This window comes from Rhinichthys klamathensis, unplaced genomic scaffold (genome assembly GCF_029890125.1).
Source record: "Rhinichthys klamathensis goyatoka isolate OS25496 unplaced genomic scaffold, OSU_Roscu_1.1 h1tg000350l_1, whole genome shotgun sequence".
NCBI lineage: Eukaryota > Metazoa > Chordata > Actinopteri > Cypriniformes > Leuciscidae > Rhinichthys > Rhinichthys klamathensis.
Window position 1 is genome coordinate 1,187,179 of NW_026606862.1, and position 72,089 is coordinate 1,259,267.

General features: G+C 43.5%; 1 protein-coding gene across 1 annotated transcript; it reads left to right on the top strand.

Moving 5' to 3' along the window:
• Positions 1 to 5,257: 5,257 nt before the first annotated feature.
• Positions 5,258 to 47,364, top strand: LOC130068972 (interferon alpha/beta receptor 1a-like; the record flags this gene model as incomplete). Its single annotated transcript, XM_056232630.1, has 8 exons — positions 5,258 to 5,354; positions 5,890 to 6,025; positions 6,405 to 6,595; positions 6,677 to 6,837; positions 10,267 to 10,414; positions 23,722 to 23,771; positions 33,986 to 34,099; positions 47,122 to 47,364. Coding segments are annotated over exons 1-8 (1,140 nt in total), but the record flags the coding sequence as incomplete, so codon positions are not given.
• Between the last annotated feature and the right edge of the window lie 24,725 nt (positions 47,365 to 72,089).

The window sequence follows — 72,089 nt, forward strand, 5'->3', positions numbered from 1 at the left end:
CAGATAGCTGCAGTATATGACCCGGTTGGTCTTGCTTCACCAGCCAAACAAAAGGGAATAATGTTGGTTCGGGAATCATTCCAGGAAGCTGGTAGGGACAACCCATCTAAAAATACATGGGATTTCCCTCTCTCACAAAAACTTAGAGAAGCCGCAATATCTTTCTTTGAAGAAATCGTGAGACTTGGTCAAGTAAAATTTGAGAGAAGCCTTACACCGCCTGGAGCTAAAGGGTTGCCAATAGGGATTACGTTTTCAGATGGAAGCGAATCCTCCTATGGGGCTGTACTTTATTTGAGGTGGGAAACCAGCGATAAAGTTGAAGTGAAGTTGGTAGAATCCAAAGCGAAACTCACACCTCTTGACTTGAAAGGAGATGTGATCAAATCAGAGCTTTGTGGTGCGGTGTTTGCTACCCGCCTTAAGAAATATTTTGAGAAACACTGCCATATTAAGGTCAAGGAATGGATTCACTTCGTGGACAGCCAAACAATTCTGACAGCCATCCAAAAGGACAGCTATGGCTTCCAGACCTTTTTCGCTAACCGAATCGGTGAGATTCAGAAAGCTGGAAATGTGGAAGATTGGAGGTGGATTGAAGGTAGAAGAAATATTGCGGACATACTGACCAGAGGTGCAACTCCTGAGGAACTTGGCGAAGGGTCAGAATGGCAGCAAGGCCCTGAGTTTCTGAAAAATCCCAAGACCGACTGGCCTATGAAGATGGCTAGTGAGATTATACCCTCTGCTGCTGAAGATGTGGGAAAACTTCAGCGGAAAGCCTTCTCAGCAGTGGTCACTAGGGCCCAGTCTAAAGAAAAAACTGGCCTCAATGGGCCTGACATTAAGGCGAACCTCAAGAATGAAAGAGTTAATAATAGATCGACATCACCAGCTATCCCGGGTGTAACATCAGAAGCAAACAAGCAGAGAAAGCCTTGGGCAATTGGGCTAGTGCGCCTTGTGGAACCTCAACGTTTCAGTTCTCTGTCCAAGCTGTGTAGTTCCACAGCCTGGACTCGACGGGCTGCAGTAACTTGGCTGAGAAAATGCCAGGCACCAGACTCATCAAAGTGGGAGGCAAACAATTCTATCCTGTCAACTGAGGAGAGAGCACAAGCATTCCAAGACCTGGTCTTCGCCGCCCAAGATGGTTGTCAGTTTCTGGACTCAACACTTAACCGCTTGGTGGTCCACAAAGACGAGAGCACAGGAATTCTTCTCTGTGGAGGACGAATCCAGTGCTGGAAGGAAGATGGGACAGCTGTTCCCTTAATTCCTTTCAGTTCATGGCTCGCAACACTACTGTCAAGAGAAGCTCATAACAAGAACCATGAAGGTGTTGCTGCTACACTTCTGCGTACCAGGAGGAAGGCGTGGATTATGCAGGGTCGTAGGATAGTGAAGAAAGTTGTAAATGACTGTATTGAATGTCGCAAGAGAAAAAGTAAGATGTGCCAACAAATGATGAGTCACCTGCCGCCAGAACGATCACAGCGTGCTAACCCATTTGAATATACCACACTTGACCTCTTTGGCCCCTTTGAGATCAAGGATGCTGTCAAGAAAAGAACAGGAAAGAAAGTTTGGGGCCTAGTATTCTGCTGTATGGCATCAAGAGCAGTTCATGTGGATCTAGTTGACGATCAATCATCTGAAAGCTTTCTCCAAACTTACTTTCGCTTTGTAGCAATGAGAGGCAATCCCAGAAAATTGTGGTCAGATAGGGGTACCAATTTTATTGGAGCTAAACCTGCCCTACAAGACTTGCACGGGTACTTGGAGACTTTACAGGAAGTAGCCATAGAGGACAAAGCCGCCAAGAATGGGACAGTGTGGGCATGGAACTTTCATCCGGCTGACGCACCACATCGTAATGGGGCTGTGGAAGCTGCAGTTAAACTTGTTAAAAGAGCCCTCACTAGCCTTGGAGGCATAACAAACTCACTCACTTGGGGTGAGCTCCAAACACTTTTCTTCCAGGCAGCTAACCTCACAAATGAAAGGCCGATTGACGCTAGAGCACAAGAACAAGAGGACTCTGTAGAGTATTTGACCCCCAATGATTTGCTTCTCGGGAGGACAAGACAAAGTGGAGATACAAGAGGAATTGACTTGTGTATTCATCCCTGGCGCCGTCTCAGGTCCATCCAGATAGGTGTGGATATGTTCTGGAAGAAGTGGAGCGAACTCGCCGGACCTAACTTATTCATCAGACCAAAGTGGCACCGGACCCAAAAGAACGTAGAAATTGGTGACATTGTTTGGATTGCTGATCAAAACGCATTACGAGGGCAATTCCGGCTTGGACGGATCCAGGCCGTGTACCCTGATAAGAAAGGACTTGTGAGAGATGCTGATGTTAAGGCATGTGCAGGCCTTCCTGCCTCCCAAGTAAGTGGGCAACTTAAGAGGATCCCTCAGCAGCCGACATCAGTCATCCTACGGAGAGATGTGAGGAGACTGGTAGTCCTCATTCCTGTGGGAGACCAATGACTCTTAGAACTTTGTTTCTTTACCATTATTTGAACTACCTTTCAAGGGAATGGGCCAACCCCCGACAGAATACTATATATCTGTCAGTGGAGGTTAACAGAGACAATAATGGTTTTATAAAAAAAAAAAAAAAAAAATTATGTCACCCCTATGCTTGGAATCACATGATTACGCGGTCAAGTGGGAGGTGTTGCGCTCACTACAGCACGGGTGTTTGGTAGAGAACGCAGGTTAATAGGTGGGAGGTTCACCTTCCTGATTGAAGGAGGGACTAGTTAAGCATTGAAACGCAAATCAGTGAGATCTTAAAACGGTGTGATATCATGAGCTTGAGATATACGCAGAATCAAGAGTTTGTTTGCATGTTGTCTCGTCGGGAGAGACGCGCCACCGGTAAGCTGCTGTTTAATAATGAAACGCTTATTGAGATGCGGGGGAAAGTTTGCCTGTCTGTTTGTGTAACTACTGACAACCGCGGCATATGCGCGCAGTTTGTGTGTAGATGAATGTTGGTAAATGTTGCTGTGGGAACACTGAGAACCTCGTTTGCACTCAATGTTTAATGTTGTCGTATTGATAGTATTCGCGGTAGAACTTAAGGAAATGTTTGGATTTGGAGCGTTTCACTTTCATATGAGATACTTCCTGGTTTGCGATGCCGGATGGGAAATGTAGTTTGTTGTCTTGCGTTTATAATGAGTTACTATGCTAAAGCGCCACTACATAAACTACACTCACTAGATTCACGTCGGGCCAAGCACTGAGAATTTCTCTTTGATTTAGAGCGATTGGTTTAATTGAATATTGGTGTATTGTGTGAAGCTGTTGCATTTCTGTGCTTAATGTTTATAGTCATTTAGATTAATTGCTAAATTATACTATAGTATTTATTGAGAATGTTGATATATTATTACGAAATATTTATTAGAATTAATGTTTATTAATATTTTATATTGTTCAGAATTTATAGTATGATATGTAAGTGTTATTAATATTGTCATTTACACTGTCTTTTTATGTCTATAGGTTTATAACCTCTTTGTTTGTGGACAAATCAACTATATGTGGAAATAATAAATCCAAGTAAACAAAACCACAATTGAGTTATGCAACGTGTTCTCTCCTGACGCCCCGTTCGGTGGGGAAATTCTTGAAACAGCTGGAGCGTAAGAGGGAGTTTGAGCAGCGGAAGGAGCTTCGCTCGCTGAGTCCCAGAGGCGGGATCACGTCAGGCCATGATGGAGAGAGTCCCTGAGCAGCAGAAGGCCATTGCTCATGTCCTGGCCTCTGACAAGAACTCCCGGATGCTGAAGCTGGATGCTCTCCACAGAAAAAGATGATGCTAGAAAGCTACTTTAAAACTGCTGAACAAGCCTTGCCACCTAACAACCAGGAACTAAGTGTAGCTTGTGAGCTGCAGACTTACTTACAGTCATGCAACCTGGATAGTGAGGATAACCCACTAAAATGGTGGAAGGAAAATGAAAAGGCCCAAGGCTTTCAAAAGTGGCAAAGAAATACTTGTGCATACCAGCCACAAGTTCTCCTTCAGAGAGAGCTTTAGTGCCGGGGAATGTCCTAGGTCCTCCCTAAAGCCAGATCATGTTGACAGACTTGTGTTTCTAGCCAAGAACCTGTAACATGTATGCACAAATACTTACGTGTAAGCCTATCGTAGGATAGGAAAAAAAACTGAATAATTAGTTTTTCACATACGAGTTTTATTCTAATTTATTTTATTTCCATTTGGCATGTAAAAGAGGCCCACATTTTCACAGTTAAACATTTTCATCAGAAGTTTCAATACAGTGACTTGCAGGATTTATGTTCTGTTTATAATGTGTTTTCTGTAAAAAGCAAGTGAAATAAAAAACTAACAGTGATCAAATCGTGATTTTTTTTTTTTTCATTTTGTGCAAAATAATCATGATTATCAATTTTCTTGTTATTGTGGAGCCCTATTCTAAAGGGTAAAGTAAATCCTTCTTTCAATAAGATGAAATGAAAGATGAAATTGCCAGCAGCGAATTAAATTTCAGGGTGGCCCCCTAGACCCGCCCCTAGACCTGCCCCTGGCTCCTCCTCTTCCCACACATTCCCACCAATCCTTCTCATTATAAACTCCGCCTACAAGTGGAACCCAGAGCAATCCAGATAAACTCGGGGAAAAGTCTTAGAAGCAAGAGTGTGTAGAAGGATTCTAGATGTTTATCTGAGGAGGAAGAGAGCCAGTGCCTCCTTAAACAACTGGATGAGAAATGAGGCAAACACTAAGAAATATGACAATTATAACTGCATAAATGATTGGCTTTTCTAAGTGCCTGTACAGTGACCCCAGCGCCTCTCATTCCTCTGAGTGCATTGTGGGTAATAGAGAAGGAGGGATCGGAGGCACTGCGCTATGATTGGATGTTCACGCGATAAGTCCCGCCTCTTGCTTTCGTGCGCGTTCTGAATGAATAAATAATAGTGTAAATGGGAAGTTCATAAAAGTAAAAAGTCATCTGCTGTGTGACGTTGAGATTACAGGTAGATCTGTGTGTCTGTGACCATCAGTGTTTCTGAGCGACTGATGAGCCCAACATAAAGAACAGACTAACATACAAACTTGTATTGATTGTTGATTTCTCAATGGTGTAAGAAATGTTAATTTATCTAACATTAAGTTTAACTGTAACTTGAATGTACAATAAAAACATCCAGAAGATGTAGCTGTAAACGAGCTGTACATACCGAGGTTTAAGTTTAACCGTGACGTAAGATGGCTGCTGTGGTTAAACCAGGTGAAAGTAAACACGACTGCTTCTGCAATAGCATACATCAAGGTTATCGCTCACAGAAACGATCACGCAAACACGGTTGGAGCACTTGAGATGGATCGACCCAAACACTGATGTTAATTCAGTTTAAGTTCAGTCAGAAGAGAGAATGGAGTCACACAGACCTCACATTTAGGCTGAGATGCCAACTGATCACTGGTCATTATATAAACATCTATCTGGCTTAATTAGTTAACTCTGCAAAATAATCTCTCCAGACTTCAAGTTAAGTCACCTTTATTTATATAGCGCTTTTTACAATACAGATTGTTTCAAAGCAGCTTTACAGTGATAACAGGAAAATATATGATCTGGATATGGCCTGGATCCGGCTGACTACATCATGTGTTGTGGTCATGTCTAGATGCAGGTCCTCCATCTGATCTGGATACGGCCCGGATCCGGCTGACTACAGTTAACGACTAGCGTAGATGCCTTTCTTATGATGTAACGAGTACATCAGGTGTTATAGGAAGCTTTATACTTATACACTGTAAAAGTACTATGTGACGTGTGAAAACCTGTATGCGACCTTTACTAAACGTACGTGTGTGTGTGTGTGTGTCTCCCCCAGCTCTTGCAGAATGGAGCTGTCCTCAGAATCTCTCTGTTCAGAGTCTCAACACACAGTATGTTCTGCGCTGGGACTGGGATGACGATCAGCAGAGCGCCATCAACGAACCGCTCACCTTCACTGCACAGTATCTCTCGTAAGAACACCATATTTCTGCTTTCATACATAACATCATATTTATTCAGGTTATTGAGCCAATCTAATTACATTTAACAAAAGCAGAAATACCACAGGTTGTAATAGATTCTTGTAAGAGATTTGATTTAATATTTTTATATATTGATGTTATTTTCTTCCAAATTTCTCATTATTGTTATCTGTGCAGATTTTTTTTAACTTATTTTTCTAAAGCAGAAATGAAAATCTGCATAAATTAAAGGCAGTACAACAAATACTACATTAATGTGTAATGTAGAATTATTTTGAAGAACATGAAGAAGCCTTCTGTCCAGGGTCAGTGACTGCTGTACTTCACGTGATGAATCGAGTCACTCATGTGGTCTTTCCTCCAACAGGGCGGTTAATTCCCGTAAGGCGCCTCATAAGCAGAACTGGAGTACCGTGTGTGCAGATGTTCTGGAGCGGCACTGTGATTTCACTGATGCTGGACTGAGATACCTGGGCATAAATCTCCTGCGTGTGCGGGCCAACACAGCAGAGCAGTTCTCCAACTGGACTAGCATTAACTTCTGCCCAGATAAAGAGGGTGATTAAACTGGTCTGTTGTAATCTGGCCTCGGCTCTTGATTCTGCAGTGTGACCAAAGCTCTGTCCTTCTCCTCTCTAGCTGATCTAGGTCCTCCGTCCAGTGTGAAGCTGACCTCTGTTAAAGGAGATCTGGAGATCAACATCGCTGACCCTCTAAGCAGCACCAACGAGTCCATGAAGACGCTGGCTGAAAACATGTCTTACCTCATCCACTACTGGAAGCGGCCCCAAGGCTATCAGGTATCTGTGTGCTAATGACCAGCAGTTGCACTCCATAGATCAGCGGTCCTCAACTCTGTCCTCTGAGGGCCCCTCTCCTGCAGAGTTCAACCCTGATCAAACACAACTGCCTGGGGACCTCTAGTGTCCTGCAGAGATCAGCCCTGATCAAACACACCTGCCTGGGGTTCTCTAGTGTCCTGCAGAGATCAGCCCTGATCAAACACACCTGCCTGGGGTTCTCTAGTGTCCTGCAGAGATCAGCCCTGATCAAACACACCTGCCTGGGGTTCTCTAGTGTCCTGCAGAGATCAGCCCTGATCAAACACACCTGCCTGGGGATCTCTAGTGTCCTGCAGAGTTCAGCCCTGATCAAACACACCTGCCTGGGGACTTCTAGTGTCCTGCAGAGATCAGCCCAGATCAAACACACCTGCCTGGGGATCTCTAGTGTCCTGCAGAGTTCAGCCCAGATCAAACACACCTGCCTGGGGATCTCTAGTGTCCTGCAGAGATCAGCCCAGATCAAACACACCTGCCTGGGGATCTCTAGTGTCCTGCAGAGATCAGCCCTGATCAAACACACCTGCCTGGGGACTTCTAGTGTCCTGCAGAGATCAGCCCTGATCAAACACACCTGCCTGGGGTTCACTAGTGGTCCTGCAGAGATCAGCCCTGATCAAACACACCTATCTGGGGATCTCTAGTGTCCTGCAGAGATCAGCCCTGATCAAACACACCTGCCTTGGTTTCTCTAGTGTCCTGCAGAGATCAGCCCTGATCAAACACACCTGCCTGGGGACCTCTAGTGTCCTGCAGAGATCAGCCCAGATCAAACACACCTGCCTGGGGATCTCTAGTGTCCTGCAGAGATCAGCCCTGATCAAACACACCTGCCTGGGGATCTCTAGTGTCCTGCAGAGTTCAGCCCTGACCAAACACACCTGCCTGGGGATCTCTAGTGTCCTTCAGGGATCAGCCCTGATCAAACACAACTGCCTGGGGTTCTCTAGTGTCCTGCAGAGTTCAGCCCTGATCAAACACACCTGCCTGGGGATCTCTAGTGTCCTGCAGAGTTCAGCCCTGATCAAACACACCTATCTGGGGTTCTCTAGTGTCCTGCAGAGTTCAGCCCTGATTAAACACACCTGCCTGGGGATCTCTAGTGTCCTGCAGGGATCAGCCCTGATCAAACACAACTGCCAGGGGTTCTCTAGTGTCCTGCAGAGTTCAGCCCTGATCAAACACACCTGCCTGGGGATCTCTAGTGTCCTGCAGAGTTCAGCCCTGATCAAACACACCTATCTGGGGTTCTCTAGTGTCCTGCAGAGTTCAGCCCTGATCAAACACACCTATCTGGGGACCTCTAGTGTCCTACAGAGATCAGCCCTGATCAAACACACCTGCCTGGGGACCTCTAGTGTCCTGCAGAGATCAGCCCTGATCAAACACACCTGCCTGGGGACCTCAAGTGTCCTGCAGAGATCAGTCCTGATCAAACACACCTGCCTGGGGTTCTCTAGTGTCCTGCAGAGATCAGCCCTGATAAAACACACCTGCCTGGGGTTTTCTAGTGTCCTGCAGAGATCAGCCCTGATCAAACACACCTGCCTGGGGACCTCTAGTGTCCTGCAGAGATCAGCCCAGATCAAACACACCTGCCTGGGGATCTCTAGTGTCCTGCAGAGTTCAGCCCTGATCAAACACACCTGCCTGGGGATCTCTAGTGTCCTGCAGAGATCAGCCCTGATCAAACACACCTATCTGGGGTTCTCTAGTGTCCTGCAGAGTTCAGCCCTGATCAAACACACCTAACTGGGGTTCTCTAGTGTCCTGCAGAGTTCAGCCCTGATCAAACACACCTATCTGGGGATCTCTAGTGTCCTGCAGAGATCAGCCCTGATCAAACACACCTGCCTGGGGATCTCTAGTGTCCTGCAAAGATCAGCCCTGATCAAACACACCTGCCTGGGGACCTCTAGTGTCCTGCAGAGACCAGCCCTGATCAAACACACCTATCTGGGGTTCTCTGGTGTCCTGCAGAGATCAGCCCTGATCAAACACACCTGCCTGGGGTTCTCTGGTGTCCTGCAGAGATCAGCCCTGATCAAACACACCTGCCTGGGGTTCTCTAGTGTCCTGCAGAGATCAGCCCTGAACAAACACACCTGCCTGGGGACCTCTAGTGTCCTGCAGAGATCAGTCCTGATCAAACACACCTGCCTGGGGTTCTCTAGTGTCCTGCAGAGATCAGCCCTGATCAAACACTCCTGCCTGGGGTTCTCTAGTGTCCTGCAGAGATCAGTCCTGATCAAACACACCTGCCTGGGGTTCTCTAGTGTCCTGCAGAGATCAGCCCTGATCAAACACACCTATCTGGGGTTTTCTAGTGTCCTGCAGAGATCAGCCCTGATCAAACACACCTGCCTGGGGTTTTCTAGTGTCCTGCAGAGATCAGCCCTGATCAAACACACCTGCCTGGGGTTTTCTAGTGTCCTGCAGAGATCAGTCCTGATCAAACTCACCTGTCCTTCCTTTTTCCAAACTATGCAAAAGCAGCAGCCCTTCCCGTGTGGTGAAGAGATGAGTCCCACCTATAACGCCCATCTAGTAATATATTTACAAAAAGACAGACAGCTATTGTAAAGTAATTTAATTGTTTATGCAAGCTAACTAACAAAAACACCAAGAACATAAAATGTTTAATTTCACAATCTATAGCTTTGATTACATAATATGAAACATAGAAGTTATAATACATTAATGGTCATTATAAAGTAGTTCAAACAACTTAAATAAAGTATAATAAAGTGATTTGGTCAGATTTGTAACCAGGCACCAAAACGATTACCCATAAAACGTGCTTTGAACCAATCGGATTGCTTGGTCCCTACGCTGGGACTTGTCTCCTCTCCACACCGGCGCACTCAGTGTCCGAATTCACTCACTTATTTCATTCACTCCTTCAGTGGACTATATTAGTGGAGTAATGTGGGGAATAGTGAATGAGGGTATAGGGGCGATTTTCAACACAGCATAGTAGTCCTGAAGACCTTGATTTGCTGGTTCAGGTTTGAGCAGGGCTGAACTCTGCAGGACAGAGTGTCTGAAAGTGGCATTGAGTGTGGCCTAGTAGAATCCCTGATGTCAGCATCATTTCTGAGACTGAAGGAATACAGAAGTCCTTTTAATAGCATGATGACCACGTCCTTTAGAAAGATGTTGGTTTCTAATCTCTATCCAGATTAGATTTTTATCCATATTCTTCTCTCTTAAAGTACTTTAGAATTATTTCCAAACACACTGAGGTCCAGAAGCCTGAATATCTGGATGTCACTGGATTTTTGGACCATTAATCCACCAATAACAATGATAATAAAGGTACTGCTGAGTGAAGTATAGCATTCCCGCTATAGCTAACCCATTCCCTCTCCTCTTGTGCCTGTGCAGAAGGCTGAAGTATTGAAGACGAAGAATAATGTGGTGATGCTGTCTGAGCTGGACCGATGGACGTGGTACTGTGTGAGAGTTCAGAGTCGCTATGACATCTACAACAAGACAAGTGTCTTCAGTGACACACACTGCATACGCACTGAAGGTCAGCAGATCCATCACACACACACACACACACTCTCACGCACATGCAGAGTTCAGTTTGCTTTCCAGTGAAATCAACAAGAGTCATATATGGTTGTTAATAACTCTTCATGTCTGATCACAGATTTCATGTGTCATTTATGAGTCATGTGTCATGGTAACCTCATGCTTCAATAAAAGTTTAATGAACAACCCACACTCAAATGTTGTATGTTTCTTAAACATACAGCCATAGAAGTGAAAACTAAATATTGTCATGTAGCTTATCAGGAGAGTTTACAAAACTCATCCACAACAAGGAAAGTCAGCAGGATTTTACCAGCTATTTTTTTTATCCTTGAGTTTACAACTATCAACCCTTTTGAAAATTAAGAATGATATACAAATATGTTCTAGAGAGCAAGAAAATTTAGATAACTGGTATGTTAGCCTTTGTAAATTGATTAAAGAAGAAATAGTTTGAGATCAGAGCTGGAGACAACTATAACTTTACAAGCCATTAATTAGGAAACCTTATTGGAACAAAGAGTGGCAAAGAGTGGCAATCTATGTGTAAAGCCGAAAATATGTTTCTGAACTGCTCAAATAATTATATAGAAAAGAAGAAACTATTAGAAACCTTTAAGAATAGTCAGAATAGGTTTGATAAAAGCTACAGATTCTACAAAAGACGTTATCAAATAGGACCGGTATTATACTTGAAGAGAAACCAAACGTCTGACCCTAAGAGATTTTGGGCAGAAATTAATAAATTGGGGCCAAGGCGTAGTTGGAAAATCCCAATGGAAGTGCTGGGGTATGATGGTAATTTAATGACTGAGCTGTCTGATTTCCATTACACGAGAGTATATGTTAAAAACTTCATGCTGATTTGTACTCTGCTTTCGCCAAGATAAGCACCAACTAAGACGTAGCTTTACAGTAACCTATGCTTCTCCATCCATTTACGCTTCTTTCCAAATGGTGATGTGAATATCCTTCTGTCTGGTGTTAATAGCTGCAATGTATTTTGCGCGTCAGCGCACACAACGGCTGCAACCACAGTGCGGTCCCCCCATAACAACCCTCTGGATTGAGCAGAGTAGGGGACATCTCTAGGGTCTTCAAGTGGGCACCTTCCATCCTCAGTGTTTCGTCGACTAGCCCACGACACCTCAAGAGGGCTCGACAGTGACTCTGGCGTCCCCCCCCCCCCCCCCCCGTCCCCCCCCCCCCCCGTCCCCTACTCAACTCAGCCCAGCTTACTGACCTTTACCTCCCTCCTGCTGCTGAGGTTGCTCCTTCCTCGTAGTTCACATGTGACCAAACCACAATCTCTCACAATCTCTCCGCAACCCGACCATACGCGCCAACCCGTTTGACTAAGGCTGTCGAGCCCCACTGCGGACGTTAAAGCGGTCAGTGGCAACGGTTCCGTATGGCATACTACCACAAAATCTATCCACCAATCCTCATTCACGCAAAATACACAGGAACGTAATTACTGTAAAAACTATGCAAACTATACAAATAAACCAATAGACTCTTCAAGTTTTTCAAGAATTCTTTGAAACAGTAGCGTGGTGGCCTGCACACAGCCAGCCAGAATCTTTCCGTCTCAACCTCAACCACAACCGTCTCTTGCTGCTCCTTTCTGCTGCTTCAGATAAGTTCTTTACTGTGCGACGCAACTCTTGGCCACTGAATCCGACGTCTTTGAGGAACCGGGTTGTGGAGTGTGCCACAAAACCTCGACAACCCACTTCCACTGGATAAACCTGGACTCTCCATCCTCGCTGTTCTGCTTCAGTGGCCAGCTGAGCATACTGCAGTTTCTTCCTCTCATATGCCTCATCTACAGCATCCTCCCATGGCACTGTTAACTCTATCAGTTGAACAATGCGTGCTGATCCAGACCACAAAACAATATCTGGTCGTAGGTTAGTGGTGGCAATCTCAGGTGGAAAAATAAGCCGTTGATCATGATCAGCCAGCATTTTCCAGTCCCTAGCAGCTTCCAGTTGTCCTCAGCGAGAATTGGTTTTAACACCTTTTCTTGGTGGTTGGTCGCCTGGGCGGAGGAATAATGTCTTCTGCGTGTAATGTTTTGCTAGAACAGGCGGCAACGTATTGGTCATGTTACGCTTGTCTTCCAATGCTAAAGCCGAACATCGGAGTACTTGGTCATGGCGCCAAGTAAACTGACCTTGGCTAAGAGCCACCTTACATCTTGTCAAAATGTGCCTTAATGTGGCAGGTGATCAACACAAAGGACAAGAGGGATCCTCTCCTACCCAGAGGTTTAGGTTCTGCGGTGATGGGAGAACATCATATGTTGACCTGATAAGGAAACTGATCCTACTCTCTTCCATTGACCAAAGGTCTTGCCAGCCCATCTTGCGTTGTTCCACACTCTCCCATCTCATCCACTCTCCCTGCTTGGCCTGGGAAATGGCCTTTATACACCTCATCCTCTCCTACTGCTTTCGCACCTCGTTGACTACCAGCTTCCTCCTTTGAGCTGGGCCTGCCTTGTGCCATTTAGGAGGAGCTAAACTGAGCCCAAAACCCCCTCTTCCATGCTGTACCTGTCCCACGATATCCCCAATTTGAAGGTCAGCCTTTGCCTCTACTACAGATTTCTTTGCTGACCACTTTCTACCAGTTTTTAACACAGGGGCTGCCTCCCTTACACATTTGTCGCGTGACTCTACTAAGGTCATTTCCAGTCTGACCTTTGCACACTTAAACTCCTCGGTTAAAGCAGAGACTGGCAGCTGCAATATTCCTTTACTATAAAGTCCCACTCTGCTGAGGCAGCGTGGAACTCCCAACCATTTCCTGATATATTAACTTATTAACGCTTCCAGCTTATCCACTGTTTTCAAAGAAACCTCGTACACAGTCAGTGGCCACAGCAACCTCGGCAGTTGACCAAACTGAAAGCACCAGAGTTTTAGTTTGCCTGGTAGAGCACAGCTGTTTATGCTCTTCAACCCTTCCACTGCTTGTCGTCTAACTTCTCCCACTCGAACTGTGTCCTTTAGATCCCCATCGTACCATCTCCCAAGACTCTTCACTGGCTTCTCAGAAACTGTTGGTATTGCCTCACCATTAATGAAGAATGTTTTATCTACCACCTTGCCTTTAACTATCGAGATGCTCCTTGATTTAGAGGGCTCAAATTGCATTTGTGCCCATTCAATGTTATCGGTTATAAGTATAAGTATTCTACTGTATGCGGATGCCATAGTTTTACTGTCACCCTCTGAAGATAATATGCAGCGGATGCTCTCCTATATTGATGACTGGTGTAATAAATGGAGACTGTTTATCAATAGAAAGAAATTTTAGAAAACCTTTAACTGCTCGCTGCATCTATGAGTTTTGAATTGGGTCACACAAGCTGAACTTTGCAGACTCATATAAATTTCTAGGTTTCTATATTGATGAACATATGAATTTCAGAAAAGGTGTTAAGGTTCTGGCTGATTCAGCACGTAGAGCTTTGGGAGGAATTATTGGTAAAAGCAAGAATCTGAAAGACATAAGTTTTCAAAATTATTCTAAACTGTTTCAAGCTTGTGTGTGCCCTATACTTGATTATATTGTGGGGATTAGAGGACTTAGAAACATATCTATTTGTGAATTAGTGCAAAAAACTTTGGCGATAGTGGGAGACATGGGATGGGAATCGTGTGAGGCTCGTTGGAAGATATGTATGGCCCAGTTATGGAATCGTTTATTAGATATGGACACAAGTAGGTTGACGAGGAAAATATAAACACAATCTTGGTCCTTGGTCTAAAGATATATGCAAACTGTTTTCTAAATATGGGTTTGGTGAGTTGTTTTCTAATAATGAAAAGCTGAATATTGGTTTTGACTTTCTTTAAAGAGTGATTTTTTTGTTTTGTTTTGTAAGATAAAATCATAGATTGATTTGGTAAATATGGATGATGCTCAAAGATTGAGATGGCTGTTCACATGTGAACATATAACTTAGCCAACTATCCTGAGAAAGCCTGGGAGAAGAGGAAAAAAGCTCTTTATCAAGATGATTTGTAGATGAGGATTTGTTTGTATATGCTGTGTGTGTGTGTGTGTGTGTGTGTTGTTGTTGTTGTGGCAAAAACAATTATTTTTTTATTTTTATTTATCCTTTATTTAACCAGGAAAAAAAACCCATTGAGATTAAAAATCTCTTTTGCAAGGGAGACCTGGCCAAGATAGGCAGCAAAGTTACATCACATCATTACATACGTACAAAGACACACAGATGAAAGCCAATTATGCACTTACAATGAAATATCAATTAAAGCATTGACATGTGAGGGACTCCAACTCAAAGCATCTCATTCTCAACTTAAAAACACTCAAAGGAATCAATTTACTAAGTTTTAAGTTGTTCTGCAGCAAATTCCATGTAAAGGGAGCAGAATAAACAAAGGCCTTTTTACCCAGCACAGTACTGACATGTGGGACAGAAAACAAGACAACAGCCTGAGAACGGAGGGAGTAATGACAAACAATTTTTTTCATAAGAAGTGAACATAAATAGGATGGTAGCACACCAAGAATAGCCTTATATATAAATGTATACCAATGACAAAGCCTCCGTGTTGTCAGAGCAGACCACATGAGAATACAGCTCACAGTGGTGGGTGCGAGCTTTACAATTAGTAATAAATCTCAGCGATGCATGATAGGCTGCGTCAATCATGTGAAGGCATTGAGCAGATGAATGATAAAACACAGATAAAAAAGTGGATGCCACTAACCGTTTTTTAACATTAAAAGAAAAGCACAGCTTATTTCGAAAGTAAAAACCCAATTTTAGCCTCAACTTTCTCACTAGACAGTGAACATGAGTCTTAAATGATAGGCAATCATCAATAACAATACCAAGATACTTATAAGTTGTATTTACTTAACAGTCTGTATTTCACGTCCATCAAGAGTGATCACTGAGGGAATATTCAGTGGCCTATTCCGAGGGCCTGTGAAAAGCATACATTTGGTTTTATCTGCTGCATTGAGCACAAGTTTCAACTGTAGCAAAGTGTTTTGGACCACATTGAAGGCATTCTGTAACTGTGCAATGGCTTGTTTAAGAGAGGGTGCGCAGCAGTAAATAACTGTGTCATCTGCATAAAAATGAAAATTTGCATCAGACACATGCCGATTAAGATTATTTATATAAATAGTAAATAAAAGAGGGCCTAATACACAGCCTTGTGGAACCCCTTTAAGGATTGGTAAAATACCAGATTGAACACCATCATGCTTAATGCACTGAGTTCTGTCACTAAGATAGTTTGAGAACCAAGAGACAGTTTTCTTTGAAAACCCTGAATTAAGAAGCCTAATCTTTAAAACATCATGATCAACCGTGTCAAAAGCTTTTGACAAATCAATAAAAAGTGATGCACAGTGCTGCTTCTTGTCACGAGCAACAGAGATGTCATTTATCATCTTCATTGCAGTTGTGATGGTACTATGTTTTTTTCTAAAACCCTACTGAACTGGGGATAAAATGACATGTACATGCAAGAAGTGTTTCATCTGATCACTCACCAGGGATTCAAGCGTTTTGCAAGAAATTGGCCTGTAATTATTTAAGTCTGACGGGTCACCCCCTTTCAATAATGGACAAACAAATGCAGATTTCCATATTTTGGGAATAGTGTTGCTCTCTAAAGTAAGGTTAAAAAGAAACGTTAGTGGCTGTGCTACACAATCAGCAGCTATTTTTAAGAAATAAGGCTCTATAAGATCAGGTCCTGGAGGTTTTTCAGGAACCAGTCTTTTTAGGGATTTTGAACGTCGGCCACTAAGAATGGAGTGAGATTGAAGACACTTGTAGAGACTGGTACATCTCTACAAGATGTCACACTATAAGGACAAACAGTGTCAAACAAAGAACCAGACTGAATAAAATGCTCATTAACATGGTTCAATATCTCCAGCTTGTCATGAACTACTACAGACTCTTTCATAATAGAAGGAACATTAATACTATTTTTGTTTGGAGAAAGTAATTTTATAGCCTTCCAGAATTTTCTGGGATCATTTAAGGTGTTAGTAGTGGCTGACAGATAAAAATCAGATTTTGCTTTCTTAATAAAAAAAGAACATTTATTTCTTAGCTGCCTAAGAACAAGCCAATCAGACGAAGAGCCCGTTTTTCTTGCTTTGGCCCACGCTAAATTGCGGTCATGAAGAATATCTCCAAGCTCAGAGGAAAACCAGGGATTATTCCGCCCCTTAACTCTGAATCTCTTTAGTGGGGCGTGTCTATTTATTACTTGCAAAAAACTATCCCGGAAAAAGATCCAGGCTGACTCCACATCGGGAATCAGCTCTATTCTACTCCAATCACAATTAAACAAATCATGGCAAAAGACCTGTTCATTACATTTTTTGAGATTCCTCTTACATATTACCCAAGGTTTACATTTAGGCATCTTAGTATTCCTTAAAGTAGCAACAACGCAGTGGTCACTTAGGTCATTGCAAAAAACACCAACAGCAGAAAATTTGTGCGGGACATTAGTCAAAATTAAATCAATTTATGTGGATTTCTCATGGCACTTAAGATTTAAACGAGTGGGAGAATTGATTAACTGTGTAAAATTGACAGAATCACAAAATGACTTAAATTCATCTGAACAAGGTTTCAGCCAGTCCCAGTTTAGATCACCTGCTAAAATAATTTCAGAGTAGTCCAATCTGGATAAGAGTTGAATAAGAGTCTGCAATGCAGTACTCAAGGCAGAAGGAGGCCTATAACACCCAACAACAGTAACATAAAGGCCCTTGGCCAACTCCACCGCCAAAAATTCCAGCTGCTTACCGATTAAATCTGAATGGACTAGCTTCACATTAAATTTAGGTTTGACATAAATAGCAAAAACAATTATTAACAAAACAGCATCACAGTAAGAGACATCAGATTCAAATTGTATTTTAAAAGAAAGTTTTATTCTTTTAAAAGAGGCTTGTTCACAAAAAATACCGCGACAGCTACCTCGCAATAGGAACACAGACCTGCTTCACACAGAAAACAAGCAGCTTTTATATCCCCTTTTGACAAAGTCTCTTCTTCTGTAATTTACATTTACATTTTACATTTAGTCATTTAGCAGACGCTTTTATCCAAAGCGACTTACAACTGAGGACTAAAGCAAGCGAGTCATCGTGAAGAGGGAAGAACGACGCAAGAAGTGCTCAAAATACAAAGTTCAGGCATTGCTCAGAGTAGCAAAAGCCAGACAAGGGAAGATTTAAAAGGGAAGGAAAGATTTAAAAGAGAATAATTTTTTATTTTTTTTATGTTAAGTACTCACGGAAGAGATGAGTTTTCAGTTGTCTTTTGAATGCTGTCAGGGATTCTGCATTACGGACGAGGGTGGGGAGTTCATTCCACCAGCATGGAACCGTGAATGAGAATGTTCTGGAGAGTGATTTAGTGCCTCGCTGTGATGGCACCACGAGCCGTCGCTCCTTGGCCGATCGTAGGCTTCTGGTAGGGACGTAGACTTGTAGTAGGGAGTGAAAGTAGGACGGAGCTGAGTCTGTGGTAGATCTGTAAGCAAGCGTCAAAGCTTTGAATTTGATGCGAGCAGCGAGTGGTAGCCAATGCAGGGAGATGAACAGCGGAGTGACGTGGGCCCTTTTGGGCTCGTTGAAGACCAGGCGGGCTGCAGCATTCTGGATCATTTGTAGAGGTTTAGTAACACATGATGGAAGTCCAGCCAGAAGAGCATTGCAGTAATCAAGCCTAGAAATAACCAGGGCCTGGACGAGAAGTTGTGTTGCATGCTCAGTTAGGAAAGGCCTGATCTTCCTGATGTTGTGCATAGCAAACCTGCATGATCGAGCTGTCTTTGTAATGTGGTCTGTGAAGGTCAGCTGGTCATCAAATATTACTCCAAGATTTCTGACCGACCTTGATGGGGTGATTGAGGATGACTCTAGCTGGATAGTGAAGTCGTGCTGTAGAGACGGATTGGCAGGGAGGACGAGAAGCTCAGTCTTTGCCAGGTTGAGCTGCAGGTGATGTTCCTTCATCCATGCCGAGATGTCCGCCAGACAGCTTGAGATCCGTGCAGCTACTGTGGGATCATCTGGTTGAAATGAGAGGTGGAGCTGTGTGTCATCAGCATAGCAATGGTAAGAGAAACCATGTGCCTGTATGATGGATCCCAATGATGTGGTGTAGATGGAGAAGAGGAGTGGTCCAAGAACTGAACCCTGAGGAACCCCTGTGTTCAGTTGATGTGCTTTGGATACCTTGCCTCTCCATGTAACCCTGAAGGACCTACCTGTGAGATAGGACTCAAACCAGTGGAGGGAGGTTCCAGTGATGAGAGGGTGGACAGAAGGATCTGATGATTCACAGTGTCGAAGGCAGCAGAAAGATCCAGGAGAATGAGAACTGAAGATTTGGAAGCAGCTTTTACGATCCGCAGGGCTTCTGTGACCGACAGTAGTGCAATCTCGGTTGAATGGCCTTTCTTGAAGCCAGATTGGTTGACATCCAGCTGGTTGGTCAGAGACAGGAAAGATGATACTTGGTTGAAAGCAACTCGTTCAAGTGTTTTCGCAATGAATGGTAGGAGAGAGACAGGTCTGTAATTCTCTAAAAGTGATGTGTCTAATGTTGGTTTTTTAAGCAGTGGAGTTACCCGAGCCTGCTTGAATGTTGTAGGGAAAATGCCAGTGTGGAGGGATGAGTTGATGATGTGTGTGAGTGCTGGTAGAAGTGTGGGAGAGATGGCTTGTAGAAGGTGTGAGGGGATGGGGTCTAGAGGGCAGGTGGTAGGATGACTGGAGAGGAGAAGTTTAGATACTTCTTCCTCGGTTAGCGGAGAGAAGGTAAAGAGAAGGTTTCTGGTAGTGGGAGAGGATGGTTTGGGTTCCTGTGTGTGTGGAGTTGAGAACTGACTGCTGATAGAGGTTGTTTTGTTGGTGAAGAAGTTAGCAAAGTCATCAGCAGTTAAAGAGGAGGTGGGTGATGGTGGAGGTGGACAGAGGAGAGAATTGAATGTCTTGAAAAGTGTTCGTGTGTTAGAGGCGCTGTTGATCTTGCTGTGGAAATATGAAGATTTTGCAGTGTGAACATCAGCAGAAAAGGAAGAGAGCAGAGATTGATACATACTCAGGTCAGACGTGTCTTTTGATTTGCGCCATTTCCTCTCCATTGCCCTGAGTTTGGTCCGGTGTTCACGAAGAACCTCAGATAACCAGGGGTTAGAGGGAGTAGCGCGTGCTGGCCTGGAGGAGAGAGGGCAGATATTGTCTAAAGAAGAAGTTAAAGTGTAGCATAAAGTATCTGTTGCGGTATTCACATCTAGAGATGAGAATTGTGAGGGTGAGGGAAGTGAAGATGACACAGCAGAGGAAAGATGGGAAGGAGAATGTGAGCGCAGGTTACGTCTGAAAGTAACTGGTAGGGGGGTTGGTGGAGCATGGGTAGTGAGCTGTAGATTGAATGTAATGAGGAAATGATCTGAAACATGGAGAGGTTTCACCAAAATGTTGTCTGTGATGCAGTTGCGTGTGTAAACCAGGTCCAGCTGGTTGCCTGATTTGTGAGTACCTGTGGTGATGAGCCGTTTGAGATCGAATGAGGCTAGAAGATAGATGAAGTCTGTTGCATACGCCTTTTCTAGATGAATGTTGAAATCACCAAAGACTACGAGTGGGGTGCCATCCTCAGGGAAAGAGGACAGCAGCACATCCAGCTCCTCAACAAAGCTTCCCAGTTGACCTGGGGGGCGATAAATAACTACAATATGGATCCTAATGGGAGTTGTAAGTGTAATTGCATGAAATTAAAACGAGTTGTTATTGCATAGAGAAGAGAGAGTTGAGTATATCCAGTTGTTAGAAATGAGAAGGCCAGTACCCCCACCCCTCCCTGACTGGCGAGGGGTGTGAGAGAAAGAGAAGTTGTTAGAGAGAGCAGCTGGGGTTGCTGAGTCTTCTGGACGGATCCAGGTCTCAGTCAAGCCCAATATATTAAGAGTAGAATAGGGCTGCAACTAACGATTATTTTGATAATCGATTAATCGGACGATTATTTTTTCGATTAATCGATTAATCGGATAAAAAATTCAATTAGATTTTTGTTTATTATGACTAAATAAAACCCGGTTACACTTTATTTTAAGGTGTCCTTGTTACAGTGTAATTATATATTTAAGTACAGAGTAATATTAAGTAACTACATGTACTTACTATAGGAATAGGGTAGGATTAGGTTGAGGGTTAGTTGCATGTAATTATGCATAATTTACTGTTATTACAACAGTAAGTACATGTAACATATGTAACAAGGACACCGTAAAATAAAGTGTTACCTAAAACCCTAAATTAGGATATTTATGTGTAAAAGTGTACTTTAAAAAGTGCAAAAGCCACACATTGAGTTTTACAAATATCAATATTTGCATTGTTTTTAATGATAATTGCTGATGGCAAGTTGACAACCATGATTATTGTAAAAAAAAAAAAAAAACATTTATCCAACATATTGTTTTAACACAATTTTTGTTAAAACAAATTTACAGACATGTTGTTCAGATGTGAAGATATAAACTAAAAACATCTCAAATATATAATTCATTTAATTTTTATTTAAAATTAATTGAATTATAAGGATAATTTGTAAAAAAAAAAATATATATATATATATATAGAAAGACTGAAAACAAGCGTGTAAACATAGAGCCGCAGTAGATCGCGTTTGAAAAACAATTAAAACTTAATAGTAGACAAATGCTATATAAAGAGAACGTAATGGAGGTACGCAGCAAGCTAACAGGCTTGATTAAAAAGACAGGAAAAATGATGCATTAGTGCACAAACATTCGCTGAAAACCACTGAGTACAGTGACTAAAAAAACATAATTTACTGCTGCTGTTATTAACTGCCTTTATATTTAGTGCTTCGCTTTGTAAAGACCGTTTTAATTTAATATTTCTGCGGTAGCACTATTTTAATCCATCACTTATGTTGCGAGCGAACTGATTGCGCAACCTGATGCTCGAGACGCAAAATACAGACATCCCAAGTCTCCCGGAAGTTCTGGAAGTCACCCGCATATTGATAGCGGCTCGCAAATTAGTTCAAACTCCCGGGATTTGAGCACGCAAGCAAGAGCGCGCATGCGAGACAGAAGAGACTGTGCTCCAAACCGTGTAGCGCGAGCGCGCGGCAGAGCAACGGAGGGAGAGAGACCTTGCGTGTGTGCCTCATGAAGCGCGTGTAAGACAGAGAGCATCCTGATTGGCCTGTTTCAACCAATCACCAGTAAACGCTCCCCGTGACGTAAGCAGACCAACTAATCGATAATGACATTCGTTGACAACGATTTTCATAATCGATTATTATCGATTTTATCGATTAGTTGTTGCAGCCCTAGAGTAGAATGAGATGCAAAGGCTGGAATGAAGTCAGCTTTATTTACTGCTGACTGACAATTCCATAGATCCATAGAAAGAGAGAGAGGTGTGTGTGTGGATGAGAGAATAGGACGCAGATTAGCAGTATTGCGCTGCCTTCTGTGCGTGATGAGTGCACGTTGTCGAGAGACAACAGGAATGTATTGAAAGCACATGTTGCGAAAGGGAAATACGATAGAAGTGGGAAAAGGAAAAGGAGAGAAGTCGATACTTAAGTGCCTTGCCGGAGTCCTTGCTCGGTGGAGTCGCACAGGTAGAGTCGATGGTCTTTACCCGAGTCGGTCTTCACACGAGGAGGCTGATACGCTTCCGCTGCCGCTTCCGCAACAGCGCGCGCACTACATAGATATAATGCGTACTTTAACGCCTGAGTGAGGACAGCTGTTTCTGCCCAGCAATTAACACAGCAAACGCAAATTACCCGAATAATGGGAGAAATCGAAACTAGCTGTTGGAAGGCGCTCACTTAAGTGCTATAAAATTTAAACAGCAATACTATTCAGAGCGGCTGTTATATAAAGTGGGAACGCGTCTAATTAAAATACAAATTTGTGAGAAGGCAAAAAAGAAAATAACCAGAAAATCGAAAACAACCTTACCTTGTGGTAGATACTACACTGAAACAACAAGAGAACTGGATATTCAGAAAAACGACTTGCGCGCTCTTGTCTTGTTCACGGCCTGACCGCTTGTCCTGGCCTTGTTCTGGATCACTGCGAGTTTATATCTGTTTTACAGTTGCTGTTTCTGCCCAGCAATTAACACAGCAAACGCAAATTACCCGAATAATGGGAGAAATCGAAACTTTCGAAATTTCGAATCGAAACTTTCCGCTTACCCCAGTAAAACCAGATCTAGCAGGTTTTTAGAAATGCAATGGTCCTTCCTAACCCCCCTTCCTGGGCTTTTGTTGTCCCCACACCTGTGAGGTCAAAAGGCTTTATAATACAGTGATCCCTCTGACCCCCTTGGGCTTTACTGTCTTCACATCTGTGAGGTCAAAAGGCTTTATAATACAGTGATCCCTCTGACCCCCTTGGGCTTTACTGTCTTCACATCTGTGAGGTCAAAAGGCTTTATAATACAGTGGTCCCTCTGACCCCCTTGGGCTTTACTGTCTTCACATCTGTGAGGTCAAAAGGCTGAATACCCCTTAGTCTTTCTGAAGAAAGTGAGCCTCCCACCCCCCTGGGCTTTACTGTCCTCATACCTGTGCGGTCAAAAGGCTGACAACCCTTAGTCTTTCCTGATTACCCATGCTAATGAATTCAGAGGCTCTGTCCGACCATTTGCTTATGTGTGTGTGTCTTTGTTCCTGTGGCCTTACAGGCATACATTCCATGGAGAAATACATGATTGAATTAAAAGAAAAATCCCCCATAATGTCTAAGAAAAAGAAAAAGTAAAATATAAAATTTCTACAACAGTGTGTATGTGTATGTATCCTTGTGTGTACGTATATATTTGTATTCATGTATTTCTCCGAAGTATTTGTATATGCAACCGGAAGATGTTTGTAAAAATAAGTTTGTGGTGTCTTGGCATGACACAGAAATAAATGTAACTATTCACTATTCTATGGTGCTTTAGTGACACACTTTACCCCTCGCTGCACCTTAACCTGAAGCAACTTTACCTAGTAAAGGCTGCCATTCTGGGAAACATCAATCATTTAATGAATGTAATTCTCTTAAGCTACATAATTTATATGGTTATTCAGCAACATCTATGACATTTATAACCTACCATTTATGGATCATGTTATATAAGGCAGAATCTATGCTTCAGGTGTCATGGCTAGTCCAGCCCAGATTGAGTGAGAGACGTGTAAAGATTGAATGCTGTGTGTGATTGCAGGACTGACTCCATACTGGCAGATCTGTCTGTACTTCCTGCTGGCGCTGCTGGTGTGGTTTAGCTTTTACAAGGTGTTCAAGTCCTTGAAGAGCATCTTCTACCCAAATGTTCATCTCCCGCATCACATTCAGGAGGTAAAAACATTTATACTCTTTGTTACATGCTTTGATATCACAAGGTTTCAATGACCTTTGACCAAATATGTGTCAGTTAGTTATGCATATATGAACTGTTTATCAAAATGCAGGGTAACACTTTATAATAACTGCAAGCTATTAAAGTGTAAAAGAGTAAAATTAGACGATCTAATGAAGGACTAATTAGACCATCTAATGAAGGACTATTAGACCATCTAATGAAGGACTGTTAGCCCATCTAATGAAAGACTATTAGACCATCTAATGAAGGACTATTAGCCCATCTAATGAAGGACTGTTAGCCCATCTAATGAAGGACTGTTAGCCCATCTAATGAAGGACTGTTAGCCCATCTAATGAAGGACTGTTAGCCCATCTAATGAAGGACTGTTAGCCCATCTAATGAAGGACTATTAGCCCATCTAATGAAGGACTGTTAGCCCATCTAATGAAAGACTATTAGCCCATCTAATGAAGGACTATTAGACCATCTAATGAAGGACTGTTAGCCCATCTAATGAAGGACTGTTAGCCTATCTAATGAAAGACTATTAGCCCCTCTAATGAAGGACTGTTAGCCCATCTAATGAAGGACTATTAGCCCATCTAATGAAGGACTGTTAGCCCATCTAATGAAGGACTGTTAGCCCATCTAATGAAGGACTGTTAGCCCATCTAAGGAAGGACTGCTAGCCCATCTAATGAAGGACTGTTAGCCCATCTAATGAAGGACTGTTAGCCCATCTAATGAAGGACTGTTAGCCTGAAGGACTATTAGATCATCTAATGAAGGACTATTAGACCATCAAATGAAGGACTGTTAGCCCATCTAATGAAGGACTATTAGCCCATCTAATGAAGGACTGTTAGCCCATCTAATGAAGGACTGTTAGCCTGAAGGACTGTTAGCCCATCTAATGAAGGACTGTTAGCCCATCTAATGAAGGACTATTAGACCATCTAATGAAGGACTGTTAGCCCATCTAATGAAGGACTGTTAGCCCATCTAATGAAGGACTGTTAGCCTGAAGGACTATTAGACCATCAAATGAAGGACTATTAGACCATCAAATGAAGGACTATTAGACCATCAAATGAAGGACTGTTAGCCCATCTAATGAAGGACTATTAGCCCATCTAATGAAGGACTGTTAGCCCATCTAATGAAGGACTGTTAGCCCATCTAATGAAGGACTATTAGACCATCTAATGAAGGACTGTTAGCCCATCTAATGAAGGACTGTTAGCCCATCTAATGATGGACTATTAGCCCATCTAATGAAGGACTGTTAGACCATCTAATGATGGACTATTAGCCCATCTAATGAAGGACTGTTAGACCATCTAATGAAGGACTATTAGACCATCTAATGAAGGACTATTAGACCATCTAATGAAGGACTGTTAGACCATCTAATGAAGGACTATTAGACCATCTAATGAAGGACTATTAGCCCATCTAATGAAGGACTGTTAGACCATCTAATGAAGGACTGTTAGCCCATCTAATGATGGACTATTAGCCCATCTAATGAAGGACTGTTAGACCATCTAATGATGGACTATTAGCCCATCTAATGAAGGACTGTTAGACCATCTAATGAAGGACTATTAGACCATCTAATGAAGGACTATTAGCCCATCTAATGAAGGACTATTAGACCATCTAATGAAGGACTGTTAGACCATCTAATGAAGGACTATTAGACCATCTAATGAAGGACTATTAGCCCATCTAATGAAGGACTGTTAGACCATCTAATGAAGGACTGTTAGACCATCTAATGAAGGACTGTTAGCCCATCTAATGAAGGACTATTAGACCATCTAATGAAGGACTATTAGCCCATCTAATGAAGGACTGTTAGACCATCTAATGAAGGACTCTTAGACCATCTAATGAAGGACTATTAGCCCATCTAATGAAGGACTGTTAGCCCATCTAATGAAGGACTGTTAGACCATCAAATGAAGGACTGTTAGACCATCTAATGAAGGACTATTAGCCCATCTAATGAAGGACTGTTAGACAATCAAATGAAGGACTGTTAGACCATCAAATGAAGGACTGTTAGACCATCTAATGAAGGACTATTAGCCCATCTAATGAAGGACTGTTAGACCATCTAATGAAGGACTGTTAGACCATCTAATGAAGGACTGTTAGACCATCTAATGAAGGACTGTTAGCCCATCTAATGAAGGACTGTTAGCCTGAAGGACTATTAGACCATCAAATGAAGGACTGTTAGCCCATCTAATGAAGGACTATTAGACCATCTAATGAAGGACTGTTAGACCATCTAATGAAGGACTGTTAGCCTGAAGGACTGTTAGCCCATCTAATGAAGGACTGTTAGCCCATCTAATGAAGGACTATTAGACCATCTAATGAAGGACTGTTAGACCATCTAATGAAGGACTATTAGCCCATCTAATGAAGGACTGTTAGCCCATCTAATGAAGGACTGTTAGCCTGAAGGACTATTAGACCATCAAATGAAGGACTATTAGACCATCAAATGAAGCACTATTAGACCATCAAATGAAGGACTGTTAGCCCATCTAATGAAGGACTATTAGCCCATCTAATGAAGGACTGTTAGCCCATCTAATGAAGGACTGTTAGCCCATCTAATGAAGGACTATTAGACCATCTAATGAAGGACTGTTAGCCCATCTAATGAAGGACTATTAGACCATCTAATGAAGGACTATTAGCCCATCTAATGAAGGACTGTTAGCCCATCTAATGAAGGACTGTTAGCCCATCTAATGAAGGACTGTTAGACCATCTAATGAAGGACTATTAGACCATCTAATGAAAGACTGTTAGCCCATCTAATAAAGGACTGTTAGCCCATCTAATGAAGGACTGTTAGCCCATCTAATAAAGGACTGTTAGCCCATCTAATGATGGACTATTAGCCCATCTAATGAAGGACTGTTAGACCATCTAATGAAGGACTGTTAGCCCATCTAATGATGGACTATTAGCCCATCTAATGAAGGACTGTTAGACCATCTAATGATGGACTATTAGCCCATCTAATGAAGGACTATTAGACCATCTAATGAAGGACTATTAGACCATCTAATGAAGGACTATTAGACCATCTAATGAAGGACTATTAGCCCATCTAATGAAGGACTATTAGACCATCTAATGAAGGACTGTTAGACCATCTAATGAAGGACTATTAGACCATCTAATGAAGGACTATTAGCCCATCTAATGAAGGACTGTTAGACCATCTAATGAAGGACTGTTAGACCATCTAATGAAGGACTGTTAGCCCATCTAATGAAGGACTATTAGACCATCTAATGAAGGACTATTAGCCCATCTAATGAAGGACTGTTAGCCCATCTAATGAAGGACTGTTAGCCCATCTAATGAAGGACTATTAGCCCATCTAATGAAGGACTCTTAGACCATCTAATGAAGGACTATTAGCCCATCTAATGAAGGACTGTTAGCCCATCTAATGAAGGACTATTAGACCATCTAATGAAGGACTATTAGCCCATCTAATGAAGGACTGTTAGACCATCAAATGAAGGACTGTTAGACCATCAAATGAAGGACTGTTAGACCATCTAATGAAGGACTATTAGCCCATCTAATGAAGGACTGTTAGACCATCTAATGAAGGACTGTTAGACCATCTAATGAAGGACTGTTAGACCATCTAATGAAGGACTGTTAGCCCATCTAATGAAGGACTGTTAGCCTGAAGGACTATTAGACCATCAAATGAAGGACTGTTAGCCCATCTAATGAAGGACTATTAGACCATCTAATGAAGGACTGTTAGACCATCTAATGAAGGACTGTTAGCCCATCTAATGAAGGACTGTTAGCCCATCTAATGAAGGACTGTTAGCCTGAAGGACTGTTAGCCCATCTAATGAAGGACTGTTAGCCCATCTAATGAAGGACTATTAGACCATCTAATGAAGGACTGTTAGACCATCTAATGAAGGACTGTTAGCCCATCTAATGAAGGACTGTTAGACCATCTAATGAAGGACTATTAGCCCATCTAATGAAGGACTGTTAGACCATCTAATGAAGGACTGTTAGACCATCTAATGAAGGACTGTTAGACCATCTAATGAAGGACTGTTAGCCCATCTAATGAAGGACTGTTAGCCTGAAGGACTATTAGACCATCAAATGAAGGACTATTAGACCATCAAATGAAGCACTATTAGACCATCAAATGAAGGACTGTTAGCCCATCTAATGAAGGACTATTAGCCCATCTAATGAAGGACTGTTAGCCCATCTAATGAAGGACTGTTAGCCCATCTAATGAAGGACTATTAGACCATCTAATGAAGGACTGTTAGCCCATCTAATGAAGGACTATTAGACCATCTAATGAAGGACTATTAGCCCATCGAATGAAGGACTGTTAGCCCATCTAATGAAGGACTATTGGCCCATCTAATGAAGGACTGTTAGACCATCTAATGAAGGACTATTAGACCATCTAATGAAGGACTGTTAGCCCATCTAATAAAGGACTGTTAGCCCATCTAATGAAGGACTGTTAGCCCATCTAATGAAGGACTGTTAGACCATCTAATGAAGGACTATTAGACCATCTAATGAAGGACTATTAGACCATCTAATGAAGGACTATTAGACCATCTAATGAAGGACTATTAGCCCATCTAATGAAGGACTATTAGACCATCTAATGAAGGACTGTTAGACCATCTAATGAAGGACTATTAGACCATCTAATGAAGGACTATTAGCCCATCTAATGAAGGACTGTTAGACCATCTAATGAAGGACTGTTAGACCATCTAATGAAGGACTGTTAGCCCATCTAATGAAGGACTATTAGACCATCTAATGAAGGACTATTAGCCCATCTAATGAAGGACTGTTAGCCCATCTAATGAAGGACTGTTAGCCCATCTAATGAAGGACTATTAGCCCATCTAATGAAGGACTCTTAGACCATCTAATGAAGGACTATTAGCCCATCTAATGAAGGACTGTTAGCCCATCTAATGAAGGACTATTAGACCATCTAATGAAGGACTATTAGCCCATCTAATGAAGGACTGTTAGACCATCAAATGAAGGACTGTTAGACCATCAAATGAAGGACTGTTAGACCATCTAATGAAGGACTATTAGCCCATCTAATGAAGGACTGTTAGACCATCTAATGAAGGACTGTTAGACCATCTAATGAAGGACTGTTAGACCATCTAATGAAGGACTGTTAGCCCATCTAATGAAGGACTGTTAGCCTGAAGGACTATTAGACCATCAAATGAAGGACTGTTAGCCCATCTAATGAAGGACTATTAGACCATCTAATGAAGGACTGTTAGACCATCTAATGAAGGACTGTTAGCCCATCTAATGAAGGACTGTTAGCCCATCTAATGAAGGACTGTTAGCCTGAAGGACTGTTAGCCCATCTAATGAAGGACTGTTAGCCCATCTAATGAAGGACTATTAGACCATCTAATGAAGGACTGTTAGACCATCTAATGAAGGACTGTTAGCCCATCTAATGAAGGACTGTTAGACCATCTAATGAAGGACTATTAGCCCATCTAATGAAGGACTGTTAGACCATCTAATGAAGGACTGTTAGACCATCTAATGAAGGACTGTTAGACCATCTAATGAAGGACTGTTAGCCCATCTAATGAAGGACTGTTAGCCTGAAGGACTATTAGACCATCAAATGAAGGACTATTAGACCATCAAATGAAGCACTATTAGACCATCAAATGAAGGACTGTTAGCCCATCTAATGAAGGACTATTAGCCCATCTAATGAAGGACTGTTAGCCCATCTAATGAAGGACTGTTAGCCCATCTAATGAAGGACTATTAGACCATCTAATGAAGGACTGTTAGCCCATCTAATGAAGGACTATTAGACCATCTAATGAAGGACTATTAGCCCATCTAATGAAGGACTGTTAGCCCATCTAATGAAGGACTATTGGCCCATCTAATGAAGGACTGTTAGACCATCTAATGAAGGACTATTAGACCATCTAATGAAGGACTGTTAGCCCATCTAATAAAGGACTGTTAGCCCATCTAATGAAGGACTGTTAGCCCATCTAATGAAGGACTGTTAGACCATCTAATGAAGGACTATTAGCCCATCTAATGAAGGACTGTTAGACCATCTAATGAAGGACTATTAGCCCATCTAATGAAGGACTGTTAGCCCATCTAATAAAGGACTGTTAGCCCATCTAATGAAGGACTGTTAGCCCATCTAATGAAGGACTGTTAGCCCATCTAATGATGGACTATTAGCCCAAATGTTGTCTGTGATGCAGTTGCGTGTGTAAACCAGGTCCAGCTGGTTGCCTGATTTGTGAGTACCTGTGGTGATGAGCCGTTTGAGATCGAATGAGGCTAGAAGATAGATGAAGTCTGTTGCATACGCCTTTTCTAGATGAATGTTGAAATCACCAAAGACTACGAGTGGGGTGCCATCCTCAGGGAAAGAGGACAGCAGCACATCCAGCTCCTCAACAAAGCTTCCCAGTTGACCTGGGGGGCGATAAATAACTACAATATGGATCCTAATGGGAGTTGTAAGTGTAATTGCATGAAATTAAAACGAGTTGTTATTGCATAGAGAAGAGAGAGTTGAGTATATCCAGTTGTTAGAAATGAGAAGGCCAGTACCCCCACCCCTCCCTGACTGGCGAGGGGTGTGAGAGAAAGAGAAGTTGTTAGAGAGAGCAGCTGGGGTTGCTGAGTCTTCTGGACGGATCCAGGTCTCAGTCAAGCCCAATATATTAAGAGTAGAATAGGGCTGCAACTAACGATTATTTTGATAATCGATTAATCGGACGATTATTTTTTCGATTAATCGATTAATCGGATAAAAAATTCAATTAGATTTTTGTTTATTATGACTAAATAAAACCCGGTTACACTTTATTTTAAGGTGTCCTTGTTACAGTGTAATTATATATTTAAGTACAGAGTAATATTAAGTAACTACATGTACTTACTATAGGAATAGGGTAGGATTAGGTTGAGGGTTAGTTGCATGTAATTATGCATAATTTACTGTTATTACAACAGTAAGTACATGTAACATATGTAACAAGGACACCGTAAAATAAAGTGTTACCTAAAACCCTAAATTAGGATATTTATGTGTAAAAGTGTACTTTAAAAAGTGCAAAAGCCACACATTGAGTTTTACAAATATCAATATTTGCATTGTTTTTAATGATAATTGCTGATGGCAAGTTGACAACCATGATTATTGTAAAAAAAAAAAAAAAACATTTATCCAACATATTGTTTTAACACAATTTTTGTTAAAACAAATTTACAGACATGTTGTTCAGATGTGAAGATATAAACTAAAAACATCTCAAATATATAATTCATTTAATTTTTATTTAAAATTAATTGAATTATAAGGATAATTTGTAAAAAAAAAAATATATATATATATATATAGAAAGACTGAAAACAAGCGTGTAAACATAGAGCCGCAGTAGATCGCGTTTGAAAAACAATTAAAACTTAATAGTAGACAAATGCTATATAAAGAGAACGTAATGGAGGTACGCAGCAAGCTAACAGGCTTGATTAAAAAGACAGGAAAAATGATGCATTAGTGCACAAACATTCGCTGAAAACCACTGAGTACAGTGACTAAAAAAACATAATTTACTGCTGCTGTTATTAACTGCCTTTATATTTAGTGCTTCGCTTTGTAAAGACCGTTTTAATTTAATATTTCTGCGGTAGCACTATTTTAATCCATCACTTATGTTGCGAGCGAACTGATTGCGCAACCTGATGCTCGAGACGCAAAATACAGACATCCCAAGTCTCCCGGAAGTTCTGGAAGTCACCCGCATATTGATAGCGGCTCGCAAATTAGTTCAAACTCCCGGGATTTGAGCACGCAAGCAAGAGCGCGCATGCGAGACAGAAGAGACTGTGCTCCAAACCGTGTAGCGCGAGCGCGCGGCAGAGCAACGGAGGGAGAGAGACCTTGCGTGTGTGCCTCATGAAGCGCGTGTAAGACAGAGAGCATCCTGATTGGCCTGTTTCAACCAATCACCAGTAAACGCTCCCCGTGACGTAAGCAGACCAACTAATCGATAATGACATTCGTTGACAACGATTTTCATAATCGATTATTATCGATTTTATCGATTAGTTGTTGCAGCCCTAGAGTAGAATGAGATGCAAAGGCTGGAATGAAGTCAGCTTTATTTACTGCTGACTGACAATTCCATAGATCCATAGAAAGAGAGAGAGGTGTGTGTGTGGATGAGAGAATAGGACGCAGATTAGCAGTATTGCGCTGCCTTCTGTGCGTGATGAGTGCACGTTGTCGAGAGACAACAGGAATGTATTGAAAGCACATGTTGCGAAAGGGAAATACGATAGAAGTGGGAAAAGGAAAAGGAGAGAAGTCGATACTTAAGTGCCTTGCCGGAGTCCTTGCTCGGTGGAGTCGCACAGGTAGAGTCGATGGTCTTTACCCGAGTCGGTCTTCACACGAGGAGGCTGATACGCTTCCGCTGCCGCTTCCGCAACAGCGCGCGCACTACATAGATATAATGCGTACTTTAACGCCTGAGTGAGGACAGCTGTTTCTGCCCAGCAATTAACACAGCAAACGCAAATTACCCGAATAATGGGAGAAATCGAAACTAGCTGTTGGAAGGCGCTCACTTAAGTGCTATAAAATTTAAACAGCAATACTATTCAGAGCGGCTGTTATATAAAGTGGGAACGCGTCTAATTAAAATACAAATTTGTGAGAAGGCAAAAAAGAAAATAACCAGAAAATCGAAAACAACCTTACCTTGTGGTAGATACTACACTGAAACAACAAGAGAACTGGATATTCAGAAAAACGACTTGCGCGCTCTTGTCTTGTTCACGGCCTGACCGCTTGTCCTGGCCTTGTTCTGGATCACTGCGAGTTTATATCTGTTTTACAGTTGCTGTTTCTGCCCAGCAATTAACACAGCAAACGCAAATTACCCGAATAATGGGAGAAATCGAAACTTTCGAAATTTCGAATCGAAACTTTCCGCTTACCCCAGTAAAACCAGATCTAGCAGGTTTTTAGAAATGCAATGGTCCTTCCTAACCCCCCTTCCTGGGCTTTTGTTGTCCCCACACCTGTGAGGTCAAAAGGCTTTATAATACAGTGATCCCTCTGACCCCCTTGGGCTTTACTGTCTTCACATCTGTGAGGTCAAAAGGCTTTATAATACAGTGATCCCTCTGACCCCCTTGGGCTTTACTGTCTTCACATCTGTGAGGTCAAAAGGCTTTATAATACAGTGGTCCCTCTGACCCCCTTGGGCTTTACTGTCTTCACATCTGTGAGGTCAAAAGGCTGAATACCCCTTAGTCTTTCTGAAGAAAGTGAGCCTCCCACCCCCCTGGGCTTTACTGTCCTCATACCTGTGCGGTCAAAAGGCTGACAACCCTTAGTCTTTCCTGATTACCCATGCTAATGAATTCAGAGGCTCTGTCCGACCATTTGCTTATGTGTGTGTGTCTTTGTTCCTGTGGCCTTACAGGCATACATTCCATGGAGAAATACATGATTGAATTAAAAGAAAAATCCCCCATAATGTCTAAGAAAAAGAAAAAGTAAAATATAAAATTTCTACAACAGTGTGTATGTGTATGTATCCTTGTGTGTACGTATATATTTGTATTCATGTATTTCTCCGAAGTATTTGTATATGCAACCGGAAGATGTTTGTAAAAATAAGTTTGTGGTGTCTTGGCATGACACAGAAATAAATGTAACTATTCACTATTCTATGGTGCTTTAGTGACACACTTTACCCCTCGCTGCACCTTAACCTGAAGCAACTTTACCTAGTAAAGGCTGCCATTCTGGGAAACATCAATCATTTAATGAATGTAATTCTCTTAAGCTACATAATTTATATGGTTATTCAGCAACATCTATGACATTTATAACCTACCATTTATGGATCATGTTATATAAGGCAGAATCTATGCTTCAGGTGTCATGGCTAGTCCAGCCCAGATTGAGTGAGAGACGTGTAAAGATTGAATGCTGTGTGTGATTGCAGGACTGACTCCATACTGGCAGATCTGTCTGTACTTCCTGCTGGCGCTGCTGGTGTGGTTTAGCTTTTACAAGGTGTTCAAGTCCTTGAAGAGCATCTTCTACCCAAATGTTCATCTCCCGCATCACATTCAGGAGGTAAAAACATTTATACTCTTTGTTACATGCTTTGATATCACAAGGTTTCAATGACCTTTGACCAAATATGTGTCAGTTAGTTATGCATATATGAACTGTTTATCAAAATGCAGGGTAACACTTTATAATAACTGCAAGCTATTAAAGTGTAAAAGAGTAAAATTAGACGATCTAATGAAGGACTAATTAGACCATCTAATGAAGGACTATTAGACCATCTAATGAAGGACTGTTAGCCCATCTAATGAAAGACTATTAGACCATCTAATGAAGGACTATTAGCCCATCTAATGAAGGACTGTTAGCCCATCTAATGAAGGACTGTTAGCCCATCTAATGAAGGACTGTTAGCCCATCTAATGAAGGACTGTTAGCCCATCTAATGAAGGACTGTTAGCCCATCTAATGAAGGACTATTAGCCCATCTAATGAAGGACTGTTAGCCCATCTAATGAAAGACTATTAGCCCATCTAATGAAGGACTATTAGACCATCTAATGAAGGACTGTTAGCCCATCTAATGAAGGACTGTTAGCCTATCTAATGAAAGACTATTAGCCCCTCTAATGAAGGACTGTTAGCCCATCTAATGAAGGACTATTAGCCCATCTAATGAAGGACTGTTAGCCCATCTAATGAAGGACTGTTAGCCCATCTAATGAAGGACTGTTAGCCCATCTAAGGAAGGACTGCTAGCCCATCTAATGAAGGACTGTTAGCCCATCTAATGAAGGACTGTTAGCCCATCTAATGAAGGACTGTTAGCCTGAAGGACTATTAGATCATCTAATGAAGGACTATTAGACCATCAAATGAAGGACTGTTAGCCCATCTAATGAAGGACTATTAGCCCATCTAATGAAGGACTGTTAGCCCATCTAATGAAGGACTGTTAGCCTGAAGGACTGTTAGCCCATCTAATGAAGGACTGTTAGCCCATCTAATGAAGGACTATTAGACCATCTAATGAAGGACTGTTAGCCCATCTAATGAAGGACTGTTAGCCCATCTAATGAAGGACTGTTAGCCTGAAGGACTATTAGACCATCAAATGAAGGACTATTAGACCATCAAATGAAGGACTATTAGACCATCAAATGAAGGACTGTTAGCCCATCTAATGAAGGACTATTAGCCCATCTAATGAAGGACTGTTAGCCCATCTAATGAAGGACTGTTAGCCCATCTAATGAAGGACTATTAGACCATCTAATGAAGGACTGTTAGCCCATCTAATGAAGGACTGTTAGCCCATCTAATGATGGACTATTAGCCCATCTAATGAAGGACTGTTAGACCATCTAATGATGGACTATTAGCCCATCTAATGAAGGACTGTTAGACCATCTAATGAAGGACTATTAGACCATCTAATGAAGGACTATTAGACCATCTAATGAAGGACTGTTAGACCATCTAATGAAGGACTATTAGACCATCTAATGAAGGACTATTAGCCCATCTAATGAAGGACTGTTAGACCATCTAATGAAGGACTGTTAGCCCATCTAATGATGGACTATTAGCCCATCTAATGAAGGACTGTTAGACCATCTAATGATGGACTATTAGCCCATCTAATGAAGGACTGTTAGACCATCTAATGAAGGACTATTAGACCATCTAATGAAGGACTATTAGCCCATCTAATGAAGGACTATTAGACCATCTAATGAAGGACTGTTAGACCATCTAATGAAGGACTATTAGACCATCTAATGAAGGACTATTAGCCCATCTAATGAAGGACTGTTAGACCATCTAATGAAGGACTGTTAGACCATCTAATGAAGGACTGTTAGCCCATCTAATGAAGGACTATTAGACCATCTAATGAAGGACTATTAGCCCATCTAATGAAGGACTGTTAGACCATCTAATGAAGGACTCTTAGACCATCTAATGAAGGACTATTAGCCCATCTAATGAAGGACTGTTAGCCCATCTAATGAAGGACTGTTAGACCATCAAATGAAGGACTGTTAGACCATCTAATGAAGGACTATTAGCCCATCTAATGAAGGACTGTTAGACAATCAAATGAAGGACTGTTAGACCATCAAATGAAGGACTGTTAGACCATCTAATGAAGGACTATTAGCCCATCTAATGAAGGACTGTTAGACCATCTAATGAAGGACTGTTAGACCATCTAATGAAGGACTGTTAGACCATCTAATGAAGGACTGTTAGCCCATCTAATGAAGGACTGTTAGCCTGAAGGACTATTAGACCATCAAATGAAGGACTGTTAGCCCATCTAATGAAGGACTATTAGACCATCTAATGAAGGACTGTTAGACCATCTAATGAAGGACTGTTAGCCTGAAGGACTGTTAGCCCATCTAATGAAGGACTGTTAGCCCATCTAATGAAGGACTATTAGACCATCTAATGAAGGACTGTTAGACCATCTAATGAAGGACTATTAGCCCATCTAATGAAGGACTGTTAGCCCATCTAATGAAGGACTGTTAGCCTGAAGGACTATTAGACCATCAAATGAAGGACTATTAGACCATCAAATGAAGCACTATTAGACCATCAAATGAAGGACTGTTAGCCCATCTAATGAAGGACTATTAGCCCATCTAATGAAGGACTGTTAGCCCATCTAATGAAGGACTGTTAGCCCATCTAATGAAGGACTATTAGACCATCTAATGAAGGACTGTTAGCCCATCTAATGAAGGACTATTAGACCATCTAATGAAGGACTATTAGCCCATCTAATGAAGGACTGTTAGCCCATCTAATGAAGGACTGTTAGCCCATCTAATGAAGGACTGTTAGACCATCTAATGAAGGACTATTAGACCATCTAATGAAAGACTGTTAGCCCATCTAATAAAGGACTGTTAGCCCATCTAATGAAGGACTGTTAGCCCATCTAATAAAGGACTGTTAGCCCATCTAATGATGGACTATTAGCCCATCTAATGAAGGACTGTTAGACCATCTAATGAAGGACTGTTAGCCCATCTAATGATGGACTATTAGCCCATCTAATGAAGGACTGTTAGACCATCTAATGATGGACTATTAGCCCATCTAATGAAGGACTATTAGACCATCTAATGAAGGACTATTAGACCATCTAATGAAGGACTATTAGACCATCTAATGAAGGACTATTAGCCCATCTAATGAAGGACTATTAGACCATCTAATGAAGGACTGTTAGACCATCTAATGAAGGACTATTAGACCATCTAATGAAGGACTATTAGCCCATCTAATGAAGGACTGTTAGACCATCTAATGAAGGACTGTTAGACCATCTAATGAAGGACTGTTAGCCCATCTAATGAAGGACTATTAGACCATCTAATGAAGGACTATTAGCCCATCTAATGAAGGACTGTTAGCCCATCTAATGAAGGACTGTTAGCCCATCTAATGAAGGACTATTAGCCCATCTAATGAAGGACTCTTAGACCATCTAATGAAGGACTATTAGCCCATCTAATGAAGGACTGTTAGCCCATCTAATGAAGGACTATTAGACCATCTAATGAAGGACTATTAGCCCATCTAATGAAGGACTGTTAGACCATCAAATGAAGGACTGTTAGACCATCAAATGAAGGACTGTTAGACCATCTAATGAAGGACTATTAGCCCATCTAATGAAGGACTGTTAGACCATCTAATGAAGGACTGTTAGACCATCTAATGAAGGACTGTTAGACCATCTAATGAAGGACTGTTAGCCCATCTAATGAAGGACTGTTAGCCTGAAGGACTATTAGACCATCAAATGAAGGACTGTTAGCCCATCTAATGAAGGACTATTAGACCATCTAATGAAGGACTGTTAGACCATCTAATGAAGGACTGTTAGCCCATCTAATGAAGGACTGTTAGCCCATCTAATGAAGGACTGTTAGCCTGAAGGACTGTTAGCCCATCTAATGAAGGACTGTTAGCCCATCTAATGAAGGACTATTAGACCATCTAATGAAGGACTGTTAGACCATCTAATGAAGGACTGTTAGCCCATCTAATGAAGGACTGTTAGACCATCTAATGAAGGACTATTAGCCCATCTAATGAAGGACTGTTAGACCATCTAATGAAGGACTGTTAGACCATCTAATGAAGGACTGTTAGACCATCTAATGAAGGACTGTTAGCCCATCTAATGAAGGACTGTTAGCCTGAAGGACTATTAGACCATCAAATGAAGGACTATTAGACCATCAAATGAAGCACTATTAGACCATCAAATGAAGGACTGTTAGCCCATCTAATGAAGGACTATTAGCCCATCTAATGAAGGACTGTTAGCCCATCTAATGAAGGACTGTTAGCCCATCTAATGAAGGACTATTAGACCATCTAATGAAGGACTGTTAGCCCATCTAATGAAGGACTATTAGACCATCTAATGAAGGACTATTAGCCCATCGAATGAAGGACTGTTAGCCCATCTAATGAAGGACTATTGGCCCATCTAATGAAGGACTGTTAGACCATCTAATGAAGGACTATTAGACCATCTAATGAAGGACTGTTAGCCCATCTAATAAAGGACTGTTAGCCCATCTAATGAAGGACTGTTAGCCCATCTAATGAAGGACTGTTAGACCATCTAATGAAGGACTATTAGACCATCTAATGAAGGACTATTAGACCATCTAATGAAGGACTATTAGACCATCTAATGAAGGACTATTAGCCCATCTAATGAAGGACTATTAGACCATCTAATGAAGGACTGTTAGACCATCTAATGAAGGACTATTAGACCATCTAATGAAGGACTATTAGCCCATCTAATGAAGGACTGTTAGACCATCTAATGAAGGACTGTTAGACCATCTAATGAAGGACTGTTAGCCCATCTAATGAAGGACTATTAGACCATCTAATGAAGGACTATTAGCCCATCTAATGAAGGACTGTTAGCCCATCTAATGAAGGACTGTTAGCCCATCTAATGAAGGACTATTAGCCCATCTAATGAAGGACTCTTAGACCATCTAATGAAGGACTATTAGCCCATCTAATGAAGGACTGTTAGCCCATCTAATGAAGGACTATTAGACCATCTAATGAAGGACTATTAGCCCATCTAATGAAGGACTGTTAGACCATCAAATGAAGGACTGTTAGACCATCAAATGAAGGACTGTTAGACCATCTAATGAAGGACTATTAGCCCATCTAATGAAGGACTGTTAGACCATCTAATGAAGGACTGTTAGACCATCTAATGAAGGACTGTTAGACCATCTAATGAAGGACTGTTAGCCCATCTAATGAAGGACTGTTAGCCTGAAGGACTATTAGACCATCAAATGAAGGACTGTTAGCCCATCTAATGAAGGACTATTAGACCATCTAATGAAGGACTGTTAGACCATCTAATGAAGGACTGTTAGCCCATCTAATGAAGGACTGTTAGCCCATCTAATGAAGGACTGTTAGCCTGAAGGACTGTTAGCCCATCTAATGAAGGACTGTTAGCCCATCTAATGAAGGACTATTAGACCATCTAATGAAGGACTGTTAGACCATCTAATGAAGGACTGTTAGCCCATCTAATGAAGGACTGTTAGACCATCTAATGAAGGACTATTAGCCCATCTAATGAAGGACTGTTAGACCATCTAATGAAGGACTGTTAGACCATCTAATGAAGGACTGTTAGACCATCTAATGAAGGACTGTTAGCCCATCTAATGAAGGACTGTTAGCCTGAAGGACTATTAGACCATCAAATGAAGGACTATTAGACCATCAAATGAAGCACTATTAGACCATCAAATGAAGGACTGTTAGCCCATCTAATGAAGGACTATTAGCCCATCTAATGAAGGACTGTTAGCCCATCTAATGAAGGACTGTTAGCCCATCTAATGAAGGACTATTAGACCATCTAATGAAGGACTGTTAGCCCATCTAATGAAGGACTATTAGACCATCTAATGAAGGACTATTAGCCCATCTAATGAAGGACTGTTAGCCCATCTAATGAAGGACTATTGGCCCATCTAATGAAGGACTGTTAGACCATCTAATGAAGGACTATTAGACCATCTAATGAAGGACTGTTAGCCCATCTAATAAAGGACTGTTAGCCCATCTAATGAAGGACTGTTAGCCCATCTAATGAAGGACTGTTAGACCATCTAATGAAGGACTATTAGCCCATCTAATGAAGGACTGTTAGACCATCTAATGAAGGACTATTAGCCCATCTAATGAAGGACTGTTAGCCCATCTAATAAAGGACTGTTAGCCCATCTAATGAAGGACTGTTAGCCCATCTAATGAAGGACTGTTAGCCCATCTAATGATGGACTATTAGCCCATCTAATGAAGGACTGTTAGACCATCTAATGAAGGACTGTTAGCCCATCTAATGATGGACTATTAGCCCATCTAATGAAGGACTGTTAGACCATCTAATGATGGACTATTAGCCCATCTAATGAAGGACTGTTAGACCATCTAATGAAGGACTATTAGACCATCTAATGAAGGACTATTAGCCCATCTAATGAAGGACTATTAGCCCATCTAATGAAGGACTATTAGACCATCTAATGAAGGACTGTTAGACCATCTAATGAAGGACTATTAGACCATCTAATGAAGGACTATTAGCCCATCTAATGAAGGACTGTTAGACCATCTAATGAAGGACTGTTAGACCATCTAATGAAGGACTGTTAGCCCATCTAATGAAGGACTATTAGACCATCTAATGAAGGACTATTAGCCCATCTAATGAAGGACTGTTAGCCCATCTAATGAAGGACTGTTAGCCCATCTAATGAAGGACTATTAGCCCATCTAATGAAGGACTGTTAGACCATCTAATGAAGGACTATTAGACCATCTAATGAAGGACTGTTAGCCCATCTAATGAAGGACTGTTAGCCCATCTAATGAAGGACTATTAGCCCATCTAATGAAGGACTATTAGACCATCTAATGAAGGACTGTTAGCCCATCTAATGAAGGACTATTATACCATCTAATGAAGGACTATTAGCCCATCTAATGAAGGACTGTTAGCCCATCTAATGAAGGACTATTAGCCCATCTAATGAAGGACTGTTAGACCATCTAATGAAGGACTATTAGACCATCTAATGAAGGACTGTTAGCCCATCTAATAAAGGACTGTTAGCCCATCTAATGAAGGACTGTTAGCCCATCTAATAAAGGACTGTTAGCCCATCTAATGATGGACTATTAGCCCATCTAATGAAGGACTGTTAGACCATCTAATGAAGGACTATTAGACCATCTAATGAAGGACTATTAGCCCATCTAATGAAGGACTATTAGACCATCTAATGAAGGACTGTTAGACCATCTAATGAAGGACTATTAGACCATCTAATGAAGGACTATTAGCCCATCTAATGAAGGACTGTTAGACCATCTAATGAAGGACTGTTAGACCATCTAATGAAGGACTGTTAGCCCATCTAATGAAGGACTATTAGACCATCTAATGAAGGACTGTTAGACCATCAAATGAAGGACTGTTAGACCATCAAATGAAGGACTGTTAGACCATCTAATGAAGGACTATTAGCCCATCTAATGAAGGACTGTTAGACCATCTAATGAAGGACTGTTAGACCATCTAATGAAGGACTGTTAGACCATCTAATGAAGGACTGTTAGCCCATCTAATGAAGGACTGTTAGCCTGAAGGACTATTAGACCATCAAATGAAGGAATGTTAGACCATGTAATGAAGGACTGTTAGCCCATCTAATGAAGGACTGTTAGCCTGAAGGACTATTAGACCATCTACCATCAAATGAAGGAATGTTAGACCATGTAATGAAGGACTGTTAGCCCATCTAATGAAGGACTGTTAGCCCATCTAATGAAGGACTGTTAGCCTGAAGGACTGTTAGCCCATCTAATGAAGGACTGTTAGCCCATCTAATGAAGGACTATTAGACCATCTAATGAAGGACTGTTAGCCCATCTAATGAAGGACTGTTAGCCCATCTAATGAAGGACTGTTAGCCTGAAGGACTATTAGACCATCAAATGAAGGACTATTAGACCATCAAATGAAGGACTATTAGACCATCAAATGAAGGACTGTTAGCCCATCTAATGAAGGACTATTAGCCCATCTAATGAAGGACTGTTAGCCCATCTAATGAAGGACTGTTAGCCCATCTAATGAAGGACTATTAGACCATCTAATGAAGGACTGTTAGCCCATCTAATGAAGGACTGTTAGCCCATCTAATGATGGACTATTAGCCCATCTAATGAAGGACTGTTAGACCATCTAATGATGGACTATTAGCCCATCTAATGAAGGACTGTTAGACCATCTAATGAAGGACTATTAGACCATCTAATGAAGGACTATTAGACCATCTAATGAAGGACTGTTAGACCATCTAATGAAGGACTATTAGACCATCTAATGAAGGACTATTAGCCCATCTAATGAAGGACTGTTAGACCATCTAATGAAGGACTGTTAGCCCATCTAATGATGGACTATTAGCCCATCTAATAGTCCTTCATTAGATGGTCTAACAGTCCTTCATTAGATGGGCTAATAGTCCTTCATTAGATGGGCTAACAGTCCTTCATTAGATGGGCTAATAGTCCTTCATTAGATGGTATAATAGTCCTTCATTAGATGGGCTAACAGTCCTTCATTAGATGGTCTAATAGTCCTTCATTAGATGGGCTAATAGTCCTTCATTAGATGGGCTAACAGTCCTTCATTAGATGGGCTAACAGTCCTTCATTAGATGGTCTAATAGTCCTTCATTAGATGGTCTAACAGTCCTTCATTAGATGGGCTAATAGTCCTTCATTAGATGGGCTAACAGTCCTTCATTAGATGGGCTAACAGTCCTTCATTAGATGGGCTAATAGTCCTTCATTAGATGGTCTAATAGTCCTTCATTAGATGGGCTAACAGTCCTTCATTAGATGGTCTAACAGTCCATCTAATGTTAGACCATCTAATGATGGACTATTAGCCCATCTAATGAAGGACTATTAGACCATCTAATGAAGGACTATTAGACCATCTAATGAAGGACTATTAGACCATCTAATGAAGGACTATTAGCCCATCTAATGAAGGACTATTAGACCATCTAATGAAGGACTGTTAGACCATCTAATGAAGGACTATTAGACCATCTAATGAAGGACTATTAGCCCATCTAATGAAGGACTGTTAGACCATCTAATGAAGGACTGTTAGACCATCTAATGAAGGACTGTTAGCCCATCTAATGAAGGACTATTAGACCATCTAATGAAGGACTATTAGCCCATCTAATGAAGGACTGTTAGCCCATCTAATGAAGGACTGTTAGCCCATCTAATGAAGGACTATTAGCCCATCTAATGAAGGACTCTTAGACCATCTAATGAAGGACTATTAGCCCATCTAATGAAGGACTGTTAGCCCATCTAATGAAGGACTATTAGACCATCTAATGAAGGACTATTAGCCCATCTAATGAAGGACTGTTAGACCATCAAATGAAGGACTGTTAGACCATCAAATGAAGGACTGTTAGACCATCTAATGAAGGACTATTAGCCCATCTAATGAAGGACTGTTAGACCATCTAATGAAGGACTGTTAGACCATCTAATGAAGGACTGTTAGACCATCTAATGAAGGACTGTTAGCCCATCTAATGAAGGACTGTTAGCCTGAAGGACTATTAGACCATCAAATGAAGGACTGTTAGCCCATCTAATGAAGGACTATTAGACCATCTAATGAAGGACTGTTAGACCATCTAATGAAGGACTGTTAGCCCATCTAATGAAGGACTGTTAGCCCATCTAATGAAGGACTGTTAGCCTGAAGGACTGTTAGCCCATCTAATGAAGGACTGTTAGCCCATCTAATGAAGGACTATTAGACCATCTAATGAAGGACTGTTAGACCATCTAATGAAGGACTGTTAGCCCATCTAATGAAGGACTGTTAGACCATCTAATGAAGGACTATTAGCCCATCTAATGAAGGACTGTTAGACCATCTAATGAAGGACTGTTAGACCATCTAATGAAGGACTGTTAGACCATCTAATGAAGGACTGTTAGCCCATCTAATGAAGGACTGTTAGCCTGAAGGACTATTAGACCATCAAATGAAGGACTATTAGACCATCAAATGAAGCACTATTAGACCATCAAATGAAGGACTGTTAGCCCATCTAATGAAGGACTATTAGCCCATCTAATGAAGGACTGTTAGCCCATCTAATGAAGGACTGTTAGCCCATCTAATGAAGGACTATTAGACCATCTAATGAAGGACTGTTAGCCCATCTAATGAAGGACTATTAGACCATCTAATGAAGGACTATTAGCCCATCTAATGAAGGACTGTTAGCCCATCTAATGAAGGACTATTGGCCCATCTAATGAAGGACTGTTAGACCATCTAATGAAGGACTATTAGACCATCTAATGAAGGACTGTTAGCCCATCTAATAAAGGACTGTTAGCCCATCTAATGAAGGACTGTTAGCCCATCTAATGAAGGACTGTTAGACCATCTAATGAAGGACTATTAGCCCATCTAATGAAGGACTGTTAGACCATCTAATGAAGGACTATTAGCCCATCTAATGAAGGACTGTTAGCCCATCTAATAAAGGACTGTTAGCCCATCTAATGAAGGACTGTTAGCCCATCTAATGAAGGACTGTTAGCCCATCTAATGAAGGACTGTTAGCCCATCTAATGAAGGACTGTTAGACCATCTAATGAAGGACTGTTAACCCATCTAATGATGGACTATTAGCCCATCTAATGAAGGACTGTTAGACCATCTAATGATGGACTATTAGCCCATCTAATGAAGGACTGTTAGACCATCTAATGAAGGACTATTAGACCATCTAATGAAGGACTATTAGCCCATCTAATGAAGGACTATTAGCCCATCTAATGAAGGACTATTAGACCATCTAATGAAGGACTGTTAGACCATCTAATGAAGGACTATTAGACCATCTAATGAAGGACTATTAGCCCATCTAATGAAGGACTGTTAGACCATCTAATGAAGGACTGTTAGAGCATCTAATGAAGGACTGTTAGCCCATCTAATGAAGGACTGTTAGCCCATCTAATGAAGGACTGTTAGCCTGAAGGACTATTAGACCATCAAATGAAGGACTATTAGACCATCAAATGAAGGACTATTAGACCATCAAATGAAGGACTGTTAGCCCATCTAATGAAGGACTGTTAGCCCATCTAATGAAGGACTATTAGACCATCTAATGAAGGACTGTTAGCCCATCTAATGAAGGACTATTAGACCATCTAATGATGGACTATTAGCCCATCTAATGAAGGACTGTTAGCCCATCTAATGAAGGACTATTAGCCCATCTAATGAAGGACTGTTAGACCATCTAATGAAGGACTATTAGACAATCTAATGAAGGACTGTTAGCCCATCTAATAAAGGACTGTTAGCCCATCTAATGAAGGACTGTTAGACCATCTAATGAAGGACTGTTAGCCCATCTAATAAAGGACTGTTAGCCCATCTAATGATGGACTATTAGCCCATCTAATGAAGGACTATTAGACCATCTAATGAAGGACTATTAGCCCATCTAATAAAGGACTGTTAGCCCATCTAATGAAGGACTGTTAGACCATCTAATGAAGGACTGTTAGCCCATCTAATAAAGGACTGTTAGCCCATCTAATGATGGACTATTAGCCCATCTAATGAAGGACTATTAGCCCATCTAATGAAGGACTATTAGACCATCTAATGAAGGACTGTTAGCCCATCTAATAAAGGACTGTTAGCCCATCTAATGAAGGACTGTTAGCCCATCTAATAAAGGACTGTTAGCCCATCTAATGATGGACTATTAGCCCATCTAATGAAGGACTATTAGACCATCTAATGAAGGACTATTAGCCCATCTAATGAAGGACTGTTAGACTATCTAATGAAGGACTCTTAGACCATCTAATGAAGGACTATTAGCCCATCTAATGAAGGACTGTTGGCCCATCTAATGAAGGACTATTAGACCATCTAATGAAGGACTATTAGCCCATCTAATGAAGGACTGTTAGACCATCAAATGAAGGACTGTTAGACCATCAAATGAAGGACTGTTAGACCATCTAATGAAGGACTATTAGCCCATCTAATGAAGGACTGTTAGACCATCTAATGAAGGACTGTTAGACCATCTAATGAAGGACTATTAGCCCATCTAATGAAGGACTATTAGACCATCTAATGAAGGACTATTAGCCCATCTAATGAAGGACTGTTAGACCATCTAATGAAGGACTATTAGCCCATCTAATGAAGGACTGTTAGCCCATCTAATGAAGGACTATTAGACCATCTAATGAAGGACTATTAGCCCATCTAATGAAGGACTGTTAGACCATCAAATGAAGGACTGTTAGACCATCAAATGAAGGACTGTTAGCCCATCTAATGAAGGACTGTTAGCCCATCTAATGAAGGACTATTAGACCATCTAATGAAGGACTGTTAGCCCATCTAATGAAGGACTATTAGCCCATCTAATGAAGGACTGTTAGCCCATCTAATGAAGGACTGTTAGACCATCTAATGAAGGACTATTAGCCCATCTAATGAAGGACTGTTAGACCATCTAATGAAGGACTGTTAGCCCATCTAATGAAGGACTATTAGACCATCTAATGAAGGACTATTAGCCCATCTAATGAAGGACTGTTAGACCATCTAATGAAGGACTCTTAGACCATCTAATGAAGGACTATTAGCCCATCTAATGAAGGACTGTTAGCCCATCTAATGAAGGACTATTAGACCATCTAATGAAGGACTGTTAGCCCATCTAATGAAGGACTATTAGACCATCTAATGAAGGACTGTTAGACCATCTAATGAAGGACTGTTAGCCCATCTAATGAAGGGTTATTAGACCATGTAATGAAGGACTATTATAATGAGAGAGTATTAGTCTTGCTCTAGAATAAAACATGTTCTCTCTGTGTGTCTCCAGCTTTGGTTGTCGGACTCGGAGACGCCGCATCTTCTGCCTCCTCGATGCTCCGGCTCTGTATGGGATCAGCTGGACATGATCAGCGCTGAGACCGACTCAGTCCCGGACGTGCAGATCTCTATCCCTGAGGATCAGGACACCAGCGTTCCCAGCCGGCACGGCAGCGGAGACTCCGGCTTCAACTCCACAGAGGACTCCAGTGTCCGGCTGCTCAGCTCCACGCGACACGACACACACACTGACACACTCAGCGACACACAAACTGACACACACACACTGACACACACACCGACCCACACACCGACACACACACACTGACACACACACTGACACACTCACCGACACACACACCGACACACACACTGACACACACACTGACACACACACCGACACACACACTGACACACACACCGACACACACAATGACACACACACTGACACACACACCGACACACACACCGACCCACACACCGACACACACACCGACACACACACCGACACACACACCGACACACACACTGACACACTCACCGACACACTCACCGACACACACACCGACACACACACCGACACACACAATGACACACACACCGACACACACACACCGACCCACACACTGACACACTCACCGACACACACACTGACACACAGACTGACCCACACACCGACACACACACCGACACACACACACCGACCCACACACTGACACACTCACCGACACACACACTGACACACAGACTGACCCACACACCGACCCACACACTGACACACTCACCGACACACACACTGACACACAGACTGACCCACACACCGACACACACACTGGCGACACACACTGACCCACACATCGACACACACACTGACCCACACAGCGGCGACACACACTGGCACACACACTGAGACACACACACTGACACAGTCACTGACACACACACTGACCCACACACCGACACACACACTGACGCACACACCGACACACACACTGGCGACACACACTGACCCACACACCGACACACACACTGACCCACACAGCGGCGACACACACTGGCACACACACTGAGACACACACACTGACACAGTCACTGACACACACACTGACCCACACACCGACACACACACTGACCCACACAGCGACACACACACTAACACACTCACCGACACACTCACCGACACACACACTGACCCACACACCGACACACACACTGACCCACACAGCGACACACACACTAACACACTCACCGACACACTCACCGACACACACACTGACCCACACACCGACACACACACTGACCCACACAGCGACACACACACTGACCCACACAGCGACACACACACTGACACACACACACTGGACAAACACACTAGCCGCGTTTCCACTGTCGGGCCAGTGCTAGGCCAGGGCTTTAAACGGGCCGTGCCGGGCTAATAGCCTCGGGCCAGTAGCACCTGGCCTGCGTTTCCACTGTCGGGCCAGAAGCTCCACAGCGCGTCACTAAAACACGCCCGCAACACGCCTCTCTGGTCAACAACGTCACACTAACCCATCATTTCACCAACAAATGGAAGTTTTATCAGAAAACTAATCAGAAAGAAATCACTGGAAACAGCGTGCATCGCAAAACAAACAGCGTGCATCGCAAAACAAACATGATAAAAGCGGCCGTTTGCTGGCATTTTTGTTGTTTACTTGAATATTTAAAACCCAAGCATCGATGTTTTACCTCAGGTTTACAATAAAAAGTGATACATTGATCATGATGAATTAATTTATGTCAAAATTGCACATTAGTCACACAGAAATAAATGACCGTTAGGTCTATTTCACAAAAGAAAGAGGACACACTTACATTATTCAGTCGAGGCTGTTTCTGTTTATTTGGTAGTTACAAGACATATATCACATTTAGAAAGAATGATAATTTCTACAAATAATGTTATATGCCACCAAAAATACGACCTGAGGAGCGTTAGCACAGTCTCGACTCCCAGTAGCTACATATATTTTCAGTCAGAGAAACAGGAAGCTCCCGAAAAAAAAAGTAGATAGTCCGGTATAAAGAGACTACTATGTAGTATATGTAAGCTACTGACAGATAAAATAAAAACATGATTGTGATAGCCTTTATGATTGGTCTGACTTCTTCAAGGGTTCACCATGTTTTTTTTTACTATGCGTATCTTCAAGCGTTTACTATGTTTACTATGGTAATGGTTAGCGCGCAAAGTCTTTTGCATCGCGTATAAATATTTCTACCTTATATGGTGATCAGAATCCACATCGGATCACAAACAGAAGGCATTAAAACATGAAAGTGAGTTAAATTATTTTAAAAGTCTTTAATGCTGACAGAATCATTCGGCGCTCCTGTCTCTCGACTCAGGTAATCCCCGCCTCTGTTCGTAACCACTCCTCTAGCCCGAGCTGGCCCGCTTTGGCCCAAGGTATTCGACGGGCCAGAAATCCTGGCCGTTGGCCCCGAGTAAGCCCCGATCAAGCCCCGGAAGTGACAGTGGAAACGCGACTGGCCCTGGCACGCACTAGCACGGCCCGGCCCTGGCCCGGCAGTGGAAACGCGGCTATTGACACACACACTGACACACACACTGACCCACACACCGACACACACCGACACACACACACTGACCACAGGTACAAGACAGACACGCAGCACAGGGAAGAGATGCATGATGGGACGCTGGAGATCTGCGCTTAACACCACAAACACATCACAGTCAAACAGACACGACTTAGTTTAGACTTGTTTTTCTTCATTCAAATCATCTTATTGTACATGTTGTAACAGCAGCACTGTGTAAATGCAAAACCTTTGTGTGTTTGTCATTTCAGCCATATTTTCATTTCTGTATTTAAGCATGCAGATTCTTTATGATTCTTATAGAATCTTTATTAATCCATTTGTTAGCTTTACACTCATCTCCACCCAATGTCAGATTAAAATACTCTATCATGCGCAGTTTCCTTGTTCTTCTTCAGATTCTGTCACTAGGAAGTGTTTGTTAAAACCCTGTTCCTGTTGTTTACATGCATATTTGCTCCAGGAAGGATTTATTCATTCAACTGTTTATGTCTATTTTACTCTTATTGCATTTGTTTGTAATTATAATAACAGCTTGAGGCTCTACAGCACGTGGAGAACGTCACAACAATAGTTATTAATAAAGCTGAGGTTATCGCAAGCCTTAGTAAACTGAGGTTAAACAAGACCTGATGGTTTAAAGCCTGTCTTCTTCAAGACTCCTCCATTAAAAGGAGTTTTTAAAGGCTGTTCCAGTGTCTTCTGGACACATGTACACCGCAAAACTATGGAGATACTCAATCATTAGGCCTGTGGCATAAAACGCAAGGTTATGCTAACCCTAACCTATGCTAAATGTTCCCTTTCGAGGGAACTCGCGATGCGTCATCGACGCTTTGGGAACGCCCCCAGCGTGAATGCGTCTGAGCATCAATGTCAACTAGTCCAATGGAAAGAATGAGCGTCACGGGCGGGTGACGTCATGACCAGGAAGGCATAAGAGCACATCCGGTGAAACGCGGCATTAGCTTCTGTGTCTCAGCAAGCGATCTGTGTTACTCTGTCTCTGTCTATTTATTGTTGTCTGTTCGATATTATTGGGAAGAGTTATGGCGGAACAACTTTACAAACTCTGTGCTTCTCCCTGCCCGCGTTATTTAACGGGTGGGGTCACACACGAGCTTTGTGTAGTTTGTTTGGGAGTGGAGCATGCGGTGTCAGCCTTCGAGGGGGCTGATTGCCAGCATTGCGAGATGCTTCTGCTCCGCATGCTCCGCTCTCGCCTGGCGCTTTTCGAGGAAAGTGGCCAGGCTCGCGATCCTCAGGGTGCAGGACCCGCGTCTGCCGAGGCAGCGCGGAGAATGCATTCCTGTGGATCGCGAATAGGATCTCTTTACGGGGTTGGAGACGGGTCCGCGGATCTTATCTCCTCCCTTTCCATGAGGGATCCAGTGCTCTCTCTCCGGTCTCGGAAGCCGCGCTGCGGTCTCTTCCGCCCGGGGAGAGAAATCAATGCTTCAGTGCTCTACCTCCGAGGAGGTAGATGTGCTGGACATTGAAAGTGACACAATCATGGGGGAAGTGGATTTGCCATCTCTTCCCCAGTGTATGAGAAATATATATAGCATATATATATATATGATAGTTTATATGTTATATATAAAATAAAGTGTATATATATAAAGAATGTATATATATAAAATAAATATATATATATATATATATAATAATAGGCTGGTGGAGGTGTTCACTAAGGCTGTAGATAAATTAAATATTTAATGGCCAGCAGAAATAAGGGGGCACTCGTCCTTAAAATAAATTGAATGAGTTTCCTTCCCTCTATTTTTCCACCTCCATCACGGGGCCTTCCATTTTTCCCGATCTGCACAGCGAGCTGTCTAGATCATGGAAAAAGCCTTACTCATTTTTTAGCCCCACATTCATGTATATTCAGATATTTGGGGGTTAAGAGAGTATGGCTATGGGGCAATACCCCGGGTAGAACAGACACTTGCGAGCTATGTCTCCTGGTTCAGTATCGTCCCTGAAGGCGTCGGCTTCTCTCACTAAACCATTAAAGAAAACTATTTTTTAATCTAGTGGGAAAAGCATATATGGCAGTGGGTCTAGCATGAGCCTGCTTGCACACTATAGCAGTGCTGCAAGCATATCAGGCTGACCTGCTGTGGTATTTGGACAGAAGTGAGGGAGTTTGGCCCGATGGGGTTTGAGAACTCCGTCGGGCCTCAGATTTATCTCTCAGGGATGGCAGCCCTTGTGGTCACTGAGAGACACATCTGGCTCAATTTGATGGGAATCATGGAGAAAGATACAAGCTAATCTCTCCTTCGCTATGTCCAACCCCCTGGGGCTGCTGGGCGTGAGCAGCTCCAGCCGGCTAGTTTCTCATACACAACACAGCAGCCAAAGCCTTCAAAGCAGAAGCCGGATCCGAGGACCGTTCTTCATGCTGAGAAGGCTGCGGCTCAAAAGAAAAGGTCTGGCGCCACCGGCGTCAGACCGTTGAGGGGAGCCCCAACCGGGGTGGAATGGTGTACACCTCATTATACGGTGCCCTTTCCATCTCTGTGCCCTGCCCTCAGGGGACCGTTCTGCCAACCCCGCCACCCTTGGTGCTTCGGGGCGCAGCGTTCTCCAGCGAGCTTCTGGCGCAGCGTCAACTCGACATTGCGTCGGACTCGCGCCCTCTGAGGGGGGTTCGAAAACAGTCAGTTCGGGTGGTTCCTGCCAGTGTGTTTCAGGTCCCCGAACTGGCTGTCTTTATTACACCAGAGGCCAGCCTCGAGGGGCTGGTTCCCTTGGTAGATTTTCTGGCAGCGCGGAAGCTACTGCCAAATATATCTCTATGGGTAATGGTAATCTCTCTGGTAATGGAGCAAGAGGTAAAGGCCCTGTTAGCAAAAAAAGCTATAGAGCAGGTGTACTCACCCGACATTGCGTCGGGTCTTTACAGTCGTTATCTCATTTTCCAAAAAAGGATGGAGAGCTGCGTCACATACTAGATCTTCGTCTGTTGGAGTGTTTGGTGCTGGAACTCAAGTCCAAGATGCTGACACTCAAACAGATCGTGACTCAAATCTGATCCGAGGACTGGTTTGTCACGATAGATCTAAAAGACGTATACTTCCATATCTCCATCCTCAGCACAGGAGGTTCCTGAGGTTTTCTTTGGGGCAAAGAACACCAGTATCAGGCACTTCCTTTCGGTCTAGCTCTATCACCCCGCACATTCACGAAGTGTGTAGACGCAGCTCTGGCCCCGCCAGGCTGCAGTGTATACGCATTCTGAATTGCATAGATGACTGGCTGATTCTAGCGGAATCAGAACAGATAGCGGTTCGGCACCGAGGTGTCGTTCTCGCTCATATGCAGATGTTGGGGTTGAGGCTCAATGCCAAGAAAAGTGTGCTTTCTCCAGTACAGAGAACCACTTTCCTTGGTGTGGTATGGGATTCAGTGACGATGCGGGCCACTCTGTCGCCCGTTCGTGTAGCTGCTATCCTAATAGCCACAAAAGAGCTGAGGCTAGGCCAGTCACGCACTGTAAAACAGTTCAAGAGACTGTTGGGTCTTGTGGCAGCAGCGTCCAACGGGATACCTTTTGGCCTGCTGTACATGAGACCTTTACAGTGGTGGCTCAGGACCAGAGGGTTCTCCCCGAGGGGAAACCCACTTCGTATGATCAAGATCACGCGGTGGTGCCTTCGTGCCTTGGTTATATGGAGGAAACACTGGTTCTTAGCCCAGGGTCCGGTGTTGGGAGCTCTTTGCCATCGAGTTGTGATCTCGACAGATGCTTCCCTCACCGGCTGGGGAGCGGTATTGGAAGGCCGCTCAGCTCAGGGCTTGGGAGGAGTCATCATCTCGCTTGGCACATGAATTGCCTAGAGATGATGGTCGTCTTCAATGCGTTGAGACATCTCCTCCCAGACCTGAGGGGGGCCATCATGTGTTGTTCTGAAACAGTGACTGTTGGGCCTCAGGGCAGCAGCGTTCAATGTGATACCCTTTGACCTGCTGTACGTGAGACCTTTACAGTGGTGGCTCAGGACCAGAGGGTTCTCCCTGAGGGGAAACCCACTCCGTACGATCAAGATCACGCGGCAGTATCCCCGCGCCTTGGTTATATGGAGGAAACTCTGGTTCTTGACCCACAGACAACACGTTGGTGGCCTATTATTTTGGTCCCTCAGGAAATTACGCTGTCTGAGGGCAGTGTATATTCCAGGGGGGCCAGAATATTGGAGCAGACACCCTGTCGAGGCAGGGGCTGAGGCCAGGGGACTCCACCCCGAGGCGGTGGAGCAAATATGGGAGTTTAATGGCCAGGCAGAAGTGGATTTGTTCTCGTCTCAGCATACGACGCACTGTCCACTCTGGTTATCCCTCACTCAACCAGTCCACTCGGGGCTGGTTGCTATGGTGCAGACGTGGCTGAGGCTACGTCTGTACGCATTTCCCCCTGTTGCTCTGCTCCCAGGAGTTCTGGAGTGATTCCGCCAGGATGGAAGAAGCCTATTTAGTAGCACCACCCTGGCCGAGCTGAATTTGGTTTGCGGACCTAATTTTTCTCCTCGACGGACCTCCCTTGGAGGTCCCGATCAGGAGAGACCTTCTGTCTCAGGCAGGGGATGCAATATTGCATCCCCGGCAGGGGATTTGGAAACTGTGGGTTTGGCCTCTGAGGGGGCCCAACTCATGGAGAGTGGTCTCTCAACCGAGGTTGTTGAGACCATTCTAAGCTCCAGAGCTCCCGCTACGAGGAAACTATATTCACTATTTCGAGAGTTTTTCACTTCTTGGTGTTACCAGCGTCAGTGGGATCCGGTTAACTGTTCAGTAAACACAGTATTCGAGTTTCTGCAAGAACGCTTTGTATCAGGTCTATGTCCTTCCACGCTTAAGGTATACGTGGCGGCCATTGCGGCTTTCCACGCCCTGGTGGGTAGTACATTTTTGGGTCGAGACCCCCTGATCACTCGTTTCCTTCGTGGCACTTTGAGGCTGAGGCCTGCAACTTGCACTAGGGTGCTGGCTTGGGACCTTGCAATAGTTCTAGAAGGCCTATCTGGGGCTCCCTTCGAGCCCTTGGATTTGGTCTCAGAGAAGTTCCTTTCTTTTAAGACTATTTTCTGCTAGCTATTTCGTCCCTATTAGAGTCAGACCTTCAGGCCCTTTCGGTCCCCACCTTCCTTGAGTGCACCGGGGATGGCCAAGGCACTCTTACCCGAAACATGGATATGTTCCAAAGGTGCCTGCCATTATTCCGAGGCCTATTGTGCTGCAGGTTTCTGTCCTCCTCCTTTTACATCTGCGGACCAGGAAAGGCTGAACCTCTTGTGTCCAGTGCGAGCACTGGATACTTATGTTCATCGGACATCTTCAATGAGGAAGTCCGACCAGTTATTTATTTGCTTTGGATCACCTAAGAAGGGTCTTCCTGCTTCTAAACAGACGGTTAGTAAGTGGATAGTCGAGGCTATTTCACTTGCATACGAGTACTCTGACCATCCATGTCCCTTGGTGGTCAGAGCTCACTCTACGAGGGGTATGGCGGCCTCTAAAGCCTTGTTATTTGGGGTTTCTCTCCAAGACGTTTGTGATGCGGCAGGCTGGTCCTCACCGCTCACATTCGTCAGGTTTTACAGTTTGGACCTGGATGCTCCCCCAGGTTCTCAGGTGCTTAGTGCTTAGTTCCAACAGACTGACACTCAGGTACTTGGAATTCTGGCGTTTTGGGTATTCTCGTTCCCAAAGCGTCGATGACGCATCGCGAGTTCCCTCAAAAGGGAACGTCTCAGGTTACTACTGTAACCATAGTTCCCTGAGAAAGGGAACGAGACGATGCGTCACCCTGCCATACTTCCTGCATCCCTGTGATCGGCTTGCTTCGACTTTTTGAAGCTAATGCCGCGTTTCACCGGATGTGCTCTTATGCCTTCCTGGTCATGACGTCACCCGCCCGTGACGCTCATTCTTTCCATTGGACTAGTTGACATTGATGCTCAGACGCATTCACGCTGGGGGCGTTCCCAAAGCGTCGATGACGCATCGCGAGTTCCCTTTCTCAGGGAACTATGGTTACAGTAGTAACCTGAGACGATTTCTGGCCTATTGCAATAACTTCTATATTGTGCAAAACTATGAAGCAAGTTTTGGCTGATCATGTAACTTCAGCTGTGTCCTCGAGGTCAGATCCACTTCAGTTTGATTATAAGAGTAACAGATGATGCTGTACTTGCCCTGCTTAACACAGTTACTTCAATGCAGACACGTATTCTCAAAAAAAGGCTTGTTGATCTTGATATTAATACAGGTTTAGTCCTCTGGATTAGAAACTCTTGCCGTCCGCAGACGGTCTGTGTTCGAGGGATTATGTCAGAAGTGCTCACTTTAAGCACAGGCTCTTTCCCCTGTGCTTTTCTCTGTTTACTAATGAGTTTATGATTAAGGAGGAACATTTCAGACCATTTAAATACGCTGATGATATGGTCTTAGTTGGCCTACTAGACAAAACTAACCCTAACTAGGTTCAGCCAATTACAAATTAATGTTGCAAAGACAAAATAATTATGTGCACAAAACTAGACATGATAATCCAGCCAATTTCACTTGAGGCTCAACAAGTTGAAATTGTGGAGAATTTTAAACACCTTGGCTCAATTTTTGACTCGCATGTGAGCTTCGTTGAGAATCCAGAGTACATTTTTTTAAAATGCTTGCAGCGTTTATTTCTTCTTAGACAACTTAGTGGCCTTGAAATTAGCCAGCATATTTGAGCACTTGTGTACAAATCTATTGTAGAGAGTGTATAAACGTTTCATCTCTGATCACTTAAACTGCAGATCTAAGAACAGACTCACCAGAATTGTGTCAATGGCAAGCAAAAATGGCCGGCAGACCTCAGACCTTTTTATGCTGAAATGTCAAAGGCGGCGTTGAGGATTATTCTTGCAGAGTTCTCACCCTCTCTTTAGTCAGTCTGAGCCCTTGAATTTAGTTCAGCGCTACAGAATCCCTCTAGCGAATTAACTGTGTTTAAGAGGTCTTTTATTCCAAATGCTATTAAAAACATCAACTCCGCAAGTGAGCGATAAACCAAATGACAGTGGCATGAACTGTATTTTTATATCTATGTAATGTGAATCTGTTCTGAGTTGTTGTTCTGTTTATGTTCTTGTTTTTCTTACTATGCCTGTATAGTTATTTTATGTGCTGGTGAGCCAAAGACCATTTTCCACCTTGGTAGACAATAAAGACATGCATACATAAATAGAACAAGCGGTCAGTTTAGATGTGTAATATCTGAAGGCAAGAAGAACCTGTTTGTATTTCTCATTACATCTGTTGCTCTTATGTGCAGAACGCCCCTGCAGTAGTTTCAGTTTGAGCTGCTCACGAGCTTGAGGCTTTTGGTTTGCTGCTGTATTCACTCAAGCTTTGATCAGCCAGATATTCAACTCTTTCCCGGCATTGAAAACATGGACTGCTGGGAAATTCTGTCACTGTTATACGGTAGGGGGCGCTATTACACATCTTCTGAAAGAGTACATAATCTCTGGATCAAAACACAGGCGAAGAAGAAGAAACAAGCAATAAAATCATTGGCCCTGTCCCAAATGGAACCCTAAGCACTCGCGGTCTTCCTCTGAGTCCGCACTTTCGTAACGTAATGCCGCTTTGACTGTCGGGAAGAAGTCTGCTGTGGAGTCCGCATCAGCACGGGCTCGGCAAATGTGCGCATCAAGGGCGCAAATCGACCACACGGGGCGCTCGCGAGCACCCTTCTGAGATCTAAAAATGACAAATGGGACACACTTCGGTCTCACGGACTTACGGACACGCGCACGCGGCAGCCATTGTAAGTCCACAAGACCGAAAGTGCACATGAAGTGTGCCATTTGGGATTGGCCCATTGCTTATGCACATTGTGGTCTTTGAAAAAAAGCGAGTTGTTGCTTTTTTCAATGAAACTCACCTACAAATGTTGATTAAAAATGCATGAAGCTAGAATAAGTGTTTGTGTTTAAAAGCAGAGAATCTGGGGCCTGTTTCAATAAGGAGGTTCAACCAATTCTGAGTTGATTTACCCAGATGTCACCGATGTTAAGGCCAAGGGTTATTTACCACACTCCGGAGGAGCAGACACCAGAGGCAGACAACCAAGGTAAGTTTAAAAGGTAAGTTTTTATTAAAATTAAAAAGGGATAAAAGCAGGGGCAGGGACGTTCGTGGCTGTGGCGTTGGTGCGATACGGGGAGGGGAGTGCTGGTAGGTACTCTTCCGTTCTTCAAGTAAGTATATCCCTCTCCTGATGGCTCATGGGACGGGCAATAGCTCTTCTCGTCGTCAGACTCGTTGAATAAGCTCGTGGGACAGACAGTGACTTCTCTCGTCATCAGACTCGTTGGATAAGCTCGTGGAACAGGCAGTGGCTTCTCTCGTCGTCAGACTCGTTGCATAAGCTCGTGGGACAGACAGTGGCTTCCCTCATCGTCAGACTCGTTGCATAAGCTCGTGGGACAGGCAGTGGCTTCTCTCGTCGTCAGACTCGTTGCATAAGCTCGTGGGACAGACAGTGACTTCTCTCGTCATCAGACTCGTTGCATAAGCTCGTGGGACAGACAGTGACTTGGAAGATAGCAACGGGGTACTTTACCAGCCTTCGCTCTCGTTCTGGGTGAATTAGAACGGCGCCGTTGGGAGAAATAGGGAGGCTGGACCTTCTTTGGCGTGGGGTACAGTGCTCGTGAACGGTGGTAATAGAGGTGCGTGGAGCTGTTCTCCTCTGCACCATACACACAATCCCAGAGACCTGGACACAGCTAAGGGGACAGATCAATTCAAAAGAATCTTCAAAGTTATGGGTCAATCTCACCCGTCAGAAACTCAGAGAGAACACAGTTGTTTGACCTCACCGCACTCGTGCATAAATCACTCTTGTAAATCTCCACACGTGTTTAGTTCACTTTTTCAGACACTGCAAACTCACTCTATCTTCACAGCGATTAATCAACTCGTTTCTCTTTTCTTCATAGGATGGATACACCAAAGAATAGTGGACTCAGAAGATGAACATGGACTCAGCGATCTTCCCAGCCGCTACTGTTACTGTCATCAGGATAACACACACTGCCCACAAACACAGGTTAGTCGTACACTGGTGATGGCAATCTTTACATCTGTCTTTCTCCAAAAGGTGAATCATAGAAAGGGTGCACTTAACTTTTCCTCGGTGAATTGCGGGAATCCTGCAGTGGGTTTCCACTCTCTTTTCTGCCAGTCACTATCCTTCTTCCTCTGTGAAGTTTTCTCACTTACTTTGTTGCGTTGCTGTTCGTGGTTTCTTTCAAAAGACTCACTTAATGAGCATGTCTCGAGGGACTCAACATAGAACACCGATTAGGTCTTAAACCTCTGCTTTCTGCACTTGTCACCGCTCACTGACGCCGCTACATTCCACTCGAGCACTCCTGTAGAGCTTTCCTACTGCCAGAGCATCCTTTCACCTTCTTACTGTGCTTCAAGCCCCTCTCTTTATACTCCTTTCTTCCCGGGCACATGCTTCAATGAAGCGCTACTGACGGGCTTCAGCTGGCGCTTGTTATGGTCGGCGGCCATGACAGATAAAAACAGAGCCGGCCCGGTGTTACGCCGGCGTTTCTCCCCCCTGGAAACGAGTCAACCATTTTTTTGGTTCCCGGTTGGTTCACCCGGTAACACAAAGATGGGAAAATCTTGAGTTTTCGCTTTCAGGACAGCTGAACTGAGTTAGTTAAACTCTGAGTAGGTTGACTCTGAGTTAAGCGCGTACACCATGACTGTGAAAAGCCATGATCAATGGAGCTCCGAAACTATGATTCACCATGGCAACAACACGACAAAAAGACGTCCGCATACTTCCGAGTCTATACACAAGTATTATTCTTATTCACTGTTATAATATCAGAGGTGAAAACTGGCAGAAAGGTAAGTTATTGAACTAATACTCATTTTCATGGTAAAAAAAAAAGAACGTGGCAGCAACTAAAATTAAACAATAAAAACATAATTCAATCAGTTAATTCATTAATCATAAAAGGTTCATGGCTGTAGGCTACATGACTTTACAAACATTTGACATAATAAATAAATATAATTTAGTGTCCATTTCAACGTGTCTCAGCTGTTTCCATGTAGTATAATGCTCTTTTCATATAATTAAATGTTCTCTAATCCAACCGGTTACATTTTTTAATTAGGCTAATGAAATTAACATTTGAGTTCCCTTTCAGTCGCTCATGTTCACCGTAGTCGACTGATCGGGATCGCGCCAGGGAGCCAGTCATCTTCGAGTACTATTGAAAAGAGCCAATTGAATTGGCGTGCGTAATTTGCATCACATACTCCGCCCCGCGGCGCGGGTATAAATACGGAAGTGGGTGCACGCACTGGTTGCCTTTCACTTCGGAGCCGATCGTTCGGATGTCTCTCGTTTACAACGAGCGAGTGTGTCGGTGTTCTTCTGGAAGACTCTCCCAGTACTGGTGGTTTTACAGTGCAGCGGTGATCGTGAGCTTTGAGCTCTCAACTGCTGTTTTTACTGCAAGCAAATTTCTGTTTGTGTGTGTTGATGGCTGGTTGAGGGCGGAAAAGTGAGTGTATCACTGTTTCAGTTCCCTGAATTCAGTGTTGCCGAGGTCATTCCCGGTGTGCTCCGGCACTGGTGATGGGACCCATTTCTAAGAGTGCATTTGCGTCTTTTCAAGATGCCATTTCATCCGTGCGTTTCTGTGTGCGGTAGGGCTCTGTCCCCCTCTGATGGTCACAAGAGTTGTATCACGTGTTTGGGCTTAACCAAACCGTACCAGAGTTGGTTTGGGACTGGGCCGAGAACACCTCTTCAGATGGGTCTCGGTACGGGTGTTTGGTCCTCACAGGGTAGCTAGAGGATTCGGGGCCCCCTGAAAAAATATTGATGTGGGCCCCCACCACCCTCCACCAATATCATATACTGTACAATAGATGAACATGGAGGCCCACATAACAGAAGATGGTGATGTTGTTGTAAAACCTTTATTTTAAAAGTTAAATGTTTATATAAAAATTACACCTAATAAAAACTAACAAAAAGCAAGGAATTGTTAAATAATAATAAAACCAATTTTTAAAAAGTAATCATTTTTTTTTCCATCAGTCTGTTATAATTCATAAATCAAAAAGTAAACATTTAGAAATTGACAAGAATGCAGTCTAATTAAAAAAATAAAACCATTCATTGTCTTATTTTTTAATAAAGATAATATGGAACTGGTAATATTATTAAATAAAGCGAATACATTTATTCATCCAAGTGCAGTGTGTTGTATTCGTGTTTTCTCGATGTTTTAAATATCATCAGCCGGCAGGTCAGATGCATAATGCAATGCGTCGTGACTCGTGTAATTTTTTTAAAACTCTATTTACAATAGTGTAAAAAGACAGGAATTTAGACCACGTAATCATTCGGTCGATTGTGGCGCGCACCGATAATAAAAAATGACTGTACACGGCAGACTGTAGACGGAAGTTTTCTAATTCCCAGCGAAATAACAATATATAACCGGTCTTTAAGAACGTCTTGATCGACTGGGATACAACCACTCTCCTTGCCTCCCTCTCCGTCTTTTCCTGGCATTTCTGGTTCCCTGATTTATGTTTTCTTTTCCCCGACATTTTTCAGTCAGTCAGTCTCCTGCTCTTCCACCAACTTCATCGTTAACTTCAACTCGCCTCAACTCTGATTGGTTCTGTTCACGAGCTGGGGTGGGACTTACAATTTTATTGGGTCCATCTGATGGTTGTCACTGACTCTGACTGAATAATTAATAAATACTTTAGGTCGGATTAAACCATTTTTATGGAGGTAAGAGAAGCAGATATTTGGAAAAATATTTTCCCAAATTGCACGTTTTTGTGGTTTTCATTTAAATCTCAGGCATACAACTAATATAAATATTAGAATTATTCATACAACAGGGGCCTAAATAGTATAACTGCTGGATTTTGTGGGGCCCCCTGGGCAGCGGGGGCCCCTATAATTGTCACCACCTTTCACCCCACTAGCGACGGCCCTGACAGGCTGTTCATGTTTCAGATATTATCTGTTGTGTGGTGTAACGTCCGTCAGAGTTTGAAGTCTGCCCAGATGAAGATTAGGAAAAACAGTGCAAACGAACTGGTTGTCCCATGAGTCTTTTATATTTTCCTTTCAGTTAAACACACTCTTCACATACATGTCAAAGACTAAGTTAACAGGGAAAAGAAAACACTCTGAAAGCACGTCACAAATCAAAGTAGAAGTAAACAGATAGTAAAACAGCAGTCAGCGATAGAGCGGTCATCTTCCTCCTTTCGCGAGCATTCTCCCTCTGCGTGCGCGCTCACATCAGAACAGCGCGCATACAATAACGTACGCCATAGAAGAAGTCATCTTAAAGGCATATAAACATTCATATCATAAACACTATTTAACACACGGTGGCCCTTCTCTTACGAGAGTATCTCTCGTACTGCGTAATAGCTTACGCTATGGGGAAAACCTCTTTTCCACGAGATATTGAAGCCAAAAATTATCCTTAATTTTTTATTAATGTAAAACGCTTTGCAGCAGCAAGCAGACATAGGCGAAACAGCTCGCGCGCCTATTGGTTGCTCTTGCGGCAAATGCAGCAGCCTATCGAGAGAGACTCTGCGTGACGTAACGACCAATGGGGGCAATTCGCGCCCATATCGTCACGTCCCGCCAGAAAAGGCGTGGTCTCGTCCTATAAATAAGCTCGGTAGGCTGGTACAAGCTGATTTTCATCTCTTCAGCGAAGCGTACGCATCGCTGGATCCGAAGTGAGAAGCCGCGCCATCGACGCAAGCCTTTCAGCGGGACGAGCTCTGGAGTCGCTGGCCTCGCCGCCTTCAACTGCCGTACCTTACTCTGCTGAGAGTGTTAGCTCGCTTACTTGACGCGACTTGCACTTCTCATCACAAAAAGAGCTGCGTCTTTTTAAAGATGCCATCCTGTGGCTCGTGCCGCGCCCCACTCAGTGACGAGGACCGTCATGTCATCTGCGTGTCCTGCCTGAGTGAGGATCACGCGGCTATCTCTTCTGGCATCTGATAGCGAGGATTGGGCGAGCTCCGTAGACCTCCCCTCCGCTAGCGTTTCCCGCCAATCCACTGGCAAGAGAGCCGGCATTGAGACTGAGCTGATGCGTCTGCTCTCTCAGGCCGTGGAAAGCATCGGCCTCGACTGGGAGGCGCCCGCGTAACCGCTGCGCAACAGGCTGGATGGACGCTTTCTCTGGAAAGACGAAGCGCCGTCAAAGTCAAGGCCCGCGCCCTTCCTCCCCGAACTACACGAGGAAGTGACTAAGTCGTGGAACGCCCCCTTCTCCGCCAGGCTGCGTACCTCTGCCTCTGCTGCATTCTCCACGGTGGATGGTGCGAAGGACAGAGGGTACCTCTCCGTTCCTCCTGTGAAACCAGCTGTAGCGTCTCATCTCTGCCCGCCCTCCGCTGGACGGCGCGCTCAGATGACGCTCCCATCTAAAGCCTGCCGAGTGACGTCAGCCATGCACGGGCGCGCTTACACCGCCGCCGGGCAAGCAGTTTCAGCGCTGCACACTATGGCTATCCTGCAGATCTTCCAGGCCGACCTTCTCCTTAAACTGGACGAGGAAGGGCCCGAAGCGATCTGCGTGGCGGACCTGAGAAGCGCTACGGACCTCGGTCTACGCGCTGCTAAAGCCGCTGCACAGGCCATAGGACGGAATATGGCCTCTCTCACCGTGGCTGAGAGACACTTATGGCTGACGCTGTCCGAGATGACGGAAGCCGAGCGCTCTGTGTTCCATTCTAGGAAAGCGACGGTGTTCAGATCCTTCTCGCTCGCAGTTCCAAGCATTGTGACTGTCCCAGTGTATTTCGCAGGGAGCCAGCCGGTGTCTCAGCCCGCTTGCATGCGCACAAAAGCCGTTTTTACGGCTACCCAGATAAATCCAATAAAGAGTGCATTTTCTGGTGTTCCGGCCACGGCAAATGGTGTTATGAGTGTTGTAAGAATGCCCACGCCCCAGAGTGCCCATTCCCACACCCAGACACAGCCCGCCACGAAGCTGAGCGCGGCCGGGCTGCCCGCTGTGATCAGCGTGCCCCCCGCCTCAAACGCTGTAAACACGGTGTTGTGTTCCCATTATACCAGGGCTCCCGAGCTGCCCTTTTGCCGCGGCCAGAGCCCGGATTTCATTCTGCCTCTAGCTATTCACGCCGATGCGTGGTCAAAGCTTCCCGGGGTATCAGAATGGGTGCTGAACACTATAAAGAGAGGCTATTCGCTACAATTCGCTCGACGCCCTCGCCGTTATACGGCGCGTGTCGAAACTACGGTGAAAAACGTAGTGTCTCATCTACTTCGTGCCGAGATAGCGAAACTACTGAGCAAAGGGGCTATAGAACCTTTATCTCAGGCTCAGAGCGAAGGGGGCCTATACAGCAGATATTTTCTGGTACCGAAAAAAGATGGGGGTCTCAGACCCATTTTAGATCTGCGACAGCTGAACAGAGCGCTTGTGAAGCGCCAGTTCAGAATGCTTACGACCAGGAAAAGGAAAATCCTCGCGCAAGTGCGCCACGGGGACTGGTTTATGTCAATAGATCTGAAAGACACCTATTTCCAAATACAAATAGCGTCCCATCACAGGCGATTCTTGAGATTCGCCTTCGAGGGCCAGGCATATCAATACACAGTCCTGCCGTTCGGCCTGTCTCTAGCACCTCGTACATTTACGAAGTGCATGGACCTGGCGCTCGCACCCCTGAGACTTCAGGGCATGCGAGTCCTGAACTACTTGGACGATTGGCTGATTCTAGCTCGATCACGATCGGAGCTCATAGAACACAGGGCCGCATTACTCGAGCACCTCGAGGAGCTGGGCCTCACAGTCAATTGTGCGAAAAGCTCACTGTCTCCCAGTCAGAAAATGTCCTTTCTGGGAACAGTGCTGGACTCGCTATCCATGACGGCACGCTTGTCACCGGAGCGCGGACTAAATATTCAGCACGTCGCGAAATCCTTCCGCCACGGCTCGATAGTTTCGCTCAAAAGGTTTCAGAAAATGCTGGGTCTAATGGCCTCAGCAGCCTCTGTACTCCAGCTGGGCTTGCTTCGCATGCGCCCACTGCAGATGTGGCTGAAAGCGCGGGTTCCACCCAGGGCATGGACAGCGGGTCTGTTTCGCCTCAGGGTCGACCTACAGTGCGTTTCAGCTCTGGAACCTTGGAAAATAACCGACTGGTATCAGTCAGGTGTGAGTCTGGGGACCGCTTCGAGTGTGAAGGTGGTGTCTACGGACGCCTCCACCTCGGGGTGGGGAGCGCTGCTCGAGGGCAGACCGCTAGCTGGCCTGTGGTCAGAACGGGAAAAGCTCCTTCACATAAACTGCTTGGAAATGATAGCAGTCGACAAAGCGCTACGGCGCTTCTGTCCCCAGGCAACAGGCCACCACGTCTTGGTCCGGTCGGACAACATGTCGGTGGTGGCATACATAAATCGCCAGGGCGGCGTCAGGTCACGAAACCTTCACAGGCTGACGGAACGCCTCCTGGTCTGGGCTCAGCACAACCTGCTCTCACTGAGAGCAGCGCACGTGCCTGGTCACCTGAATGTGGGACCAGACAGACTGTCCAGGAACAATGTTCCAGCAGGGGAGTGGTCGCTGCACCCGCAGACGGTCCAGCTGCTGTGGAAAACGTTCGGCAGAGCACAGGTGGACCTATTCGCGTCCCACGAAAACGCTCATTGCCCGAAGTTTTTCTCGAAAAGCAAGGACGCGCTGGCTCATGTTTGGCCCCGCTGTCCCCTATATGCTTTTCCTCCCGTCTCGCTCCTGCCTCAAGTGTTGGAACGAATCAGGGAAAACGGATGCCCAGTGCTGCTCGTGGCGCCGCTCTGGACAAAGCAGACCTGGTTCCCTGCCCTGATGCAGCTGACCAGCACTGCCCCATGGCCTGTACCATTGAGGAGAGACCTCCTCTCTCAGGCGGAGGGCTCGATTTGGCATCCTCGCCCGGAGCTGTGGTCCCTGCACGCATGGGCCCTCAACGGGTACCCGCTAGCCTCCCAGAGGGAGTGTTAAACACGATCGCGCAGGCTAGAGCTCTGTCTACCAGGCGCCTCTACTCCTCAAAATGGTCTGTGTTCTCTGCGTGGTGTCAAGCCCAGAGCTTTTCACCTGTGGACTGTGGGGTTTCGGAAGTGCTTTCCTTCCTTCAAGAGCTACTGGATAAGGGCAGGACCCCATCCACGCTCAAAGTATACGTGGCGGCCATAGCATCGTTTGCAAAACCGGTGTCTGGCCAGTCGCTGGGGAAGAACGACTTAGTCGTGCGTTTCCTTAGGGGAGCTCGGAGGCTAAACCCTCCCAGGCCCCCTTCAGTCCCGACGTGGGACCTTTCCACGGTCCTGGAGGCCATGAAAGGCCCCGTTCGAGCCAATCCAGCTGTCGGACATGAAACATCTGTCTTTCAAAACAGTGTTTCTCACGGCTCTCGCTTCAGTGAAGCGCATAGGGGACTTGCAGGCGCTTTCAGTAAGCGCGTCATGTATGGAGTTTGGGCCTAATGACTCGAAGGTCATTCTCAAACCTAAGCACGGGTACGTGCCGAAATCCCTCAATACACCGTTTAGGGCCCAGGTAATTTCCCTGTCTGCCCTTCCGGTTCTCAGTGAGGAGGAGGACGCGAGTCTCCTTTGCCCCGTCAGGGCATTAAGAGCTTATGTTTCGCGCTCGTCTGTTTTCAGACAGACTGAGCAGCTTTTCGTTTTGTTTGGTGGGCGTTCCAAGGGACTTGCTGCCTCAAAGCAGAGCCTATCCAGATGGATAGTGGATGCCATTACGCTCGCTTACACTGCAAAGGGCCTGCAGTGCCCCTTGGGTGTCAGAGCGCACTCCACGAGAGGCGTGGCCTCTTCGTGGACATGGTCTAGCGTGGTTACCCTGCAAGATATCTGTACGGCCGCGGGCTGGGCCTCGCCGTCTACATTTATAAAATACTATAACCTGGAGGTACCCGCCTTACAAGCTAAGCTTTTGGCGGTCTAGAATTCAGTGCTATCTGCCCCGCTGTGCGGCCCAGATGCTGAGTTTACTGCAGCCCCATCAGTGTTGACACAAGTATGGCCACCCAGATCAGGCTGAAAGCTTTCACCCTGGCTGCGCATTTATTGTCATATGATAGCCCCTCTGGGTGCTATTTTATAAGGAATGATGCTTCCTGCCTCTCTTCCTCCACTCTATGTGAGTTTATGGTGATTATGCACTATATGAGCCCCCGGGTTTCGGCCCCCTGGGACTTTGGTGTTGTGATCCCTGTACGCACGGCGTGTTGCATTGTGTTCCCTATAGCGTAAGCTATTACGCAGTACGAGAGATACTCTCGTAAGAGAACGTACTCGGTTACTAACGTAACCTCGGTTCTCTCTAGATAGGGAACGAGTACTGCGTATCTTGCCGTGCTTGGAATACGCTCTGGTTCGCTTCGGCGATGAAAACCAGCTTGTACCAGCCTAACGAGCATATTTATAGGACGAGACCACGCCCTTTCTGGCGGGACGTGACGATATGGGCGCGAATTGCCCCCATTGGTCATTACGTCACGCAGAGTCTCTCTCAAAAGGGCTGCTGCATTTGCCGCAAGAGCAGCCAATAGGCGCGCGAGCTGTCTCGCCTGTGTCTGCTTGCTGCTGCAAAGCGTTTTACATTAATAAAAAATTAAGGATAATTTTTGGCTTCAATATCTCGTGGAAAAGAGGTTTTCCCCATAGCGTAAGCTATTACGCAGTACTCGTTCCCTCTCTAGAGTGGGTCAAAGGTTCTTCATTTGGTGTGATCTTATAAAAGCTACTGTAGATGTCGTCACTGTCTCAGACAGTGGGCCGTCAGGGCGAGCAAGGCCTTCTCTGCTGGCCTAAACACTATCGGAGTCACTGACTTGAACTTTAATATATTTTTTCTGAGTGGATCATGTGACCGCTGTGAGCCGTGAGAGAGAGACCACTGACACACATGGAGAACACAGTTTATACAACTAAAGTCTACAACTTCATACTGTATTTGTACAGTGCATATGTACTATGAAGGTACCCAGCATGCATTGCAGGATGAATAGATTATGCTGTGGAGTGTCTGGATTCTTGGTCGTTTTATCTGTGTTGCTGAACCTACTTTTGGTTCACTTTTAGCAGTTTGTGTTGTTTGTTTATTTTATAATTTTCAGAATTCATCTTATTATCATTATTTGAGTGTCACCATTGTTGTGTTTTGTATGTTGAGTAGTACTGATGTCAGTGCATCATTAGCTGATGGAAGAAAACTAATTTTGTGTTGTAAGATGATGTCACACCTTTCAAAAATAAATCTCAGCAGCTGCTTTACTATTGTGAAATATCTACAAACAATTATGAATTAGAAGTAAGATCTTCATGCTGAATTGACACTAATAATAGTATAGATTGACTAACTTAAAATCAGCCAATTAGTTTATTTCAAATTCTAGCTAGTTCCCATTATGGTGACTTCAAAACCATTACAGTGATAAAGAATACATTTCTTACAGTGGCATGGTTAAAGACAACTTTATAATGTGAATTCACAGTATAGAAGGAGCAGTAAATTACAGTGATTTAAGCATCTTTTTGCTGTTGATTAACAGTAATTCATAAGAAAATGACCCAGAATGCATTAATTTCATTGTAAATTTCTTACTACAGCAATTAATTGTAAAGTAATAGTCTTTAATCCTGTAAATTCCTGGCAATCTTCAACAGTGCACACACACACACACACACACACACACACGCACCCGCACACACACACACACACACACACACACGCACACACACACACGCACACACACACACACACACACGCACCCGCACGCACACACACACACACACACGCACCCGCACACACACACGCACACACGCACACACACACACACACACACACACACGCACCCGCACACACACACACACACACACACACACATACACAACGGAATGATTCCGACTGCTTCTGTCACCGTGAACGGGAACTTCCCAGGCTGTGAACTGTGGATAACTCCCAGTGATTAGAGATGTACTCCGGCATCCAAAGGGACGGAAGTCTGGCTGTATTTACTAACATGAACTAACAATGAGCAATACATTTGTTACTGTATTTTGTAATACTAGTTAATGTTAGTTAATAACAATACAGCTGTTCATTGTTTCTTCATGTTAGTTCACCGTGCATTAACTAATGTTAACAATTACAACATTTGATTTTAATAACATGTTAGTAAATGCTGAAATTAAAGGGGTCATATAATGGTACATGCACTTTTACAAGTTGATTGTACTGAAATGTGTGTTGGCAGTGCCTGTACACAAACATCATATAATGATAAAAATCCATCCAGTGTTTTTTTTTAATCTCCTTATATGTTTTCCCCTGCCTCAAATTGAGCCGTTCGATTTTGTGACGTCACACGCTCGGAAGCCCCTCCCACGATTGTTGATTGACAGCATCGTTTCAACACAGACCCGCCCTCGCTCGTGAGAGCTGTCAATCATAGTCTGCGCGGACCGGCGCGGTCAGTGTTGATATGCTGGAGCACTGTCTATGAGCAGAATGGCGTCTAAGCGATTATGGTGTTCTGTTCTTGGGTGCAATAACGAACACAGTCATTTTAATGTTCCTAAATCCGAACCGCTGAAGACGCAGTGGCTGAGTTTGTTTTCGAAGGGAATATTCCCCACGAGCAACGTCAATGCTCTCATGTGCGAATCATTTCTCAGCAGACTGCTTTATAAAGGAGGGTCAGTATAAAGCTGGATTTGCTAAGAAGCTGCTCATGAATAAAGGATCGGTACCAGATATTCGTGTTCCTGCTGAACCTCTAGAACAACTGAAGTGAGTGTAACGTTTTATTAAACTTTATATTAATATTTATATTAATCTTTGCAAATCGCTAGCTGCACGCTTCACAATGAATGTGTCTAAGGTTTACACTCAGGGTACATTACGGCATGTTTTCTATGTATGATGTTCTCAATATAATTCCTAATCCCACGTTTATACTGAACAACGCGTTATGGTTATTGTGTTACAAACGGTGTACGCTCAGAACAGAGAGGCGGAGTCAGCAAAGCTCATTATCATTTACAGTCATATGCACTGAAACTGCGTGCTGAAAACAGAGCTGTTTTTGACCAGGTAAAACTAATGTTCACTAATGAACCTTCTTGTAAAGTGTTACCTATTTTTTTAATGTTCCATTCCACTATATGTATATTTTGGATGCAATGTAATTTGTAAAGTGTCTGTCAAGTGCATAAATGTAAATGTACCACTTCTTTAAAAAGTCTTATTCTGGTTTGGGTTATCATGACATTATATGGTAACTTTTAATAGTGTCATGAATCAGTTTTCTCAATTTTGCAGTGGTTTTAATTGTATTGCTTTTTTGTTCTTTACTGTGCTTAATGTGAGATGATCTCATTTTTTATGTGACTGAATCACTAACGTCATTGGGTTTCAGCAGTGAAAATAACTTGAAATGATCAGATCAGGTGAAAATGTCTCTTTAATGTAACAGCTGCACTGTGTAACACTGGGTTACTGGTTTTCTTCAATAAATCTTTGCACATGGTGAATCACATTCTGTCACAGTCTTCGTCTGCACCAGTCTGTCTTAGTCTCTTTACTACACTTCCCAGAATCCTCCTCATCTCCACACCTGTATTCACTCCCTCACTTACCAGCCTGTCCCTCGTTATCATCATCTGTGTCACCTGTCTTCACATCATTATGGTTCATTAGTCTCTGTATTTAGTTTGCTTCAGTTCAGCTTGTCTTTGTCGGTCGTCGTCTTTGTTTAGTCGTATGTTGCGTGAGTTATACTGCCTGTTTGTACCTGCCTGAAGTTTATTTGTTAGTAAAAGCAGGGCCGGCTCTAGCCCTTTGGTTGCCCTAGGCGAGATTGAGTTTTTTTTTTTAACAATTGCCCATTGTTTAGGCCTATACAGCGCTTTGAGAAGCTGCTTTTAAAGGCGCTTTAAAAAATAAAGGTTTATTATTATTATTTTGTTACAGTGTCTGTCTACATTACACTACTGCATAATAATAGTTATAATATTAATCCCATGACAGTAATAGCCATATATTGTAAAACAAATACAATAATAAAAATAAAGGAAACTTTCATAGCCTAATAAGTTTTGTACACATAGTACTTGAAAGCAAGTTATAACCCAGCGCCACCAATTAAACAAAACAAAACGAATGGGCCGCCGATGTACGAGTTGTGTGGGCCGTTCAGACAAAAAAATATATATATAAAAGTATTCGAGATGTATCCGCCCAAAAAGCACGTCGGCCCACCGGGAATCTCCCCGTATAGTCCCGATGGCCAGTACATGCCTTTGCACAATACTAAGTAAATTTATTTTGTTTGACACCTTAATGGCTGAGATGAGAAGACTTTATACTGGGCTTTCTTTTTATCTTGTTCCTTTCTCCTTTTCTTCCCTGTGCACCAGAGGGTTTTGACCGCTTCATTTTCGATCAACGCGCCAGCACTTGCCTTGCCTAACCTAACGTAACGTAACGCAACGCAACGCAACTCCCCCCTCCCCCATTAGGAAATGATCGACAATAATCATCAATTCAATCTAATAATCAAGTTGACAAGTAACTAAACGTGTGGCTGAGGGGCGCCTTATGATGATCATGTTTAATAAACATGTTTTATTTCGCTTGTCATTCTAATTCTATAATTAATGGGAAGTAGGCAAAGGGAGACACTAGAGGGCGCCTGCGCCCCCAACACATTTGCCGCCCTAGGCGATCGCCTAGTTCGCCTATAGCAATCGCCGGCCCTGAGTAAAAGTATTTGCATTGGAGCTCTTGCCTTTTGCAACATGACATCATGACTTTGCGTAAACATACACGCCACTTTCAATTCAAGTGGCGTGTTATCTATACGCATTTTGACCTATCCGCGTGTATGTCCACGCCGAAATCTTTTGCGTGTATGTCTACGCCATTAAATGTCCGAGTGATTCCGCGTGTATGTCTACGCCATTAAATGTCCGAGTGATTCCGCGTGTATGTCTACGCCATTTAATGTCCGAGTGATTCCGCGTGTATGTGTACGCCGTAAAATGTCCGAGCAAAACGAAGCAAAATCTATATCTACATCTGTGGAGCGATATTTCTTTTCCTAGGATGGTAGGAGAAGACTCATAAATGGTATTAACCCCAGTGACGGGTAGGTTTAGGGACGGGGTTGGGGAAGGTCATATATTTATATATACATAATACATTAATATAACGTTAAGTCAAAGGCGTTGATAAA